Source organism: Polypterus senegalus, chromosome 4, assembly GCF_016835505.1.
Source record: "Polypterus senegalus isolate Bchr_013 chromosome 4, ASM1683550v1, whole genome shotgun sequence".
Lineage (NCBI taxonomy): Eukaryota > Metazoa > Chordata > Cladistia > Polypteriformes > Polypteridae > Polypterus > Polypterus senegalus.
Window position 1 is genome coordinate 109838742 of NC_053157.1, and position 72089 is coordinate 109910830.

The 72089-nt window shown below is 35.9% G+C and overlaps 1 protein-coding gene and 1 long non-coding RNA gene across 5 annotated transcripts; one reads left to right on the forward strand and one right to left on the reverse strand.

The window, feature by feature from the left end:
- Positions 1-11667: 11667 nt before the first annotated feature.
- On the reverse strand, positions 11668-51214 carry LOC120527571 (TNFAIP3-interacting protein 3-like). 3 transcript variants are annotated; one of them, XM_039751140.1, is made up of 13 exons: positions 51102-51214; positions 50928-51022; positions 45675-45791; positions 41395-41475; positions 41091-41156; positions 40652-40783; positions 33548-33676; positions 26878-26949; positions 22126-22230; positions 21688-21738; positions 20439-20609; positions 13262-13343; positions 11668-11834 (listed from the first exon to the last, which is right to left on the reverse strand). In XM_039751140.1, exons 2-13 carry the CDS (start codon positions 50970-50972, stop codon positions 11809-11811), a joined length of 1077 nt encoding a protein of 358 aa, XP_039607074.1. In that variant the 5' UTR covers positions 50973-51022; positions 51102-51214; the 3' UTR covers positions 11668-11808. The 3 variants fall into 3 exon arrangements, with proteins under 3 accessions (XP_039607074.1, XP_039607073.1, XP_039607075.1); XM_039751139.1 differs by having other exon boundaries at positions 50928-51214; XM_039751141.1 differs by lacking the exon at positions 45675-45791 and having other exon boundaries at positions 50928-51214.
- LOC120527572 lies at positions 29692-52852 on the forward strand. 2 transcript variants are annotated; one of them, XR_005633370.1, is made up of 4 exons: positions 29692-29878; positions 32708-33832; positions 41417-41542; positions 52011-52852. It is a non-coding gene; the product is annotated as an uncharacterized LOC120527572 (long non-coding RNA). The 2 variants fall into 2 exon arrangements; XR_005633371.1 differs by having other exon boundaries at positions 29693-29878; positions 32708-32870.
- Positions 52853-72089: the final 19237 nt, after the last annotated feature.

Consider the following 72089-nt stretch of genomic DNA (forward strand, 5'->3'; position numbering starts at 1 on the left):
TAGAAAAGCGTTCGGGATTGTTCTTCCATCCCGTGAGTGCAAAGCGTAGCGGTATTCCGCTTATTACAGACTTACTACTTGCGGCTTGAGGTACGAAGCGATGCGATGTGAGCAGAGTTCTGGTGCTCTCATCGTTCCCTTGCTTTTGTGCGCGATGCGCTGGAAAAATAGACAAAATTATGTCTCTGGAAATAATTAATGTTGATGGAGTACAAATGCCTCACCGCATACTAATATCAGGGGAGATGGTGCTTGCTTATTCTCATCTATAGCTTATTTAGTGCATGAATCTCCGTCTTTAGCGGTACAGATTCGGGCTGACATTGTACGACTTTGGACAGGCACTTGAGGGGATAAAAAAAAAACTTTCGGGAGATGTTATGAATGGACACTTTGATGTTCTCATTTCCTACACTTACATGCCTGATGTACACATGGAGCGCACAAAAATTGAGGATAAAAGTTGGTCGTCTTAAAAGGCGAGTGCGCCTAGTAATATGATATTTGTAACGTCTAATATGTCTTATTTTCTCTTATTTTGTCTAATATATTGGGTAATACGAGTGTAATGGTGACTAAAGGGTGTTATTTCATGTCTAGAGGGCTCTAATGATGTTAAAAAACGTATTTAGAAGGTTGTAAACAGGTTTTCTATACTCTAACTGCGAAAATATTCAATTTATAAATAAAGAATCCTACTTCGCGAAAATTCATTTATCACGGTAGAGTCTGGAACGGATTAACCGTGATAAACAAGGGTTCACTGTAATAACCCAAAACAGACAGACCAAAAAAGCTAAATATGCACCAACACTACAGTAGTGCAGTATGCTATTTCATACAGTTCAGATGTGATCCGATAATGACTGTTTATAATGATTGCTTGCATTTACTCTGGCAAAACAGGTTCGTCAAGAAGAAGTAACAGTTTGTTGTACTGGCAGATTCTGAAGTTTGGGTATAGTTCAATGGTGTACGTCTTCAGAAGAGCTATGACAAAATGTAAGCTAACAGAGTTTTTTTCTCCACAATTTTGTGTTTTCCCATTTGGGAAGTATTCTTTTCTATTTTTGGCTAATAAAAACTGGAAGTAAAAAATAAAAATGAGCCCCAGTAGCCATCCGTATCAATTTATAAAATATAACAAATAACAAAGGACATATATTACCCAGAAATCCCCCTCTGCATCCCACTATGACCTGCTTAAACTAAAAAAAAACAAACAGATTTTTTAAAGCAATTAACTGTCTTTAACAGTCTAATACAAACCTCAAGAGAGGACCCACTGAACATGAAATAAACTTTACATGTGAAATCCCTACAGACTGCCTAAATTTTTTTCACTTGCTAAAATTTGACTACAAATCCAAAAATGTCACTATAAGTATTGGTTTACGTGACCATTTCTGATATTCTTTAAGGGTGATCATGATGGCTAAATGGTAGAGGCATTGCCAGACACTGAATGGAGATGACCCATATCCTCTTAATTCAAATACTAATCTACAGTGTCTAACTCCACCCACTGGGTGGCACTGTGCAATCAGCAACTGCAATGAAATACATCAATAATTAATTTTTTTCCTGGATTTGCTTATCACTTATAAATATATAGATTTCTTACCAGTATTTACTTTCTTCCTAAGCCCACTTATTTCAGAACTACAGGGTGATAGAAAACAAAAAACAACATCTAAAGTAGCACAAATGTACACATGATCATCACTTCCCAAAAGATTTATGTTAGCCAGGAAGATGTAAATAAAAAACCTGAATATGAAGAAAATCTACCTATCAAATAGATTAACTCATTTAATCCAATCTTAGGGCCACAGTGGTACAGAGTCTATGATTGCAGGACACGGATAGACTGCTAGTTCAATGCTGGACACAATCCGTCTTGCACCTACTGTTATTTATACTGGATGAATTTCAATTTGCTATATGGTCTCTGTAAAATGTCTTGGAAGAAATATCTGGAATTATCAGTCAATAGGCCTGATAGCCATTACTGTAATAATAATTTCATTACTTATAAATGGTATGGTGTTGTACGGGACAAATAAGAAAAAAAAAGTTTTTCCATGTCAGCCCCTATTCTCTAAAAAGGTTTATCAAGATGAGAATAACTGGGGTAGATCTGTAATGCCAGTTTTTATGATTTTTTAATTTTATCACACTCTTAAGGAGTGGCTATATGAATGGAGTGCGCTCTGGAGTAGTTATATGATTACAGTTACTGTGCAATTAAGCCGTGGCTGGTGCATAAAGGAAAAGAAGCTCCATTACAGAAATGTCAGAGGAGAAATAAGTTGCATACGTTATACTATTGTGATTCTATTTAATTTTGTGTCTGTTTTATTTTATTTTTTATAAGCATATACCATTACTTTGCTTTTCTGTTTTAATTTTTTATGATTTTCGCAATTTAGCTCTAGTCTTTTTGTTATAGTTATAGCCAGTGTTTTCTTCCTGTCTTGTATTAATTTGTTGTTTCATTGTTATTTTGATTATTATTTTTATATTTTTATGTATTTTCTGTAATGTTTGTATTTCTGTACTATCTCTTTTAGTGTGCCTCTATATTCCTTGTTCTTTAAGGGTGGAGCCCTAGGAGGCAGGGCCACCTTGACATCACTGCTGTTTAGTCATCCTGATGGCTTCATGAGTAGCCCACAGGAGAAGAGTCAGTAGTGCATTCTAATGTGAAGAAATATTCCAAGATATTTCTTAGACGTAGGTTTTTCTTCTAGATGAACTTTTGGTATTGTTTTTGACATTGAATAGTAATTTTCGATTGGTTACTCTGACTTCTGACATATGCCCTGAAAACATCTCCTCTTTTCCAAATGAAGTTCTTTCATATCCTGGGGCCTCATGCATAACGCCGTGCGTAGAATTCACACTAAAACATGGCATACGGACAAAAGCGGAAATGCTCATACACTCAAAAAAATCCAGATGTATAAAACTGTGCATTCGCCAACTTCCATGTTCTGCTCCATAAATCCCAGTCAACGTGAAAAGTAACGCATGTGCATGAGCCTGCTGCCACTCCCAAAACTCTTCCGAGAATTACACCTCTTTGAATATGCAAATCAATATGAATAACCCTTAAGCTCAGCATTCTGTGAAAAGGCAATGGCAAAAGCACGGGGGAAATAGAAGAATTTAAGCAAATACCAAGTGGAAGCAAGGAAAAACTTACTATTTGTTGTTTTAAACAGTGGTATAAACAACAAAAGGCAGTTGATCGAGTGACATAGAGTGTCGGAGAAACTCAAAAGCTCAAGTTCACCAAGTCACAAGTTGTCAGATATCAAAGTCGCCGTGAAAAGGCAAGTTGTAGCCCACCACCTGAGTGTCATATGAAAGCTTATTAGGGTACAGAGAAAAGAAAAAAAATAGGCACACAGTGGGGAAAAAAGATCAAAATGTCAACTTTAATCTCGAAATTTCCACTTTAATCACATACTTTATTTTGTCATTAAAATAGAACATCATAAACTTCATTAAATCGTTTAATTTACTAATTTCTCAAATCCCATCGTAACTAAAGTAGCACGTTAAATGCTTTGTTTTGTATGTGTTCTTCTATGTACTCTTTGTGTATGAATCACTTCGTGCTTCTTAAACGAACTTTCTCTTCCTCCGACAGGACACAGAATCCATTACATTCATGATATTACAACTCTCTGAATAATGTAATTACTGAGATGTATACTTGATATAATTTTCATGATGATAGGAATTAAAGCATTTATTAAACATGGGAACACAGTGGCGCAGTGATAGTGACAAGCTGGCGCACGATCCAGAGATTGTTCATGCCTCACGTAGGATGCTTGCTGTGCCGTGCGCGGCCTTCGATGAAATAATTTATTGCAGCAGTACTGTCTCTTTCAAACGTATTAACCCCCAATTCCTGTCCTTCCTTTTTTTTCTCCAAATATCCAATCGCCACAAAATCAGCTCTGTAATAGATGTTAAGCCATCTGTAAGCTGAGAACGCCGATTCTTCAAAACTTTTAAGGAACATTGAAATATCTTTGCAGTACATGTTTAATTATTCTATCCATCTATCCTTCCAGTGTCATGCCAGTCCCAGCAAGAATACATGTACTTAGAAGATATTTCAATGATCCTTAAAAGTTTTGAAGTTTCAAAGTTTTGCTAGCACTGTGACACCGTGTCCTCACATGTTTAATTATTAAAATATAGATTATTTAAATGAAGTTAGAGTTTTATCTGTATAATACAGTATAATAAACATATTTTGCTGCATTTCATCTTAAAAATGATATTGTCATCATATGTAAATACGCAATTTATAAAGTGGCTCAGGTTGTGCAATATTATAACTGTATCACAAGCTTACAGTGAGGTAATTGTACTTATAAGTACAAACAGTTCTACAAGGAGCATTTGATGGACTGATTGAGTGCATTTATAGTTTTTGGGATGAAACTGTTTCTGAACAGTACAGGAAAGTCTCTGAAGCGTTTGTCGCAAGAGAGCAGTTCAAATAGGCAGCATGGCTGAGGCAGTGTGTGCTAGATGCTGTATACCAATAATTCTCTTTCCGATCAGCTGCTGTAGCACTGTGATTCCACACTTAGATACAGTGATATAAATGCTCTTGAGTGGTGCAGTGAGAGTAGGACCATTAGAACCCTTGTTAAAAGGCTTTAAATACAGTACATTTTAGTTCTAGTATCAAGTATGCTACTTGATTTCCTGAAGCTCAGCTAATGCAAAAAACATTGCACTGGAACTAGTAGGGATATTTGCACGTGTTGGGATGCCCAAAGAGGTTCTAATGGACCAAGGGACTCCTTTCACTTTGGAGATGTTCAGGGAGGTGGCTAAATTACTCAGAATAAAACATCTGAAAACATCGGTCTATCATCCCCAAATGGACGGATTGGTAGAACAATTCAACCAAACCTTAAAACAGACGTTATATAAGGTAGTTACTGCAGATGGAAGAAACTGGGATCAGTTACTTCCTCTCGTGTTGTTTGCCTATCGGGAAGTCCCTCAGGCCTCTACCGGGTTTTCTCCATTTGAATTATTATATTGAAGACAACCCCGTGGGCTTTTGGATATGTTCAAAAGAATTTAGGGAAGAAGAGGTCCCTCCTACCTCAAATATGCTTGAATATATCGTACAATTACGTGATGAATTGGAAAAAATTAGACCTATACTAAAAGAAAATTTGGAAAAAGCTCAAGCAGCGCAGTCATGTTATTATCATAGAAACACCACCTTTTGGGAATTTGTCCCGGGTGATCGTGTAATGGTGCTCATTCCAACCTTACATTCTAAATTATTGACCCATTGGCAAGGCCCTTATGAAATTAAGGAACGAAAAGGACTCATTGATTTTTTGGTTAAACAACCAAAACCGTCGACTGAGTGAACGAGTTTATGACATAAATTTGCTGAAGCCGTGGAAGGACAGGGAAATTGATCCCACCTCCGGCCAGCCTCATTCCCTTTTCATATTACACTCTGACCTTAATTTCGGACCTGATTTGACCCCAAAACAAAAACAGGGCCTAGAAATGTCTATACTGTAAGTACCAGAGGTTGTGAATGAACTACCGGGACATACTACTCTGATGGAGCATGACATTATTACGGACCCAGGGGTGATTGTCAGAGAAAGACCCTATAGGCTCCCGGAGGCAAAGAAAGTGGAAGGAGAATTGGAAATAAGAGGAATGCTAGATTTAGGAGTTATTGAAGAAAGTTATAGCCCCTGGTCTAGTCCAATTGTCTTAGTACCTAAACCAGATGGGTCATGGATTTTTTTGTAATGATTTTTGACGACTTAATCAGGTTTCAAAGTTTGACACGTATCCAATGTCGCGAGTAGACGATTTGCTTGATCGGCTTGGGAATGCATAATTGAAGGAAACCAAATATTTGGGCTACCTGATGGGCGGGAGTACTGTTAAACCACAATGTTCCAAAATTGATGCCATCACTAATTGGCCCCGTCCAATGACTAAGAGGCAGGTTCAAGCATTTCTAGGCTTAGCAGGATACTATTGCTGCTTTGTACCTCGTTTCTTGGAAATTGCTACACCTTTATCTGATTTAACAAAGAAAAGAGCTCCCTTAAAAGTGGTATGGGATGACAAGGTGGATAAGGCATTCTGTGACTTGATATCGGCCTTTACATCAGCACCTGTTTTGAAATCTCCTGACTTTTCTCTCCCTTTTATTCTCAAGACCGACACATCGGACACAGGACTGGGTGCCGTGTTGAGCCAATGTATCGATGGTGCTGAACATCCCATTATGTACCTCAGCCAGGAACTGCTGGACAGGGAGACCAAGTATGCCGTGGTGGAGCAAGAAACCTTGGCGATTAAATGAGCTATCACACAGTTACGGTACTACCTATTGGGATGGGAATTTACCCTGGTGACGGATCATTCTGCCCTTCAGTGGATGTCCCTTCACCGGGAGTCTAATCCCCGCGTCACGAGCTGGTTTTTGGACCTTTTGCTGCCATCATAACCCTCAGGCTCATACTGGGCAAGTGCCTAACGTGTGTCGTTGGGGATGTGGGAGGAAACTCACACATACCTGGGGCCTCATGTATAAATGGTGCGTACGCACAGAAATGTTGTGTAGGAACGTTTCCACGTTCAAATCGCGATGTATAAAACCTACACTTGGCGTAAAGCAACGCACTCTTCCACGGTACCTCATACCCTGTCTTACGCAAGTTCTCCGCTCGGTTTTCCAGACAGGCGGCACCCAGCGTCAAAGCAGTGCTACTGTTCCTGCGTGGTTACCCTTTATTTCTTAGAACCACATTCCTGACGTGGTTTTATAAGTACACTGAAACTAACCGCATATTGTTTATTAGTGTAACGCATCTGATTGTAATTAACTTGTAACAATATTATGGCCCAGGGAATGGCCATAGTATTCTAAATACCAAAACTGCTTTAGCGTTGTTACTCTCACTGCACTTTCTTCTTTTTCTTCTTTCAGCTGCTCCCTTTAAGGGTTGCCACAGCGGATCATCTTTTTCCATATTACTCTCACTGCACCACTCGGAGTATTTATATCACTGTATCTGAGTGGGGAATCACAGCAGCAGCTGATCGGAAAGAGAATTATCGGTATACAGCATCAAGCACACGCTGCCTCAGCCACAGCAAAATATTTCAAAGCCTTTCCTGTGCGGACCTCGCTGTTCAGAAACAGTTTCATCCTAAGAACTATAAACGCACTCAATCAATTGCTCCTTGTAGAACGGTTTGTACTTATAAGTACAATTAACCCACTGTAAACTTGCACTACAGTTATAATATTGCACAACCTGCGCCACTTTATAAAGCACGTATTTACATATGATGATGATATCATTTTTAAGATGAAATGCAGCAAAATATGTTGATTATATTATACAGATAAAATTTTAACTTCATTTAAATAATTTGTATTGTTAATAATTAAACTTGTGAGGACATGGTGCCCCAGCGCTAGCAAGTTCACGTATTGTCCCTGCCTTGCACTGTATATTTACTGAGGCTGGCGTGACACCAGAAGGATTGATAGATAGATTAATTAAACACGTACTATGAAAATATTTCAATGTTCCTTAAAAGTTTTGAAGAATCGTTGTTGTAAGCTTACAGATGACTTAATGTCTATTACAGAGCTGATTGCATGGTGATTGGGTATTTGGGGAAAAAAAAGTAAGGACAGGAATTGGAGGTTAGTATGTTTGAAAAAGACAATACCACTACAATAAATTATTTCATCAAAGGTCGCGCATGGCCCAGCAGCATCTTGTGTGAGACATGAACAATCACTGCGCCATCATGTTCTCATGTTTAATAACATGCTTTCATTCCAATCATCATGAAAATAATACCACGTATACATCTCAGTATTTTAATTATTAAGAGAGCTGTAATATCACGAATGTAATGGATTCTGTGTCCTGTCGGAGAAAGAGAAAGAACGGAAGCACGTAGTGATTCACACACATAGAGCACATTGAAGATCAAATACAAAACAAAGCATTTAACTTGCTACTTTAGTTATGATGAGATTTGAGAAACTAGTAAATTAAATGATTTTAAGATAAAGTTTATGATGTTCTACTTTAATAACAAAATAAACTACGTTATTAAAGTGGAAATTTCAAGATTAAAGTTGTCATTTCGTGCTTTTTTCCTACTGTGTGCCTATTTTTTTTTTGTCTGTATCCTAATAAGCTCAGATGGTGGGCTACGACTCCCTTTTCATGGCTACTTTGATATTTGACAAGTTCTTTTTTATTTTGGCACTGTGCGACTTTGTGAACTTGAGCTTTGCTATGTCACTCAATCAATTTCCTTTTGTTGATTATACCACGGTTTAAATCAACAAATAGTATGTTTTTCCTTTGTCTCCACTTCGTATTCGCTGAAATTCTTATTTTTTCCCCCGTGCTTTGACCATTGTCTTTTCATAGAAGGCTGAGCTTAAGGGCTATTTATATTGATTTGCATATTCAGAGAGGCGTAATTCTGGGAGGAGTTGGGAAGGGACAGCACGCGCATTCACGCACGTTACTTTTCACGCTGACTGGGATTTATGTAGTGGATGAACGTGGAAGTTGGCGAACGCACAGATTCCTGCATCTGGATTTTTCTGTGCGTAAGCACATTTCGGCTTTTGTGCTTACGTCATGTTATAGTGCGAATTTTATGCACGGTGTTATGCATGAGGCCCCTGGAGCAGAATGTTAGAACTCTACAGTATATAGTCAACAACCAGGCCTGGTATTTAAACCTAGAATGTTGGATTCCTGCAGCATTAGCACTAATTGCTGTGATTCCACACAGCTAATTTAAGTTCCAAACGTTTTATACCTCCATGGATTAATGTATATCAATAAAAAAAAAGAAAAAAAACTATACTCTGCAGAACAGAAGCCTGTTTCGCTGAGAACAAAACAACCAAACATCACAGGGTTTTCACACGCATGCTTAGACTTACACTCACTTATACTTAAAATCATTATGAATCCCTTGCACCCCGGTTATCATCTCTTCCAAGGCCTTCCTGTAATTAAATGCTTTCAAGTAATAAAAACCAGGGCATCAAAGCACAAATACGTTTTTTTTTTTTTTTGCTGAGTTTTGCATTGTACTGTTTTTGTACAATTTTATATTTATTGTTTTTTATTGTCTTATGTTTTGTTCTGTTTATGTCTGTGCATTACAGTGACCAATATATTTTTATTTAGCCATATGTAGGATTGGTCTGACATAGCCGTGTTTGCTGTGTTTATGCTGAACCTTACAATATATACTGTGTAAAACTCCTTTTACATGATTGTGCTTGCCAAATAAATTTGATTATGTTTCTGACTTTTTCTAAAATATCTATATAAGGAAGATACATTATTTCAAATTTTTGTTTGAGTTTCACAAGAAGCCTGACATTTTTTGGCAGGCCAAAGCAGTGACAAATGGTGGATGAGATATCAGTATAGTCTATTGCATTGCAAACTCCCACTCATGCTGAGATATCCATCTATCTATACACACAATTTAGAAGAAGTCTTTCACAGCAGAGTGGACACAACCCTGATAGACCACCAGTTTACCTAAGGTCACTTAATACACATACTAACACTTACACTGGTCCCATTTAGAGTCTTCCATTAAGAACCATATACATTCTTGGCCTGCTTTTTGCATTAAGATATGATAGGGTGTATGAGTCCTTACCAGCAGTTTTAAATCAAAGCCAGAATTAATCCTAGATGAGATATCAGATCGTGTCTTAGCCTACTCATACATACACACTGTTACAGTAACTCATAATGGGTTAGTTTAGTTGTTTTTTTTAACTACCCAAACATCACAAATATTTAATTCAAAAACTTGTGTCTTTAGGCTTTGTACACTGTAAAATATAAATTAAATTACGATTAAATCAACAACACTCCCAGACATATGGTATAAAACTGGACAGTTGAGAAACCATCTCAACAGACATACTGCTCACTGTATTGCTTGCTGCTATGAACAGTGACTAAATGTTATGGTACTTGTCTATGATGGACTGCCCTGTATTGTAGATTATCAAATCTATCACTATAAAATATCTTCTTTTTCATAAAAGGATCATTCTTTTTTTGAGATATCCCATTCTTGCATCTATTCTTCCATTTTCTATACCAGCTTTTCCTATTCAGAGTCAAGGAAATCTGGAACCAATGTTAACAGTAACCAACCAACTTGAAAAGAATCCTGATGGCATTCTTGATGTTGATCTTCACATTGAAAGACTGTACTGTCTAATTTGGTGACTAAGATAGCAGTTTAGAGAGCAGGGTGCTGTTGCTTGGACAAATGATCAGTGCTGTGTTTCAAGAGTACAAGCTGTGTATGCTTATCAGTTAAAGTGCATCTCCTTATCAGTTTGTGGCTCATAATGCCTTCCTTAAGTCAACAGGCACTTAAGTTATCTAATTGAACGGAAACAAACAGGAGTGCTGAATGGTCTATCTAGAAAAGTGAAAGGGTTTCAAAGTCAAAGCCAGTGGCCATTTACTGATAATGCCAAGGTACACACTGCACCTTTGTGTGCCTGTGTGATGCAGCTTTACTGACAAACTCCACAAACAGCTAAATGTGTACTTGTTTTTCTGTATAAGCTCTTTATATGGTAAGCATGGTAAAGAAATAGGAGGCATTTTGGTTTACCTTTCCTGTATAATTGGAATTTGCACAATTTTGGTGAACATAACAATGAGAACATTTAAATCTTAGTCTTTAAAACACAAATTAATAAATACTTAAATTAATAGAAAAGTGCTAAGAAGAATAAATATAATCATTAAGAAGAAACCTTATTTAACAAGCTTAGAAATTACTGAACTTTTTTTGTGAGAAGATGGGCCTACTTTATCAATGGGACAGATCAGCGGAAAGTGAGTGTTGGCAAGATAAACCAGATGAAAAATGTGGACCATTTGTAAATCAAAGGGGGCTGCTGACTATCTCTGGAAGGATTTCTGTAAGAAAGATTGCCCAAGGGTCAGAGGGCAATTTCAAGAATAGACCCATATGAAACTTCAAAGCCACTCACTTTAATGCCACCTAAACATCTTTTCTTTAATGGCAGCCAAAAGTGCAATGAGAGCATTTATTTGTGTTATTTGGGCTTTTGTCACATTGTGTACTAAGCACTGAGGAATAAAAGAATAATAAGATGGCATGGCCATTTGTGTGAAGGTATGAATAGTGTGAGAGTGTATGTCTTATGCTGCATAGCCACACTGAAAATGTTTAAATTCTAAAAATAATTTCAGCATATTAATAAAGTGTAATATGACAACTGCATTACATACAAGTACCAATAGAAAGTCTCACAGAATGATATTTTAATAAGATACAAGCAGTTAAGTACAATATTCTCTCTTATGTTGTCAAATTTTACACCTGGTCTACATAGTGATCTATCTATCTATCTATCTATCTATCTATCTATCTATCTATCTATCTATCTATCTATCTATCCTTATTTGTCTTTCTTTGGGGACTTTTTGAAATTTTATTATTGTGAATGAACAATCTGATTTTTCAAAATAAGAAATGATTTTCTTACACAAACAATGAAAATCAGATCACTCAAAACATTTTTTAATACTTTAATTAAAAAAAATACAATGTATTTAGATCCATACACTCTTTGAAATCGCCAAAGCATTGCCAAAGGTTTACTCTTCAGTTAGTTCATATTTATTATATGACAGGCAGACTCCATTTTTCCTTTGCCTATTGAGTATCATTTTCAAAAGTGCCTAGAAGATAGAAAAAGAATCTGTGAATTTGCATAGAACAATTGTAATGTGACATTTTCAACCTCGCTTATCCCAATTAAAAGTCACAGTGAGTTTTTGCCTTTCCTAGAAACATTGGGCAAAAGTTGGGAACCACTTTATTGCCAGGGCTGCTCACCCACACAACTACACACTGGACCAACTTCAGTTACTAGTTAACCAAATACACACACCTTATGTGAGCAAAACCCAGGAAGACATGAGGAGAATGCTCCACACATTCATGGAAAAAGCTAATTTTGTAGAATAGGATATAGTCATGTACTTGTTAACAATATAACAAATTCTACAAAAACAACTTCTTCTTATTATTATTATTATTAATATTGCAACACTTTAGGTATTACAAAATGCATCTGTTTCTAATTTACTATTATGTATGAAGACCTTAACATACACTTCTTTGGGTCTTCATAACACTTACAAAGCATCGGTAATGTGTTTATTCATCTCTGCAATGTGACCTGCTAACAAAACTTAACTTTGGAGTGCTCTGAGGTGGCTTAACTGAGACACATTTTTTTGATGTTACATATTTAGTTTAAGATTTGTGGATCCTTCATATTAATAAGTAATTTCACACTTCAGAAACCTGAAGAAACCTATCTACTGATGTTTTATAAGTGTTAATCAATAGTAATAGATGCATTTTTGCAATACCCAGCAACTGAAATATATTTCCATTATTATTATTATTATTATTATTATTACTATTATTATTATTATTATTATTATTATTATTATTATTATTATTATTATTAATAATAATAATAATAATAATTTTCAAACCCCATCCATCCATAGAATTAGTGAATTTGCTAAATCTAATGTTACGGTCATTGAGAGCTGGAGCCCATCTCAGCAGGACTGTGTGCCAGATAGTTTGCAGGACAGAATGCCAGTGTATTGCAGGGCATAGTCATTTGGTTGTTTTAGGGTCACTTAATATGCAAGAGGACAACAAGAGTATCTAGAGGACACCCACAATCCCTCACACTAAGCCAGTTTAAAGTTGCCAATCAACTTAACAAACACAAATTTGTGATGTGGGAGGAAACTGAAGTACTTGGTGAAACCCATAGAGGTTGACTCCACACAAATAACGAACAAGCTGGGATAGGAACCTACTGGAGCTGTGTGGCACAGGTACCAACCTTCATGCCACCATGTTTTTCTCATTCTATCAGTTCATTTTGTTTGGGATTGCTATAATTATTCCTAATGGTTTTGTTGTTGTTTCACATGAAAATCAATTATTGGTTTTTATATTCTTCTGCATGGCAAATCATTTTGTTTTGTTTGCATGCATGTTTATTTGTTTCCCCACAATCTAGTGGTGCCTGTATGGAAAAAATACAGTTGAAACAGTTAATAAACTGCTGTCTTACCGCCAGTTTTGTGCTTAGACAGGATATGTCGGACATCTGGAGGAAGTTGGTTAGAGGATGAAGTTGGCCACTGATAATTTGGCTGCATAAGAGAAGATAGTTCAGATATTTTAACAATCTTACTGTACTTTGTTATGTTAAAGTCAGAATATCCCAAACCACAAAAACAACTTTCACTTTTTTATAATATCTGTAATTTTCATAAAATTGTGGTATTTCAAGCAGATTGATTTATTGATGTCATGAATTGAGACAAGAAAACATTCACTATACATTTGCCATTAAAGAAGACAATAAACATGTGGATATGCATGATTAAATATATAAATATTTTTAAGAACAAGAAGAATAAGAGTTTATTTGAAGAAGGGAAATGCCTTTACAAGTCTTTCAAACAAGGAATGACAGCTGCTCTGCAGGTTGGAAAATCTGCAGAAGTGGGCATCTGATTTGCATTAAAATGAACATCTGAGCACTGGTGGAAGTGTGTGACTTTTTCTTCTGTTCTGGTATAATTATCAAATATACGGCAAATTGTATCCAAAAAAGCAGGTGAAAAGAGAGAAGACAATAAACAAACTTGTCAAAATGAAAGATGAAAACAGAACTGTTGAAAAGGACTTGTTTCACATAAGCACTTGTTTAAATCACATTCCTATGACTACAACAGGTTCTTTGTCCATGTGTTTGGTAAAAGAGATTCAGAGGCATGCTGGGACATTTTCAAACCTCAGTTATTGGCCATTGTTAAAAAAAGTAGTTCAGTTATGTGAAAGAGATTATAGAACACACAGTTTCTGTCAGTCTTTGTTTCATATAGCACCTTCTAAATCCATACAAAGTACTTTGCAAAATATATCATTTTCAACTGTAAGAACAAGCTAATTCACTAAAAATCCACATATGTAAATATAGTAAAAATATGTAAAAAAGTGACATTTTTTTTCTTTTTAGTTTATTGTGGACATGTTATATTTATTTAAACAGTATCAATAAATAATGATATACTGTAACAAACTTCATGCCACATTTATATTTTGTAGTCCACTCATGTGATTTAAAAAAAAAAAAAAATACATTTTTTATGAGAAAAAAGTAAGTACATTTATTGTTTTGTTTTGTTTTTTATATATTCTTTATTAATCCACAAAGGGAAATTTTCTTTTGCATGACCTTTTTTTTTGGAGGTCAGTACACAGGGCCAGCCATTGTATAGCATCCCAGAGGAATTTTCAGGTTAAAAGCCTTGCTCAAGGGCCATTGCAGAATCCCTTTTGGAAATAACAGGATTTGAACCAGCAACCTTCCAGTTGCCAGCGCAGATCTTTAACCTCAGTGTCACCATCCCACTGTATTACTACCTTAAATACCTTAAATTAGAATTAGGTACACCAGGTCAGGTGAAGATTAGAACAGCATTAGAGGGGTTCTTGGAGGAAACTGACTTATTTAAACATTACACATTTAGTTTGTGTTGCTCTTTGCTGATGTGTATTATCACCATGTCTCTCTGAGGTCCTCAAAAATAAGGAAAGGGATTTTAAAAGATCTCCAAGCAATTGGAAATCAAAACTTCCACTGGCTGGTAGATCATCTACAAGTGGAGTCAAACCACTTACAATGTGTCCAGGCCTGGTCACTCAAGCAAGTTTAGTCCTAGAGCAGAATATGTGAAAAGATGTTTCTATGAATCCCAGAATGTCATCACAGGACCTACAGGTTGCTCTTGCCACTGTTGATGTCAAAGTGCATGAGTTTACCATTATGAAAGAGGCTATAAAAATTAGATCTAAATGGGAGAGGTGCTATGAAGAAACCATTGCTGTCCAGAAAGAACATAAGGGCTAGACTAAAATTTGCCCTTGACCACTTATGCAAAGACCCGGACTTCTTGAAAAAAGTGCTCTAGACAGACAAGATAAAGGTAGAGTTATTTGGCCATAATACCAGAAGATATGTTTGGAGAAATCCAAAGACAGGATTTAACCAACAGAACTTGATACCACCTGTAAAGCATGGTGATGGAAATGCTTTGCTGCATGAGGTCCAGGGTAGCTCACCATAATAGAATCCACTGTGCATTCTTCATTGTACCAGAGAGTACTTGAGGATAATGTGAGACCATCTGTCAGAAGTTTGAAGCTCAACCTGAAAGTTAGCCTTAAGACATTGCAATGACCCCTAACATAACAGTAAATCCACCAAGGAAATGCTGAAAAGAAATGGAGGGTTCTGGAATGGTCAAGTCAAAGAGCAAATCTGAATCCCCTGAAGATGTGGTGTTGGGAAGGTTTTCAAACAAGCTGTTCAAGTAAGAAACTCCTGAAATATCACACAGAGGATAGAATTCTGCATGGAGGAGTAGTATAAACTTTCTTCCAGTTGATGTCAGGTACTAGTAGACAATTACATGAAACACCTGGTTGAGGTTGTTTCTACCAAAGGGAGCAATACCATCTATTAGAACCAAGGGTGTACTTAACTTTTTCCACACGAGAAAATGGCATAATTGTTCATTTTTCTTAGTCAAATTTTCATTTTTTTTAAATTACATTCCCTTTGTCTAAAAAAAACTCTTTAAATGATGATAAAATCTCGATGTGTCCATATATGTACTGTAGGTAGTACCATGGTCATATCTGATGAAGTAAAACATATAAATATAACATAGAAAGGGGTCTTTGTTTTTCTTTAAAGATTCAGATTTCTGACCACCATCTATAGACACACTGTTAGGTTATTTCGGGATGATAAATTAGCCTGACATGACTAAGTAAATTTATTAAAATCTGAGTACTAGGGTGTTGTACCGTGTTAGCCATTATGATTGTAGAGAAAAGTCAAGCAAAATGACACCTTTTATTGGATAACTAAAAAGATTACAATATACATCTTCAGAATATACGGTATCACTCAGTTGATAGTTGTATTGAATATCAGTTTGCCTTTGTAGTAAGGTCTCTTCCCTATTAATATGACTTCTAGACATTGCATCATTCTACTGTATGGTATGGAACTGGCAGGTGAAGTTCAATAGATTTTACTTAATCAATGTTGAATAGCTGGAAATCACTTTTGAGATCTGGTCGTTGAGGAAATCATGTATGTATTGCTTTTGGGTTGGCACAGTAAATCCTGTCCTGAGAAACTTCTTCAAACACCTTATGGGGAATTCCCAGATCTTCCCAGGCAAGGTGAAACATGCGATCTCATCAATTTGTCCTGGGTCTTTTACCTGTGTGCAATGCCTTGTAAACCTCCCTTGGGAGACACCAAGACAGCATTAACATGTCGAAACCATCTCAGTTAGTTCCTTATGATCCAGAGGAGCACCGTTCTCCCATGTTGCTAAACTCTTCTATCTAAAATCTACAGTAGACCCAGCAAAATCATGCAATAGCCTCAGTTTAGCCTCTTCCACTCACAATCTCATTCTTTTAGTCACTGCCAAGAGTTTGTGAGACAAGAATTGCCTCATCCATCAATTATGAACAAGACCTCAAGGTTCTTGAACTCTTCGACTTCTCTCAGTTGCTTGCCCAAATAGCACAAGTCACCTTTTTCTTGTAGAGGGCCATGACAGCAGATTTATTGTAACTCATTTTATTATCAGCCAAATCACAGTCAACTGCAAACTACTCCAGTGTGTGCCACAATTCATAATCTGATGAATTCAAGAGTCTGTCTGCAAACAGCAGCGATTCAGTGTTTAGGTTCCAAACTAGATACTCTCCAAACCTTGGTGTCACCCTTGATATCCTGTCCATGAAAATCACAAACAGTAAAGAAAACAAGATGAACCCTTAGCTGATTCCACTGTCCACAATGAATAAATTGGAACTTAACACAAACTGTGCAAGCACATCTCTTGCCCCACAGATACAGAAGCCAAATTGCACAATGTAATAGGTTCAGAAACCTATACTACTGAAGCATCTTCAGCAAGATACTATTGGGTACACAGTCATAAACCACATCGACCATATCGACAGAAATGGCAAATTCCCATGATCCTTCAAATACCTGTGCAAGAGTAAAGAGTTGCTGTACCATACCACGGTCAGTATGAAATCCAAATTGTTTTTCATAGATCTGAGGTAAGCCTATTCAACAGAGTTTATGTTCAAGTTGCCAGGCACAAGCATTCTCAGGAAGACTAAGAGAGTGTGATCCTTCAGTAAGTGGAGCAAACCTTTTTTCCACCTTTTCAAAAATGAAGACTACCACGCTTGTTTGCCACTTTCCCTACTATCCGTAAAAAACTGTATTCTTCCATTCCCAAAATGCATTTCAGCTTTTCTGTTTGCATCTCATCCACCGCTTATTTTAATAATAGCAGCAACCTCAGACATGAATTTGGCCTCAACCCATGCATCTGGCCTTCTGTAAACTATTTTCAATCTATGGCTTTTATTTTTTTCAGTCTGGAGTTATATAGCAATAAACATTTACAATAAAGTCTTAGCAGTTTCTATTACAGTGAAATTGTTAAGCAGCTCACAGCCAGCTGCCGTTTATATACAGGTATTATCATAAAAACTTTTTTTCTTAATCTGCCAAAGGAAGAGATGTGCCAATTAACATTTTTAAGTCGGAGAACAGGAAATTAAAGACATTCTTTTTGTTACATAAAGTTTCACATTATACCTATTTAATATGAGGGGTGGCATCACTGTAATGTTTATATTTCATGCCGAGATGATATGAAAAACAATAGTGTGATTTGACAGCTCCTTTGTCTCTCCCAAAACACCTTCAGGAAGTAGTGACACTTATTAAGCTTATCTCTTATCATCTGATTGGAAACAAGGGGAAAGCAATAGAGGCATGATGGACAAAAGAAGGGAAATTTCATAATCCAGCTGGGTGAACAAAGGAAAAGTAATTTTTTTTTAAAATTAGTTTTTTTGTGGTGCTGATTATTGTTGTAGGACTAAAAAAAATAAAATAACTAGTAGCCTATGCGAAACATAACTGGTTTATATACATACTGTATATGACTTAATTTTAGCAGTATAAAATAAAAAGTAACTGCTTGAGAATTGAAAATAAAGGAGCTTAAGCAAACTAATGACAGGTTTATTAACAGTACAAGGAAGGTCTTTTTAAAACCTTCTCCAGTTTTTACCCTCTTAACAACCTCATGTTGAAGTTCTATGGGCAGCTCCTTGGTCTTCATGAAAGCAGAACTATTCTAATCTCTATTATTTGTGATATCTGTTGTGCACACTATTTTACGTCTAATTAATACAGATTCTTGTTTACTATGGTATGGAGAGTGGCAACATGTTTGTCAGACATGCAATTAAAAGTATCACTGTACTCTTTATATGTCACTATACTGATACTACTGTTACTACTATTACTGCTGCTGCTACTGCCATTAAGCAAAATATAAGGGTAAATCAAAAAGTAAAGGCAAACTGAAAATTAAGTGTTAACCACAATAAATAGAAGATGACTAGACATTCACGGGTTAAGGCCAGGTCGAACACGCACAGTGCAGCTCTCCGCTGTTATTCTAATTGAAGCCAAGGTCAAATGAACATGTGCCATAATGAGATTTCTTTGGAAAGAGGGAATGAAACCTGACGTAATTCACAGAAGGATGCTGGCTCAGTAAAGAAGTGAAAACAGCATGACTCAACAAAAAGTTTATGAATGGGTACAAAGGTTTAGAGCAGGCGGAACAAGTGTAACCTACGAAGTTTGATCTGGTCGACTATCAATATCGTGCACCCAAGCCCACATCAACAAGGCAAAGGCCTTTGTCAGAGAAGACCGACGGATTACGTTGTCTGCTGTTGCTCCACATTTGGATCTGGACATGCCAAGGTGCATGATAACATGGGATACCATAAACTTTGCCCAAGATGGGTACCTAAACAGCTCACTGATTGGCACAAGCCAACATCCTTGGGAGAATTTCAGCAGATTTCACTCGCCCTGCCCAAAGAAATCTCACAGTAATGTGTTGTTCAACAATGGTGCAATGCTGCAGCCAAGTGTTCATGTTCATTTGACCTTGGCTTCAATTAGACCAACAGCAGAGCACTGTGCTGTGCACCTCTGAGTTACCCCAAAGCCCCCATGAACGTGTTGTATTGTATCAGCTTCTCATTCTTTGTAGTTACCAGGTAATATTCAAATTGCCTTTACTTTGTAAATTGCTTTCATGTTTAATAAACAGGTTTAAAGCAGGAAAATCAAGTGTAACCAACAAAGTTTGATCTGGTCATCAAACCCCTCATCAATATGGCGAATGCCTTCATCAGCGAAGACCATGATTGTAAATAAATGTAACGTAGTCAAGAAAAGAGTAGAATTAACAAGTGAAAGGAAGCACAATACAAAAACAAATAACTTTAGTCAGATACCCACTTTTTATTTCCCTTGCTCTTTTATGTTTACTGACCAAGTAGCAGTATTGTCCAAAATAAAAAAGGGAGAGGCCTGAAGACAAACTGAGCACAAATGGTAGAGGATTTTTTCAAGTAAAAGAAGAAATATACAATTTCTTTTAGAATACATTTAGCAGTCTCTGTTATCCTCTCCTGTAGCTAATGTGGGATGTTTGACAATGGGTAGAAAATATATTTTAAGAGATTTTAAAAGATTTTTTATAAAATCTGTCATCCTAATTTCTATTTTTGTGGGAGGACATAGTAACTCGAGTAATATATTTCAAGGAATCAAAAAATTAATTATTATTTTTTGTTATCTTGAAAAACATAAAGATGTATATACAGCATACCCTTTAACTAATGACAGTGCAAGGTTATTTTGCTCCCTAGGCCAAACTTCTTAGTGCACCAACTGACTGTTCAGTAGCTAGCCCGTGCGGCTGGGTTTTCCCCAACTATGATCTGCGCCCTAGGCGAATGCCCAGTTTGCCTTAATGGTGGCGCCAGCACTGCCTTTAACAAACTAATAATAGGCAACAGGGATGTGACATGCATGAAGAAAGAAAATGAAATTTCAAGTCTAATTGTAGTTTATCATCATGTGTAGAATATACAAAGAAATTCTTACTTCCACATCTCAATAAAACAGTGACAATAATATAATAGCAACACAATATGTGAAAAAAATAAAATAAATGTTCAGGCAAATTAGTATTTGCTGCTCTCATTATGTTCAAGCCAAGATGGAAACATAAGATCATTGTAGCACTCACCAAGTGTTTATTTACTTGGTGACAGCCTTGATGTTTGTTTGAACTTCTAAAATCTGTGAGGTTAGATGACACTGTGCATGTTTTAGTGCTGCTTACAAATGTTGGACGATGGCAGCAGCAATGCTGGGGAGGTGAAGATGCATTGACCTCTGTAAAATGAAAGCCATTATCCTGTGTGAATAAACAAATGAAACAGTAAAAATCTGATAAAATAAATAAATAAGGAAATTAATCAATTAAATAAATAATAAACGTTTGTTCATCCCTAGCATATTTTTGAAACACAGTTAAGTATTCATTTGTCCATTTTCTAATACAGTTATCCAGTTCAAGGTGAAGGTATCACAGGCAAAAAGCAGGGATCAGTCCCAGACTGGGCACTAGTGCATCACAAGCCACGCTTACACTCAGACCCACACTCCCTGAAATGTTGCAGATTTTGAGCCACTAACTAACCTAAGAAGCACATCTTTGGAATCCTTGGAGAAAACAAAATGACTTTGAATAAACTCACCCAGATAATGACTGGGCCCAGAATTCAAAGCCAGGACTCTAATCGCTACATCACTGTATGCTTTACCTTGCATATCCATGTTTTTAAATAGCATAACCCTTTTACAGGACAATATTGCTTTTTATTAAGTTCAATGGCTGGCACAGGCACGTGTACCCTGTGTATCATACTGTTAATCCTCTACATTTTATCACAAATTAATATAAATTCTCTCTTATGTGGTTTGGTGTCTCATATTTTAGTATATTTAATTTTGTTACAATATATGCATAAAATTAAGTTAAATGAGAAATTAAAAGTGTGCATAGGTTTTCTAATCTAGTATTCAAGAGCTTTTATGCCTCTTCATTTTAAATATGCATTTCATTCATTATCTTCTCTTCAGGTAGCAGCTTTTGCAGCAAATACATTTGTATATATATATATATATATATATATATATATATATATATATATATATAGTATATATACAGTATATAATCTTAATTTTGTTTTTAAATGCTGAAAATTCTGCCTATTATATACAATAATGTGTTTCTTATCTTGAAGTTAACTAAATTAACTACATATAGGCTCATTAAGAAATATTAGCTAATCTAAAGTTGATTCTTCTTAAGCACCCAAAGCTACCAGGTTAGACTTCTACTCCTATCATCTTATATTGGAAAAGACAGGATCAGAAAATGGATTGATAATATTTCCTAAGACTAAAATAAGTATAGATGTTTTCATTACCTCACAGTTTTTTAGTTCCTTGTGTCTGTTGGTTTTATTAAACATTTTTAACTGCAAAGAGAAAATGTAACATTTGATTACAAAAAAAAAAATTGATCTTGCATTTATATAAGACGTGTATTTTTATTTCCCCTAGAAAAGTGTGATTATTTATTTATTTATATCTATCTATCTATCTACCATAAATTTGATTACATGCATGCCAATGGTCCAATGACTTAATGATGTCAAGAGTTCAAATTATTTATAGTATTGTTCTAGAATGATTTCATTCCAGGTGTTGACCCCTTACTTAAAGTTCAAGATTGCTTAAAAAAATCATAGACTCGATCCAGTTCTAATCGTAATGTGGTCTTAATATCAGTCCCCAAAATGCTAAAAAAACATCTTTAACATATGAATCTGGACATTTAAAAATACTGTAACTTGTTTGCATACCTGAGATTTTAACATATGAATCTCTGACTCAAGTTGTTCCTTTTTATCATTCAGGGTTTCTCTGTCGTTTCTTTCCTTCTTGAAATCTTCTTCATAAATCTGAACCTTTGGATTAAGCACATTGAAAAGACTTATTTTGATGCAGGTTAAGATTTTAATGATATATGATGTCTGTTCAGAAAAAGTCCAGCCACTGTTAATATAATGAGAACAGTTTGTGGCATTGATGTAACCTGGCAGCCAAGGTGAGTGGACTAGAATGCTCATGCATGAACAATGACGACATCACAGGACTAATCAGGGAGACGTTAGAGCAACAGTTCTGCATCAAATTTTGCATTAATCAGAAAGCTTTTGGGGAAGATACAATGAGTGGTTAAGCATCAAATCACCAAGGTGACTCAGCCACCCTACAGCCCAAATTTGGCGTCCTGTGACTTCTGGCTTTTTTGAAAACTAAAATCACATTTTAAGGGGTTGAAATTCCAGACTGTCAATGAGATTTTGGTGATTCCAAAAAAAGATTTTGCAGAGTGTTTTGAACAGATGAAGAGGTACTTGGAGAACTTTGTGAGGTCCCAATGTGCCTATTTTGAAAAGGACTGAGGCGTCATTGTCCTGTGTACAATGTTTCTTGTATCTTCTTCAATAATTGTATCTATTTTTCATATTACATGGCTGGATACTTACCGGACAGACCTCGTATTGGGTGTACTGCAGTAAGGGCCATAGATGCAATACAATTTTTGCTTTGCACAAACCAGAATGTAAACACTGAATGAAGCTTCTCACTGGTATCGTAATAGTAAATATTAATCACAGCAAAAGAAGTACATTTAAATTACTGCCATAGGCCAGTAGTTCTAGAATCAATATACAGCAGTAGAATGGCAGTGTATATAACAAAGATCCAGGTTCAGTCCCCCAGCTCACCGGGAGACAATGAACAAATCACCATGATCCCTGAAAAGCACTCACATGCTATTCCGGATGACAGTTAGAAATTTATCTAATCTTGTTGGGAGAGGTTGTATCTTCCCTGTGACCTCCAAAAGGTTAAACAGCTTTGAAATTGGAAAGCAAAATGAATTGAATTTGTGACTTGTAGGATCACAAATTATACCTCAGAGCTTTTATTTTTGACATTATATTCAGAGCAAAATCACCAGTGCTAAATTGACCTGTGTATATATGGAAATATTATTTCATATACTGTATTCATTTTCAAGAGTTAATTTAACATTGGGAATTTTTTTGTGATTTTATGGACACGTTTTTGCAAAAGAATAGGTACAGACTAAACATGCACCTAGGATCTGAAAAACACAACTAATTTTTCTCACACTGCTAAGGCACTAGAACCAGAGTGTCACACAACAAGAGTCTAATAAAGTAAGGATTTTAATTAAAAAGGGAATTTGGTTGAAACTGGTTGAATAATGCATGGATTTATCCTCTAATTAAAAGCTTGTCTGAAACAAAAATCAGCATCCCTAAGGTTGGTGAGTTTAATGCATGTTTCTTAAAGTGAGCATTTACACTCTGTAGACTTGGATTTTTAATTTCTCTGATCTGCATATATTATATTATATTATATTATATTATATTATATTATATTATATTATATTATATTATATTATATTATATTATACCAGTAACGGCGGACTGCAAGATAACGTGCAGTGAATACACGTGACTTGAGCATTCCTAGTATTCATCCTCTTTCTCTTTAAGTTTATCATTCATCTGCTCAGAGGTTGATGTGCTTGGTGCTTGCTGCTTCCTGAGCAGCTCGTTTCCTCCACCCTAGCGGTCCACTTCTTTGCTTCTTCTGTCAGCATCTTTTTGCGTTAAAACTGATTAAGTCAGTGTTTGTGTTGCAATTACTTAGTACGTTTTTTTCTTAATTTTCCACTTAAGCTGGCACTTAAGTCTTCAATCTGCATCAAGAATGATTTAGCCATATGCATGTGCCACACGGCAGCCCTGCTGCCAAGAGTTGATAGTAAAATAAAATTAAAAAAACATTAAATGAGTAATAAAAATCATTACCCCCAAAGCTGATAGTAGATGTCATGTAGTATATATGTTCCAAATGTCAGGCCAATATCTCAAACGGTTTGCGAGCTACAGGTGATTTAAATTCCTGGACAGACAAACGGACAGCCACGGTAGCGTATTATATAAGAAGATTACAAGTGGTGAAGTAACTAGTGATGCTGACTAACAATTGCAAGGCTTCCTACCCAGAAGAACAGTCACATTTTATGCAGAATTTCAGTGTTCTTCATGTGTTCTTGCAGGTCTTTACTCCAGCCTCTTCAGACATCTCACAGACATACATTAAAGATCAAATGGTGACTTCAGATTTGCCCAGGTGTTTGGAGGTGTATGTGTATGGCCTGGCTTGGATTAGTGTGCTATCCATAGCTGGTTTGTATAAAGTTCCAGGATAAATTTGCAAACATGGAATAAGTAGGTTAAACATTGATGAATTGCTAAATGTGTAAGGAGAGTGAAGAACAACAAGAAGTTAGAGAATTACATTCAGGCATGACTTGTGTCAGTAATTTAGAAATATGGAGTAATACAAAGAACAAAATGTATGAAATGTACTTTATTCAAACATAATTGTTTCAGTATCCATCCATCCTTTTCTAGAATTTGTTCAGTCCCATTAAGAATTCTCGAGAGACAGAGCCTGTTGGATTACAGGTAAGATCTAAGCTTTGATTGGATACCACTTAATGATAGGACTCACTTATAGTAGCCCTAAGACCAGGCCAATTTAGAGTTGCTAATCAGCCTAACATGTACACCTTTGGGATGTGGGAGAAAACTGGATTAGTACCCCATATTCTAGTTTGGTTAAAATAATTTTTAAAATTTGTCCTGAATGGTTTTGAGCTAATACACAAATTTATTACCATAGTTGATAGACTTCAGTCCCATGCACATATGTAAGTCTATTTTGCTCAGTGAATTAAACTTCTCGTTGTAATAGTTTGAGAGGGCTTATTATTAATTATTTTATTAGCCTTGACTTGTGAATTTACTTCAAAGATGTTGCTCAGTACTATAGACAACAGAACCCTTGCCATTTGGGAGTAGAGTGCAAATAAGGCATACTAGGTAGTAAGAGAATGCAGCAGATCCAGTGATAATAGTTTAGAATGTTTCTAAAGTTGCCTATGTGAGATATCATTTCAAGACTTCATGTACAGTACTTGTCAGAGTATTTTTCAGCTTTCCCTTATTATACTTGTTACCTATCAATTACTGATATTCAGGCTAGGCTGGGGTTTGCCATTTACTTTAAGTTTATACTCTTGCAACCTGACTGTGAAGACCAACAGCAGAGCCTCAATCAAAAGGCCTGAACTCTGTCTTCACAATTCTCCTCAGGTTTCCCATATTGTACTTAAGGAAAACAGTTCTCTTGCTGGTATTTAGTTTTAGATGGAGTTTGACACTCACTTTGGTTAATGATGGTATGATCCCTCTGTGACAAGGGTCCCCACCAGCTTCAAACTGATGATGGAAACAAAGTTCTTTCTTAATTTCCCTTATGGTATTTGTTGGATGTCATTCATGTACCAGTATAACTGGATTTTACCAAATACTTCAAGTTTCATTTGTTAAGCAAACTACCTGACAAGACTTGATGCCATTAAAAAAACAGCTTCACATCCCCATATGAAGCCTTGATCAGAAGGCTTTGACTGTTAATTCAAAATTTTCTTCAGATTTCTGTCACAGTACCCACTGGATGCCAGTCTCGTGCCAGTATTTAAGACATATTTGGTGTAAGAAAACTGTGTCCCAGTAAATTGAGTGCCACTACCAGTCACTAAAACTGTCTGTAGGTTTAGCTTTGGACTGAGGACATGAAACCTTTCTACAAAGTTCTTTTCCATCTTCCCTTACAGTGCTTATTAGATATCAGTCCTGTGCCAGTGTTTAACTTTGGTCTTCATTTTCAAACAACCTATATGAAATTACTATCTCATCTTGTCATTTTAATAATTTAATCTGAACTTGCTTAGAAATTTTAGATATATACAGTATTTATGGTGAAGAAGCATAGCATATAAGCTTATGGCTCATGTAAAATATTCTCATGCACTGCAAATTACTTGGTGATGTGCTTTGTGGGAGCTATGGTTATCTTCAGAGGAGGTTGAAAGACTGTGTTTTAACATAACCAGCATTGCAACATTTTGAAAAGACTGATTAGAAAAAATGCAAGACATGAACACTTTATAAATGTTTCATAAATTGAAAAGAAGTAGTAGCAATAGTAATAGTGGTAGTAGAATCGCTACATTTACAGAATACAAAACAATTTGACTTGCTTATCAGATTAGCATACAACACATTACCACTCTTATCTGATGTTCTCCTTAGTTCTTTTGCCACATCATTTTTTCAGTTGATAGAATTGGTAATGTATTCATTCAAATCAACCAAACAGATGATTTAGAGTTGACAATTAATCTAACACGTTTTTGGATTATAACTGGAAAACCATTAAAACCCACACAAATCTCCACACAGACAGTTTTCAGGTCTAAATTTTAATTCAGAACCTTAGAGTTCTGATGCAGCAGTGCTGACCGCAGTTCTTCTACCCCACCCTTTGAACAAAAATGTCATTGTGGAGGAACTCATCTTCAGTTGCCATGAACTGAAAGGAGATACTGTTAATGCTGAAGATTACTTTGTTTTTTCCATATTTTATTATCACTTTACCTGGTGTCTGAGAACTTCAATTTTTGTCCTCATCTCCTCATTATCTGAAGTTTGCATTGCTCCTTCCAGAACCTGAAGAATAGATAGATAGATAGATAGATAGATAGATAGATAGATAGATAGATAGATAGATAGATAGATAGATAGATAGATAGATAGATAGATATTTTTAATTTTAAAGCTTTATATGTTATATGACAGATTAGCTGCATTATCTAACCTGGAAAGAATTAGTTTTTTTTCCACAAAGGTTTTTACCATTTGAAATATAATTGTTCATCTTCATATGAACATAAAATAGCAATATTTTCCCATATTTTTTTCAATTCTTTAATTATAAATAATTTTTTCAATCTACTATGAGTAAGAGCTTTAAACATTAACATTTTTCAAAATTACCTGATAGCCAGATATATATCTAGACAGATACCCAAACCCATATTACAACTACTCCAATCACAAGTCTCTAATCCAAAAGAAACTTTTATTTTCATACAATGTATTAAACAGACTCCTTCACTTCTCTCCAGTTGAGCTTTGTTCAGCTACACTCCTGACTCCAACTCAACTGCACATTCATGTTTAACAAATAAGGACATGGAAGCTTCACACCAAGAGATCACTCCAATGGCTCCAGAGGTCCCTAACAGGGCTGTCCAATTGAACAACATTTCACGTTCAGCCCTGCAGGGATCCAGCAATTCTGGAGGAATTCTACCACCCACCATGTTGTAAGAACATATTGCCCTGGACAGCAGTCCTTCATCACCTTCCCATCTAAAGATGGTACTAGCAACCATTCAGGCTGGAATGCCAGTCCATCCATGCACTCTATTGAAATGAATAGATATGGAATGACTAAATACATACATACGGATGGACGGATGGACAGACAGACAGACAGACAGACAGGCAGGCAGACAGACAGACAGACAGACAGACAGACAGATAGATAGATAGATAGATAGATAGATAGATAGATAGATAGATAGATAGATAGATAGATAGATAGATAGATAGATTTTGTCTATATGGAATGAACACACATTTAAATGTTTTAAATTATGCCATGTGTGTGTTACAGAAAACAATCTAATAGCTCTTACTTCCTGACCCTATATCATTGTCTCTCCTCGGCATAAACTTCACAAAGAAATGCCACAGCAGGTTTAGATTTAACATTTAACTAGTGTCAAATAAATCAGTTTGTCATCGCAGTTTCTCTGACCTTGGATTACATTTTTATAATTCTCATGTATCACTTTGATGACATGCTTGTACTGTAGAGAGGCAGTGAATCTTATTTCAAAACATATTTACTGTATTTTATAGGCCCTCATGTAAATTTTCCTTTCTCACTATCTGTGGGGATAGCAGTATAATAGATTGCACTTTTAACATAAATCATCATGTGTCTGAAGTAAAGAAACAATGCTGTTTTTATTCTGTAGGGAGTCATATATTTATTTTTCCTGAAAACATCCATATAGCTAAATCGCATATTCAGGCTGACAGTTTTTGGATGGTGAGCACACTGTATAACAGTGGATGGAAGTCAATGACAATTATATGTTGGAAGCTACAGCTCTTAAAAGGGCCTGCACAAATTATTCACTATTAACTTGGAATGATCTGGTTACAGTGCAGCTGTTCAAAGCCATATTGATGTTGTGACTGGGATGTTCCCCCCATATAAACCACACAACAACAAAGAACAAAACTAAGAAAACACACTGCAGGAGCTCTCAACCCTAGGAGAAACCCATGCCTTTTCTCAGTGTGTTATTTCATTTCCCAGTGTTTTTCTAGGTGTCCTCATCAGCTCTCACAACAGGATTTATAGTCCAGCCCATCCCCCCCGAGAAGCCCCTGTCCTCTCTGTCACCCAGTGGAGTTGTTCTTCATCACTATGAGCGTTCTCTCTTGTTTTCTGTCTTCTGTTACCTCTTCATAGTTCTCTCTTTATAGTGCCGCACACACACTGAGAGAGCTAATTAGACTAAACTGCTTTTAGTTCCTGGCAATTTACACCTCTATTTAAAGCATGATTACTAGAAGAGAGATAGAGTCGTTCTACCCCCAAAACTGTGCTTACGACAGCTTTGTGTAATCTCATATAAGGCCATCATTTGAATTTTAATGCACTTGCTGATCGCATTGGCCCAGTTTTGTAGACATTTAAAAAAACGTTTAGAATCATGTTGTTTTCACATAAAGAACACAAGCCTTTACCACTTCCCCTTTAGCTCAGCTGCCCTTTTCTTCACACCAAGTTTTGCTTCATTTTTTTTAATTATGTCTTTTTAAAGATAAAAGCAAAATCCTCAATTTAGATTTTTATTAGACAATGAAAGGCAAACAGCAACACTGCCTGCTTTTTATTCCTTTTAAACATCTGTCATTTTACCCAAGCAAAGTATTTCTGAAGCTTTAAAAATCTGTTTCAACAGCAGAGTACTTCCGCAGGAAACATTAGTGGTTTACCAAATTCTGTACCCTGGTGCAGGAGAAAACAAGTGTTTGTAAAAATATATGTTGGGTATATATTGAAGTTTATGCCTTTGAAAAAAGCAAGACTGTGATATGTCACTTATGTTTCCTCTTTACTAAATATGAAATACCCCAAAATTGTACAGAGTACAGTAGTTGGCTGTGTGATACAGTATATTAAATATTTATTGAACAAGTAGTTCACAAAGACTAACAGAAACTCATTAAAGCAGGCGGTGGGTCCTTTTTGGCTAAGGTACTTACTTAGCTTAAAACCACAAGGTCACAGGATCAGTCACCACCTCTGACTCACTGTGTGACACTGTGTGAGTCACTTAGCCTGCAAGGGCTGACACTGTAAAGGACACAACTGTATTACAGCTGTGTACTTCTAAAACGCCTTTGGATGGCATTCACTAGAGCAGTGCTTCTTCATCTTTTTGAAACTGTGAAGCCTTATACGAAACAAATCTGACCTGTGAAATCTCTATGACAATGCTGGAAAAAAAAGGTAAATACAGTAATATTTTATATGCATATTTATGCAATAAGATTAATAATAAAATCTGCTTCATGATTTAAGCATAATAGATGTAAACATGCTGCCATTAAATGACATAAATCATCAATACTTGGTGTAAAGTTTGTTAATGGCAGCCTTAATGTAGGTGTCCTATTTTGCCTAATTTGACATTTTGTTTTCTTTGCAGTAACAGTCGAAAATGTGCTTTTACATAAGCATGTAGAAGCAAAATAGAGTAGGAACCCGAAGTCCACATTCACTTTAGGTTTTTGTGTAAAATTTATCAAGAACTAAACTAATCTTACATTTTTTTTACTATAACGTATAAAGAAGATAAGTCAACATATCTTAACAAAAGTAGTGTGAGTTACTTAGAAATAATGACAATATTGAGTTTTTAACCTCAGTGTAAACAAAAAAATAGGCTGATGCAAGGCCAATAACCCCAAGCTGCCAGGTGGAGCCCTCCCTGCATTATGGAGGTCCCCCGAAGACCATCAGGGCATCAAGGACATTAGAGTTTTTATACACAGCCCTGCTGGATATCATGGGGGCCACTAGGAGGGAGGAACAATATTTATTTGCCTTATGCCCTGGAAGTATGTCCGAGTCACATGGACAAGGGGAATGACATGCTTCTGGGGTGAAGAAAAGGACTTTGTATCTGACCCGGAGGTGATAAAGAATCACATGGACTGGGGATTGGAACACTTCCGGGTCAGGGAATATAGAAGGATTGTGGGAGCTCCCAGATGGCGAGCTGAGCTTTGTGGAAGGAGGGCAACGCGTCTGGGAGTGGTGGAGAGTTTATTGTATTGGATTATTGTGTATTGAATGAGTATTGTAGAGGAGAGGGTGCTTTGTGCACTGTGCTGTGACACTCCAGGTGTCTGGAGTCTTGGACAGGGGTTCAACGGAGCAATAGCACCCCCTATCTGTCACAGCTTATTTTCTTTTCTTTCTTTTCTTATTTTTCTTTAACTGAGGGCAATTTGAGAGAGTAAAGGTTGTTACTGTACCACCACAAAAACAGCTTTGTCTATTGTGGTCAATGAGATGAACATTGCTTTGGTAATAATATGCAGTATAGAATGCTCATTTAAGATTTAAAATGCTAATGCCCAGCTGTCAGATTATGGTTAGTGAACTTGAGCACATTGTTGATTCTGAATAAATTAAATGAAATTACTGCTTTTTAATGAAGCAAAGTGTTTTAACTACTGCAAGAGAAGTGAAATGAAATATTCACTTGGATGTCCTTCACTTTAAATGAACTCAAACATCACATGGACTCTGTAGTAATGTAAAAAATATTGTACTGCACTGTGAGTGCATGCATTGGTCTTATGTTAATGTACTTGACTTAATGTAATAATACACACATTTTATTTCTATTAGAGGTGAAAGAGTAGCTAGTACTGTTGTCTCACAGCATCCTATGAACAAACAACATCCTATGTTTAAATCCTATGCGTTCTCATTGTCTGTGTAGAGTTTACACATTTTCCCTGTTTTTGTGTAGGATTTTCCCCAGGTACTCTAATTTTCTATTCCTCCGCATGTTAGATGAAATAGTGATTCTAAACTGGGTGTGTGTTTCCATGAAAGTCCTGGGTCTAGCAGATCTAATATAATACCATATCAAAGAGGTCAAAAATATTTTTTTTTATTAAATAATAAGCCACTCACACAAACTGAGTGATTTGAAAGAGTGAAGAACTGCAATTGAAACAGAAAAGAACAAACCTAATGTCCCTCTGGATCTTCCTATATAGTTATTTGACCTGTTTAACCAGTAGTCAGTCCCTTTTCTTCTGCAAATCAAACCACATGACCTCTCACACTTTTTCCACCTGCCACTTGCTCTTACTATCACCAGTCTTTCTGTCTCTAAACTCAACTGGCTATTAGCCAAGATATGGTTTTAAACCTCACTCCAGGATATGGACAATCAGTAAAGGGCAGTTACGTCCTCCAAAATTCCTGGGACCTTCATGTCAGGGCTCCATCTAGTGGCTCTAGGTATTTTCACAATCTGCCTTTCGGCTGTCATTTAAATGGCTAAGCCATACCCAACTCATCCTACATACTGTAAAATTCAGTAAAAGACCAAATATATCTTGAATAGTCAGTCTTCCCACTCCTAATGACCAGGAGCTTTTTTTTACCTTTTCCTATTCCCTGCTGCAATCCTTTCACATGTTTCCTCTTTTTCTGGGGCACACTTATTTCCGACACTGAGACAAAGTGTTATATTACTGCCAGCATGGGTCCCTTTGTTTTCAGGATTCTGTCAATTTATTTCTATACCGTATATACTGTATAATGAAAATGTGCAAACTTACATGTACTGAAAAATGAATTTCATTTTTATTTTGCATTTTACCAATATTATAAATGTGTTGTCATGCATGTATCACCTTATCAGCTCAGATCAGGTATGTCAAAGTCAAAGCGAACAAGACAAGACATTGTGCAAATACAAGACAAAGAAGTAGCAGCAATATTGACGTGTAGTAAGCAATATGAACACTGATGCAATGTATGCTATTTGGAGTCTAGATACATAAATATAGTCAATAGATATGCAATAAAATAAATAAAGAAAAGATATAGATACTACAGAAATTATCAGTGTATGATAATAGTTGTTTAAGGCATGTGTAAACAATGACAGGTCAGAATGTTTCACAGCAGAAGGATATCAAGAATGTCAAAATGCTTAAAGGTCAGTATGATATTTTCAGTTCTTTTCTACATGTGATACTGTTATTAACAGTCTTGCCTCTTGCCTCTTCCCTCCACAACTCTGAGAAGATGCCACTTGAGGGCAGATGACCCCACCCTCATCACGCTGAAATGTCCCATCACTTTCTGTCTGAACTATATACAGGCAACAATTCCTGGAAGGAAGCATCTCAGTCTTGACCTGAGTCTACTGCAGGACGGAGCTCACCAACACAGCAGATAGCCATCAGAGGTTATGTTTACTTTACTTGTTTACATTATTTTCTGTGCTGGACCATTTATTTCACTGCCAAGAGCCATTTTTTCTTGTTTTGTTATTAAATGGGGTGTCCGTGTTAGCACCCCAACTTTTCTTTGGACTTTGTTTTTTCGCTCATATCTGACAGGGCATATGTGTTAGTGAATTAAATGTACATAATTTTGGTATGGGATAATGAAATCAAGAAGGTTCACAACAACATGGTCAGACTGATGTCGTAAATTCTGAAGTTATGCCACTTAATTCTGCATATGTCATCTGTTTTAAGTTTGCATTTTTATTATTTTTTGTCACTGCTATTACCAAAATAAGATGTGATGTTAAACAAAGACAAAAACAACAGATTGACTTGATGGATGCATAGGAATATCTGCTTAGAATGCATCATCCCAAGTGAAAGCACATTTCTGTAAAAGCAATCGACTTTAAAGACTCATAAACTATTTTTCTTAATTTCGATTTGCAAATGCTATATTAATTTGAAAAAATGGCAAAGCATATACACTTGAATCCTTTTATAAGTAGAACTCTGATCAAAAGCTTAATAAAGAAGGAAAATGAGAACTGTGTACAGTAAAAGCATTATATTGGTGGCACAATTACCTGTGCAATTCAAAGGATAATCACAAGTGGTAAGCACATTTACCTACATTATTAAGTCGTCTTATTTCACATTCTTGCTGTTCCTTCTTCCTTCTTAAGTGTGCATTTTGTTCATGTAGGCACTGATTCTGTCTTGTAACTTCTTTTAATGCTGCACACATATTTTCATTTTCTTCCTAGAAAGAAAACAGCAACCAACATCATGCAACATCTGCCCATTTTGAGCATTAAAAATATCATAGGCCTTAATCCTCACCCAAGTGTGATCTTTTATTGGTACTTGTGTTTTCCTTCAGGGTAGTTCCTCTACAACTCTTCTACACCAACATGCAGTAAGTGCTTCTTATAGTTAATTAGTTGTCCATTTTCATACAATTTCAAAAGTAATTGGACAATTGACACAAAGGCTATTTCATGGGCAAGTGTGGGCAAATCCGTCGTTATGTCATTATCAATTAAGCAGATAAAAGGCCTGGAGTTGATTTGAGGTGTGGTGCTTGCATGTGGAAGATTTGGCTGTGAACAGACAACATGCGGTCAAAGGAGCTCTCCATGCAGGTGAAAGAAGCTATCCTTAAGCTGCGAAAACAGAAAAAACTCATCCGAGAAATTGCTACAATATTACAAGTGGCAAAATCTACAGTTTGGTACATCCTGAGAAAGAAAGCAAGCACTGGTGAACTCAGCAACGCAAAAAGACCTTGACGTCCATGGAAGACAACAGTGGTGGATGATCGCAGAAACATTTCCATGGTGAAGAGAAACCCCTTCACAACAGCCAACCAAGTGAACAACACTCTCCATGGGGTAGGCATATCGATATCCAAGTCTACCATAAAGAGAAGACTGCATGAAAGTAAATACAGAGGGTGCACTGCAAGGTGCAAGCCACTCATAAGCCTCAAGAATAGAAAGGCTAGATTGGACTTTGCTAAAGAACGTCTAAAAAAGCCAGCACAGTTCTGGAAAAACATTCTTTGGACAGATGAAACCAAGATCAAGCTCTACCAGAATGATGGCAAGAAAAAAGTATGGAGAAGGCGTGGAACAGCTCATTATCCAAAGCATACCACATCATCTGTAAAACACAGTGGAGGCAGTGTGGTGGCTTGGGCGTGCATGGCTGCCAGTGGCACTGGGACACTAGTGTTTATTGATGATGTGACACAGGACAGAAGCAGCCAAATGAATTCTGAGGTGTTCAGAGACATACTGTCTGCTCAAATCCAGCTAAATGCAGTCAAATTGATTGGGTGGCGTTTAATGATACAGATGGACAATGACCAAAAACATACAGCCTAAGCAACCCAGGAGTTTATTAAAGCAAAGAAGTGGAAAATTGAATGGCCAAGTCTGATCTTAACCCAGTTGAGCATGCATTTCACTTGTTGAAGACTAAACTTCGGACAGAAAGGCCTACAAACAAACAGCAACTGAAAGCCACTGCAGTAAAGGCCTGGCAGAGCATTAAAAAGGAGGAAACCCAGCATCTGGTGATGTCCACGAGTTCAAGACTTCAGGCTGTCATTGCCAGCAAAGGGTTTTCAACCAAGTATTAGAAATGAACATTTTATTTCCAGTTATTTAATTTGTCCAATTAGTTTTGAGCCCCTGAAATAAAGGGATTGTGTTAAAAAATGCTTTAGTTGGCTCACATTTTTATGCAATCTTTTTGTTCAACCCACTGAATTAAAGCTGAAAGTCTGCACTTCAACTGCATGTGAGTTGTTTCATTTAAAATTCATTATGGTAATGTACAGAACCAAAATTAGAAAAAAGTTGTCTCTGTCCAAATATTTATGGACCTAACTCTGTTTCACTGTACAGTATATGTGCCTCTTAGTGTACTATTCAATATTAGGCCTGTTTGAATCGAATAGCCTCCCCTCTCTTATATATGCCTCTTTTCTGTTGTTCATCAACATCATATTGTGGAATGACAGGTCATTTAACACACATCAAGTTTAAACTTAAGTGTTTTTACTATTTATGCTATTATTACTATTACTATTATACTATTTATTTAAAATTAAGTTTGTTTGATTGCATTACGTGGAATTTTACTTGATTAAGTATCATTTAAAACAGTGGCAGAGTGGATAGTGCTGCACTAGCCTATTGCTGGGAAAATATTTGCATTAATTATATAACAACAACTTTCTAACAGACTGGATTATACAATTGCCCAGTGTAAAAATGAAAAACCTTCACCAAAATAAAATTAAATCAAATGTAAAATTAGCAAATAAGAAATACATGGCATCTTCCAAAAATGAATGGTCAGTGGCCACAGAGAAGAAAACAAACTGTTATAATGTGAAGGTCTGCAGAGATGTAACCCCCCTAGAGAGCAATGGTTCTTTCTTATCAAGACTTAACAGTCATATTTTCAAATATGTTTCTTTCATATTGTCATGTACACATAGAGTAAGTATTTCTTGCAGTTTATTAAGTGTATATTGTAACACTTAACATAGTATTGACTGTGAGGTTGTTTTATTGCCACCTGGTTAAGGACTTGGACTTCTGACTAAATTTGACTAAATCACATAACCTGCTTGCCTCCACTTCAAAAAATAAATGTAAATAATTCTACTTAGTACCTGTAAAGCTCCAGAAGAGAATGCTCACTATACAAACCTCAATCCATCCAACTGTTTTCTAACTGACTTACCCAGTTTAAGGTCACAAGGGGGCTAGTGTCTATCACAGCAGCATCAATTGTAAGGCAGCAACAAACCCTGGTTAGGACACCAGACCACCAAAGATTATACTCACTCACCTTGGGCCAAATCAGAGTGTCCAATTAACCTAACACACAGGTCTTTGAAAGCAAAACTGGACTACCCAGAGATAAACTCACACAAACCCAGGGAGAATATGAACAAGCTGTGTCTGCACCAGTAATCACATCTAGGAGGCAATAACATTGACCATTGTGCCACTAGTACACAGAGGTGCTGTATAAAATTAAGTTTGTTTGACTGCATTATGTGGACGTTTACTTATTTAAGGGACATGATGTATTTGTAAGGTAGGGCCAATTTAGAGCAGTTTCTTCTTATATATTCACGAGGGCTTCTTCTAAAAGCTAAAAGCTTTCTTCAATACCCTAAGGCTGTTCTGCGTCTTATCTGGGGTCATCTAATAATAATGAAACTGACACAATATGGAGGGGAAAATAACAAGAAAAAGGGGTTTGTTGCTAAACCTTTTACTGCACTTTATAAACGCAGCAGCTTGTGTGCCTTCATGAGAATTAATCTACAGATATTACTATTTTTATCCAGATATACATGAACAATGGCATGAGATCATTAACTATGAATTTTAATAATGTTCAAAGACAATTAGGCTCATCCAAATGAGGAGTGTAATTAAAGAGAGTGACAAATGAATTTTGTGGAATACAGATGGTATGTTACTAATTAACTTTGGAAGCAATTTGCCATTTTTGGTTAGTCCTCTGGTTGTCTTTCACTCTTCTGAGTGCCTTTTAAATGCCTTTGTTGAACATGATTTGCAGACGATTTAGAGGCCAGAACTGTCATTGTTACTTAATAAATAACGGGGGTGTTTGGGGGTGTGCAGCTATTTTTCACTTCTCCAAATTGTATGGTTGGTCTTGACATCAGCGACTCCCTCAGAAGAAGCCAAATGCAGTAACAGGGCCTGTGGGGGATGGTCAGCTATAAGGTTCTGAAAAGCAAAAGTTGGCTCTACTTTTGTTTTTTTCAGTGTTCTAATAGTCTTTGCAAATTTTAAAAGGATGAATTCTCATGGAGACTGGATGTCTTTTGAGTTGATCCTGCTGGATTATGCTCTGTTCACTGAGTGTTTACATTAATGTGACCTCACTGCCAGAGTAATTTTCAAATATGTGGCACATGGGGAAAGGCCTGGGGGAGACTTTCAATATTAAGGATTTGTTTTAGCCACACAGAGAGAATCAGTCAACACAACTTTGAATTTTCCATTTTCCTCCTTATATTATTTATATAACTCAAGTAAAAGTGAACGAAGAGAGTCGTGCAGGGAAGAATCAAGTAATCTGATAACCAGGAAAGCATGAGATGAGTTAAGAGTAACATACTCCTGCACCTGCAAGTAGAATCTGGTACAAGAAAAAGCTCCAGTGGTATCAGAATGAAAGTAGAATAATAAGATTTAGTTAAATATAATCTTCATTTACATAAAATGTATCTCTGTGTGGTATCTGTAGTGCTGCTATCATGTATCTTTTGCGTATTTGTCTATGACAGAAATGCACTGTGGGAAATGTTTTTGGGGAGCACTTGTGATGAGTGAAACTGCCAAATTTTGTTTTGTATTCAATTTCATGTGGTTAATGCTAAAAATATTTTCATATATGATTTTGCAATCATGAAATTCAAAAGCCACTAAAATAGTTTTATTTGATATCGTTTAAGTTTTTTGGGATGGAAAGTCAGGAATATTTCTCCTTTAGGGTTAGGCAACAGCATACACCCTTTTCGTACCTATACATTTATCAGAAAAATGAACATCACAGGAGAAAAAGTGCTCTTTTCTGTTTAATACAACATACAGTTTGGTGTCCCTGTTAACTGATTTCTGTTTTGGGGGAGTGTTAAATGGGCATCAGTCATGCACAGAAAATAGCATGTGGTGTCCCTGTGCATACACAAATGATTGGTCATCAATAAAATAAAAATACTGGGGGGGCAAAGATGTGGTTTTCTAGTGAGGCTTTTACAAAATAAAATCCCCATGCTTTTGCGAATGGATGAGATGAAAATGGTGGTGATCAAGTAATATATAAAACTAAACACACTTCTTCCTGTGTCAATGATGTGAATTTCACAAAGCATAACTTTTTCAGTTTCACACAGATCATTTGGCAGGACAAAGGCACAGTGTTTTATGCTGATCTAGGTCTATCCTGTAAGGCATTTTCATCTTCTCGTTGTTCACATGGGGTTTCTAAAGATACTCAACATTCCATCCACACTCGAGGTGGATCGACATCTCTAAACTGTGAGCGTACCCTGCAGTGTGCTTTGCTAGAAAGCTGTAGGCATCAGAGGTAGAATACAAAACTGGTTGCTTAACTGGCAGATACAAAGGGTAGAGATAACAGGAGAATGCTCCATGTTGAGCAATGTAATCACTGGAGCCCCTCAGGAGTCTGTGCTTGGACCTTTACTTTTCTGATTTATATTAATGACATTGATTTTATTATAATTAATAAATCTGTGAAATTCACAAGTGACACTAAAATTGGAGAGATGGCAGACCCTGAGGAGGCAACAAATAGAATAAAAAAAAACCTGGACAACCTTCAGAACTGGGTGAACACTTGGAAAATGCAGTTTAAGGTAGAAAAGTGCAAAGTGCTACACACGGGCAAAAGGAACATCAATTTTAAATATAAGGTGGGAGACATTATCATGCAGGAAACATCCTCTGAAAGGGATTTTGTAGTTTATGTTTATGTAACATTGTCATTGACTAAGCAATACACAGAAGCAATTAAAAAGGCATCCAAAATGTTAGGTTATATCATAAAACCTGTTGAATTTAAGTCAGGGGATGTTATGCTTAAACTATATAATGCGTTTGTAAGACGGCATTTGGAATATTGTGTGCAATTCTGGTCACCACGGTATAAGAAAGACATAGCAGCACTTGAAGCTGTGCTGAGGAGAGCAAACAGGTGCATCCCAGGGCATGTCCCACTGTGACAAATTCACAGAATTAAACATGTTAATCTCAAGTAGAAGAGACTACGTGGGGACCTAATTCAGGTGTGTAATACTCAGAAGCATTACATTCTTTTGTATTAAGGCTCAATCATGTTCTCAAGAACATCAGTGGAAATTAAGGGTAAGTGCATTTAAAACCGAAACCAAGAAGAACTTCTTTACACAAAGACATGTGGGACTCTGGAACAAACTACCAAGACATGTAGTTGAAGCAGAAACCTTGACAAACTTTAAGTAGCGTTTGGATGAAATATTGGGACAACTTAGCTATTAGTTAAACAAATGCACTTGATGGACGGAATGGTCTCCTCTCGTCTGTCAAATTTCTTATTTTCTTATGTGACCCAGCCAGGGATAGACTTTGTAAAGTGAAAACTGAGTTTAAAATATTGATGCAATGATGTTGATATTTTCCTAGAGAAAAGGTACAGGAGGCTCCATCTCCACATCATATAATTGTTTGTCAGTGAAAATTACTTGATATTTCTCTTCCAGAATGAACAGCTAACTTTTTCATGTTGCTTTCAAGAACAACATTCTATAAATGTTAAAATTATTATTTTCCTAATCTGTGCATCTGGACTTCCTCAATGTTATATCCTTTTGGCTTTCCTGTTGTGTTCCCATATTTTTAAAACATTTAATTTATGCACAGTATACTAATTACTTATAAACTGTAATATGGTAAGGCCGGAAGAACAGTGAATAATGCAACTCAGGGGTAATGCTAGAATTTTTTTTGATAGACTAAGGTTGTAGATCTATGAAGCTCAACATGGCTAACTGCTTTCACATTCTCATTTTTTTTTAAATTTACACTAACATGAAGTTCATCATTATTATCACCATCTGCAATCATAAGTAACATTAATGACAACATAAATTCAGAGGAATACCTTCAAGTTTTGTTTTTGTTAATTTAACAGCTTTTACTAAAACTTTTAAATCAATTATTTTTAAAGGTTTTATGTATGTGATCCAGGCAGGCTTCCACAGCACAGACAGACGTGAAAGTGTGCCATTTAAAAAAAAATAAAAAAGGCTTATCTTAAATAGATAGAACTTTATTTGTCCCCAGGATGAAATTTGTCTCTTTATGGAAGCTCAATAAATAAATAAATATTATTATACATATTATATTATTATAACGTATTATACCAAACAACAAATCACTCTCAGGTATACACCAGAATAACTAAAAAGAAAGAAAACTTCTGACTGGCAATTACAGTCACAGTTAGGCATTATACAGACATTATACCTTAGACATTGGTATAGGATGGGACTACAGTTCTGAATATTTATTATAGCACTAAATGTCTCTCTATTGTTAGATTACATTGAACCTAAAGTGGAGTTTAAATTTTGTTCCCATTAGCTAGATATAAAATACTATTAGATAAATACCATTTGTTTTTCAATCCTTTGCTTTGCCAGTATGAGTTTCTTGTCAAACTCCCGCTGCTTCTGCTCCATTCCTTCCTTTAGGTGGCTGTTATCCTTCTGCAAAGTTGTTAAACTCTTCTGCATTTCCATAACCTGGAAGGTAAAAGAGTATCCAAAATTATTTCATTTGTGCCTCCTACATTTTGTCATTAGGCAAAATGGACAAGTTTCCAACAAGCGTTTCAGGCTGATTTGAGGTGATGCTTGATTTGAGAATCTTACTCAAAAACAACAAACACCCAACCAAACAGGCTTACTGATAAGTGAAGATTCCAGAGTTCAAGTCTTACACATCCAAACAGATCAGTACAGCTCTGAAGTCAGAAATGACTTCATTTACTATTTTTTTTTGAGCAATTCTATTATTAATTGAAAATTTGAGCTCTAGTACTTGTCTTACCTTTTGTTCAAAAATTTGCTTCATCATTTTGACATGTTCATCCCACTGTTTATTCACTCCAAGTACCTAATTAAACACAAAGCAAACAGAATTGAAAAAGACACATTAAGCTTCCACAGAGAACAGTGATGGCCAATGGTGCCTTATTTCCTCTTAGAATGAAATGCTTCCTATTGTTTTCCTGGTTGTCAAGTTCAAAGCTCTCATATGTAATTTAGCACTTAAAAAATAAATAGTCTTCTTCCGATTTTAAGGCCCACAACCTTAACTTCCCACAAATATCAGTGAATATTTCTTAATTAACCTCTTCTCTTTGGGTTTCCAAGGTCTTGATCTGCTGTTTCAGAGCCTCCAGAGAAGACACTGTTACATCGCTCTTCAAGCCCTGCAGAAGAAAACATGGAGTCACAGAAAAGAAATGAACTGATTGTCAGTCAGGCTTCTAGGAAAAGGTTGCTTTTATTTTTTTAAGTTGGCTGTTTTAGACAGAAAGACCACATAAAGCAGAAATTTTGAGCAATATTCTATGCACAGTATCAGAAATTAAATTTAAATTTAAATGTTGGTAAAGCAGATAGCATTGCTCTCATTTAGGTGCTGTGATTGTTCAAAATATGCCTCCCTGGAAACTTGTAGATTAGAATAATTGGTGAATCCAAATTGGCTCAGTGTGAGTGTGTGTGTGTGTGAGGGTGTAGTGTGACTAGGTCTGCACATCAGTAGGCAATTTGTAGGACAGGTTCCCTGCAATCCTGAAATCATCAAAGCTTGTCTGATAATGTTTATTTTACTGTTTGTTATTAAGTTATGTAAATATCCTTATTTCCGAAATTAACTAATTACTTAGATAATTAAAAATTGAGTATTATTTAATAATGTTAATAAATGACCCAGCCTGTGATATACTCATAAAATAATGTAATATTCTTTATACCCATTAATCCAATAACGCAGTTACTAAAGGTCTAAATAATTTTGTGCATTTGCATAAACAAGTAAAGTTTTTTTTTTCTTGGTGAAAAATAACAAGGCTAGAGACAGAAATGTTCAGATATGTCACAAAACCTTGTCTTTCCTTCTTTTCCTCTTAATAAATGCCTATTTTTAGCAATTTCTTCCCTTTATATAATGTGTGTTTTTTACTCTGAGTTAATTCTGAGATACATTGAGAATATTGTATACATTGTAATACATTTTACCAACTTCTTAGTGAATATCAATATAAAATATTTTATGAATATTTAATATTTACAGATTTAATCAATCAATCAATTAATTTATTAATAATATATACAAATTGATACAGTAATGACAATAATATATTTCCCATTTTAGTTATAATTGTTCAAATTAAGTATCCTCTTCTTCAGGAAAAAAAAAAAAAATAATCCAGTCATCCACTTTCTGAATTCACTTAATGCAATCTCACGGTTATGCAATGCCTTCTGCCCAAAGGAGCCATCAGCTTCTGGACAATAGTAGACACAAGTCCAGCACAGCGCACAGGCACTCACACATACACACTGACTCATTTTAGTGGCACCCATTAGCCTACATTAATCTTCATGGTTTTTTGTTTTTTTTATATGGGAGTGAAATTAGAGAACCTGAATTAAAGAAAATGCATACTTACTGTAAAGATAACTTGTGAACTGTACATCGAACAAGCTCAGATTTTAACCCAGGATCCTATTTTTCTGAGGTTTGGTTTATTATTAATTAACATTTAAAAAATAATATTTTACAAGTCCCAAGACTGGCACGCAGTGACAGGCATCCCTATTGGATTTGACTCCCTTCCCATGCCTGGCCAGCAGGCACTGGAAGAAAACGGTCCTGAAAAGAGGCAGGAGGTCCCCTGCCTACACAGAGATTGGGGCATAAGATGCCCTATAAGGAATGAATATGCTGGCATCTCAGAAGGAATCAACAGAGGAACATTACCCGGCTGGGTGGCCAGCTTTGAGGAAGGAAGGGGAGTGGAATTACTACATACTCCCCTGAACAGCTAGAGGGCAGCATCCCTGGTGGAAGATACACCAATAGACAAGCACAGGGTATGCTCGAGATTGTAATGCTGTAGAGCAGCCCTGTGGGGGTCCTTGGGTGCCACTAGAGGGTGCTATCTCAGGTTATCCTCCATGGTTTTTGGGATTCCAACCAAGATAAAAGGAACCACCCTGCCACATCCAGGCAAGTTTGAGTTGGAGAATAATGCCCGCCTGAAGGTGTGGAGGAAAAGAAAAGAAGAGTTAAATAGCTTTTGTGAAGATCATAGTACAGTATTAAATAAATCACTTATTTAACCCTAGGACTTGTGCTCGTGTAGTGGTGTCTAAGGTTTGGGATGCTGCAACACCTTTACTGTCTACACAGGAAGCATTATGAGTCAGTTCTGAACTCATCACGTCTGAGAGTTGGTATACTGAAATCACAATTATTAAAATATATTTAGAAAGCATTCATTGCCATCGTGACATTATTTTGCACAGTAATATGTATCTCAGCACAACCCACAGCATGAGAAACAGACAGACGGATTATCAATGTAGGTGTAACTTGAAGAGGGGAAAACCCATGCATACATGGGAAAAACATGCAAACGCCACACAGAAAGCAGCTGGGCTAGAGACTTGAATTAGCAGCATATGATGGCACTACTACTACTACTAGCAATAATAACAATAACAACAGAAACAACAACCACAAAATAATAATAATAGTCATTTTCATAATCACAAATTGAATAAAAAGAAAAATCATTGTTTGATTTTTACTTACACATTACAAAGATTAATTACATAAATTCTATATAATCTTTTACGTGGTTTTTATACATCCTCTAAAAGAATAGAACTGTTATATATTTAAAGACATCTATGTTGTAAACATTTTAGTGTTCCTTTTTTCTTTATTAATCAATTTGGAAAAGGCAGTCTGCTTCCATAAAGTACTTCACAGCTAAATCAAACAATATTTAAAGAAGCCAGCAGATGGTGCCATGTGCACACTTTTTAGTCACCGGTGGTTTCCATTAAGTTTTCAGAGAGGTTGCAGTAAGTTTCCATTTCTGTTGCTGCAAAGCTTTTTGTTTTTGGCCTATGAAGCATATTGTAGCATTCTACTTTTGTGCTTGTTTGACTTTATGCCCTGATTAATGGCTTTGACCTGCTGGTCTTTTCTGTGCACTGAGCTATGTAATCATATGACAACTGCAGTATGAGGAAATAGTTGAAACCAGTTTTCAAAGACATCAAGTTAAACCTTCTTGAGGACTAAGTTTTAAAGGGCTAGTGTAGTTAATTCTTTAGTAGTGAAGTCACAAATCCCAATTCTCCTCTAGGTGTGACTTCTTAGCAAATGAGTTTCACCTCAGACAAAGTTCAGGAGGGTGTTGCATCTGGATTTTACTAAAGTGTTCGGTGTGTTTGCCAAGGATTGCACAACAGCATGTGAAGAAGTGGAAGCTCATGTATTTTTGAGTAATAAAATATGGATCCTGCTCCCCAGCTAAATTTTTGCTTTATCCTGTGAGTTATGGCTTGAAACTCTGAGTCATATTCAAATTGTAAATATTATATTACATATATTTTAAGTATATACTTGAACAGCGTTTTCAGTGTTACTGCATGGATTTTTAGAAATGCTACAATACATTAAGAATTCTGTTAAATTGTATGTTATAAAATATATAATTTTATAATATAATATATATTCTTTTTTTATTCCCCTTATACAGTTCAGGGTCATTTCCAGTCAAAGCTATTCCAAACAACACAGGATGCGAGGCAGAAGTCAACCAGTTCAATATGTGCACAAACCTGGGCTCACTCACATGGGGCCAAATATGAGTCATCATTTTGAAAATATAAGTACCTGAGGATAAACTCATGCTGACATGGGGAGAACATGCAAACTCCACGCAGGCAGAACTTAGACCAGAATTCAAACCCATGACTCTGGAGATGTGAGACGACTCGGCTAACCACAGTGCCACCATGGTTGCCAATTAAATATCTTTTCTAGCGGTTACATTTTATTAATCAGGTGCCTTAAACATAATTACATACAATATAAAAATATAATATTTTTATAAATGAAGCCACTATTCAAATAGACTTTCAAATTACAGTTAAAATGGTTCCCTTTTTCTACAACTCGGTGTGTGAATTTATAATCTACTTCTTCTGCCACCAAGCCTTACTGTCAGCCCACAATCCTCCATGCTCTGAATATGGCTAGCCTAGTATAGATAGATAGATAGATAGATAGATAGATAGATAGATAGATAGATAGATAGATAGATAGATAGATAGATAGATAGAACCTTATTGTCTCAAGGAGAAATTCATTCATTTCATTCTGCTTGTCCATCATCTTCTAAGCCCAACATTAATTGCACGTGCACTATATTGTAGCTCTATCACCATGACAGGTTTAAAAAGAAAGAAATACAGCAGGACAGAGAAGGGATTACAGAACTGTTTACTTGGCAGTCAAAAAAAGGACACAAATGTAAAAGCAAAATGAAAGGCTTTGAACTTGAGCTATTTAACAATTATCTATGAGTCTCTCGTTGCTGACCTTTTTCTTCCCTTTACTGGCAATCACATCCCCGACATCAGTCCTCCCTGCTGTTCTCCACCCTCCTCGCTCGATCCAACAGTCACTTTCCCTCCGGACTTTACTCTGGCCGGGATTCTACAATATTTTAAAGTAAGATATACATATATTAAGCTAGTAAATAACTTACAGAAAATTTCCCACATAATGTACTTACTAATCCTATATACTATCTAAGTGCAAGCTCATTAATTGGTTCTGTAAAAAAGTGGAAATTGTTTCAGCAATCCCAGCCATTCATTTTTTTAACTTGCTTTATCCATTACATGGGCAGAAGCTCGTTCCTTTGCACACCCAGTTATGTTGTGCCTGTTAATGTACTGTACATACCTAATGGAGGTACAGTATATGGCCAAACGTATATGGGCACTCCTCCAAATTATTGAGTTCAAGTGTTTCAGCTGCACCCATTGTTAATAATAAAGTTTAGAAAAATAAATAAATAAATAAGTGTGTAAAATGAAAGCATAGCTTTCCACTGCCAATAAGTGAATCTTACATCTGCCATGGTCAACTTTAAATGCTATTATTATGATTTAGAAAAATCTAGAAACAACAACACCTCAGCCATGAAATGGCTTGCCTAGACGCACTGACTGATATAGAGCACAAAAATTGTCTATCCCCTACCAGATCACTCACAACACAACAGTTCCAAGCTACCTCTGGAAGCAACATCAGCACTAGAACTGTGTATTGGAATCTTCATGAAATGGGTTTCCAAGGCCAAGCACATGCACACAAACTTAAGATTACTGTAGACAATGTAAACTTTTGGCTGGAGTGGTGTAAAGCATACCAACACTGGACTATAGAACAGTGGCAATGTATTCTCTGGAGTGATGAATCACACTTCACTATCAGGCAGTCTGATGAGCAAATCTGAGTTTGGTAGATGAAAGAAGAACTCAACCTTCTGGACTGCTTAGTGCTTAATATAAAGATTGGTGGAGGAGGGATAATGGTCTGGGGCTGTTTATCAGGGATTGCACTAGGCCCCGTGGTCCCAGTAAAGGGTACTATTAATGGTACAGCATACAAAGACATTTTAAGCAACTGTGCTCTTCCTCTTTTGTGGCAACAGTTTGTGAAAGGCCCTTTTCTGTTCTACCAAGACCGTTACTCTATGCACAAAGCCAGATACTTAAAGACATGGTATAACAAGTTTGTTTTGGAGGAACTTGATTAGTCTGCACAGGACCCTGACCTAAACCCTATTGAACACCATTAGGATGAACAGGAACACTGAATATGCGGCAAGTCTTCTTGTTCAACATCAGTACCTGATTTCCACAAATGCTCTTTTAGCTGAATGAGCACATTCCTTAAGCCTTACTAGAAGAGTGCAGGCATTAACACCTGTAGTTTTGGATGTCCAACAGCCCATATAGATGTGATGGTCAGGTGTCCACAAACTCTAGCTCCTATAGTGTATATTTAAATTGTATCGAAACTCATATGAACAATAGGAGAATATAAGCTCCGTCTAGACAGAGGTAGGGTAATTATTTGAATCGCTGTTCCTAAAATGATGAGGTCATAATGTTAATTGTGCCACTATTCTGTCCAAACTATTGAGGTTATTGTATAAAATTATGATGCAGTATGTGAAGCATATGAGGCAGATGAAAGGAAATAGCTACACTGCAGTATGTAGGTAGACACAAAAACATAATTGTTATCTGAGTGATACAATTCATACAATGTAATAGCATGGTGGCATGACTATTCTAAATTCATATCCCAGACAGGTACTTATCTTTCTTGAATCTGCATATTCTTCTTGTGTCTTTGTCAAGTTCATTGGCAGGTACATCAGTTTCTTTCCACATCCTGTAGGTGAGCATGTTAGGTTAATTAGCACTCCTAACATTTCTTGGTGTGGATGTGCAACTGTGTCAGTGGGCCCTGTGAGGACTGACACGCTGTGCAAAGATGGCTCCTGCCTTGTGCTTGATAATGCTAAGATAGACCCCTGTTTCCATGACTTTGTATTAGAATAAATGTATTCAATAAATGAATGCATGGATTTTAGGGTCTGATAATAAGTTTTAAAGATAACTGTTGGCAAGTTTATTGTTATCTAAACAATGTGTGATAGGTGGATGTAAAATTATTATAAGTTTTGCATGTTAAAAGATGTATTAAGATTAATTAGCCCACTTTTTTCATTTTGCATTAGACTGGATCTGGAAAAACCCCTGAAACTTCTGTTATGCTTATGGCAAACAACATATGCATATACTGTACGTTGAAGATTATGTTTATCATGCCAATGAGAACAAATATGATATATATAGTATTGATTTTACTACACAGATACAAATCCTAACACAGAAGGTTAAATAATGCAATTCAATAACACTTGTGTGTTGTGCTTGACTTTTTAGAGATAAAATTTGTATCTGCTTTCTCATCTGCTTTCAAACACCATCCACAGCTCCTTTTCCTTCTTCCCCATTGGCTCTCTTTCATATTTTGGACATTCTAAGTTTAAATTTATGCAACAGGAATCCAGTCATGTAATTTAAAGATAAATATGCCTGGTCTTGCTACTCTTTTTATCTTATTCCCTGTTGTGTATGTATACTGTATATATAATAAAAGGGTCATTTTGGGGCTCTGTAGTCATATAGCTCTCAACACTGGGTAAGGTTAAATGTTTAATGAACTTGCAATTGTACTTTGTATGTTATTTTTCATTTCATTGGGTTGTGTCTTGTTATTATATTATGTTAGTATTGTTATATTATGTAGTTATTATGCTTTGTTTCTAAAAAACAGTTTCTGAACAAGTAAAAAGCATTTGTGTATTTTGGGGCCACTTTAAATTGCTCTGATCCTCTGCAGTTTGTATCTTTTTAATGCAGCTAAGATTCAGTTTTGCTGCCTTCTACCATTGGAGATGACCTTAATATGAATTATATAACCAGGCTAAGGGTCCAATCCACGTATTAGACCTACATCCCCGACTTAAGCAGATACTTAACAATATTAGAATATTAGGAACCATGATGTGCTGCCTTACCCAATCATTGTCTCCTTACAAAGTATTGTCTGGACTGCTGCCCTCTGCACTGAAGAGACACTGTGAATGGTCTATCTGGCCCATCTTGTTAGGCAGGAGAAAAATTCACAAAATCCCCAAAGGATTTCTTCACTAACATTTGAAAGGTTTTACGAGGATAATACTGCACAATACTTAAAGAGGTGGGAGTGCATCTTAAATGCAAACTATACACAATAACTTCAGAACAGTATGCAGTTTTTACTATTCTAGCTTGACTTTGGAAAACTACAAATAAAAGGATTAATTTCACTTTTACAGGAAGTTTAATGAATGTAGTATTCTAAAGCAGCAAGAAGTTGCTGCCCAACTATAAAGGAATTGCCAAGAAGTAAGGACCAGAGAGGGACCAGTGAGGGAGACGCAAAAAAAAAAAATCCTAAAGAAAGGCCCTGCTGAGCTGACATGAAGCCGCTGTAGCTCCTCTTGGCCAGTAGGTAGCAGCATTCCACTAATATTAGGCCAGACCCAGCCGTCCTAAAGGGAAAGAAGGTAGACTGAAAAATGTCCGGCCCTTTTAATGACCTCACAGGTCTCAGGGTATTAGTTCAACCAAGAAGAGATACTGGATATGGTAGGAAGATACACAAAAAGATGTCATGTAAGTGGTTTATAAAGTTTTTGGTGGTAAGCAATGAAGGTGGCAACCATGTTCAACAGTGATTTGGCTTGTTTTGCTTTCTTTTTTCCTTTGCTTCTGTGAGTCCATTATATTTGATCTTTTCTTTCATTTTGCCTTTGCATTAAAATGCATTATTTCAATATTCTGCACTACAATGGCATTCTATTCTGATTTGAAGTTACCTTTACTGGCACAACACTTCCTTGAATGGTGATAATCAGCATATCATTCACTCAATCAGTTTTCACTCCTGCATACTTTCAGTTCATGATCATGCAGACTCAGAGATGGTAACAGCAGCATCACACACAGGATAAAAATCAGTTCTGGATGAGGGTGTTTAGCTCATCATACTGTTGGCCACACTCCTAAACAAACACTCATATTATATTTTTACACTGCCATTTTACAATCATAAGATGTTTAGTAGTATAAATAATTATCTGTACACAAACAGTACAATCTATCATTTGCCTTTCCATGACATGGTATGTAAGCCCCAGGAAGCAATGCAAAATTAAATGTAAACATATTTCCATTCATAATTTAGACTTCTAAAATGTGGTAACAGCACCTAAGTTTAATGGGATTTTACCACATTGTTAAATCTACTTCAGTACTGTGCTCACCACGCGAGATGTTTAGTGGCACTTGGTCATTCACACTTATCAGGATGACCTGTCATTTACTGAGTCAACAGTGTTCATACATCATAGTGCCAGATATGAGGAACTGATCCTGGAAGTTGTGGGGAAGCTCCATGACAACCAGCATTATAGTCATTTGTTTTTTCTGCTTTAATGAAAATTGGATGATGGAAAGCAGTAGTCAAATCCTGAATTTATTATACTGTATTACAATTGTTTTTGAGCAAATCGAATTGTTTATACAATGTGTCAAGTTGATGAGACCAGTATGTCTGGAATTGATATGTGAGAAGGACCAACTTTTATTTAAAAGACTAACAGACAAACTGTACGTGTATTCATATTTCATTTTCATTGTTAGTAGTGCTTAGCTTGGGGACAGCCAAGGGAAACTGAACACATATCACTGCTGTAAATCAGGCCACTTCACTGTTTCACTTCTGCATAGATTATTATTAAAAAACAGCAAAAAGCCTTATAGGTTAAACGTCATGACATGCATAGAAGATATTTAACTTTAGATTAAACTTTATTTCTTTTAATGCTGCATTAGGTATGAAAGTTAATAAGCATGGAAAGAACAAGTTAAAGAGAGTTATTTTTAACTTGTGTTATTCTAGAAATGCTGCCAAGAGTGGTATGAAGTGCTTCATATTCTCAATAGTTTGTGTATTGGTAATTAAAACTATAAGAAAGAAGAAAATAATTCATGGGTTTGCCAATTCATGTAAAAACATATAAAATGCCAGTTGTCAAAAAATTGAAAAATTATAATTTAGCTTATTATTAGGAACTAAATAAAAAATATTGTTGTATTATTCAAAATGTATATTTTTTTTGAATTCACGATCAATAAATGAAACTTAAAATACTCTTACCTCTCTGGCTTCGGAAGGGAAAACCACCGGCTGATTTTCAGTCATTCTGTTTAGCTGAATGCAAACTGCTTTGAGTCCTTTGCTGTTAGGAGATCCTTCAGAAACACAAAAAGATATTATTGTACTTTACTATTCCACAACCCGTCTGACTGACTCTTCATTTAGCCAACATACATTTTCATATGCTTCACATCTTTATATGATTGCTTCACAGCATTGGGGCAGCCCAAAATGTCATAACAAGCTCCACTTCCATTATCATGACTAACTACTGTATTTCAACAATGTGAAACAACCTGGAAATTGTAAATGAATTTTATTACTGGAAGAAGCAGACAACAAGGAAGTTTGTTAAAGAAAAAGAGAAAAATCTGAATGGCAAGACAGATAATGAATATACAGTATAATAAGTATCTACTTAACTAAAGAATCCCCAGGGGGTAAAGGAAATGTTATTTTTGGCATGGTGTTACAGTCAAAGACAATTATTTATAAAACGAGGGTACAGAGTTTAATCAGGGTTGTGACTGAAACAAAAGAAAAGGAAAGAAAACCTTTAAACTGTCACACACACACAAAACCAAATTCTTCACCTCTTATAAAAAGGGAAAAAATCGTTACTTGTTTGAAAAATAACAGCATCACTACATAGATAGGTAAAATAAATATTTCCCCTTCTGTCTATTATATCCTTCTTATGTGAACTTACTGTATAATTCTGGCTATCTAGTGGAGTGCCTCTCCCACTTCCCTGCCTCTGATACAGGGCAGACGTTCACCTAGATATTTCAATGTTTATATTAGTAATGTCCTGCATTTACATTAGTAATACCAGGCTATATCTATCTTGTGCAGCTCATGATGTCTCTGTATTACTGAAACTTTAGCTGTCCTTAAAGGAGATAATTTCAGGACTTAGGTCTGTTAGGACAGGTATTGTGTGCCCATCACTCTAAACTGGATGATGTGGACTTTGAAAATGTATAGGTGTTTATTTGAAGCAGTATTATTTATTTGGCAAACAGATTTACCAAAATGACCTACATATGGTTAAGGTGCCTAACATTTGTTTATATATTTCAGATCACAACTCTCACAATGGCATCACACTGTTATTCCTCTTCTGTGATCACGTGCTTCCTTCTATAATGGCTGAAATCAAATAATCTGTTAATTATAAGTTTTAAACAATGTCACAATTTGCTGTTTTCCCGGGATGTCCTATCTAAGAGGCCAGAGAAAATCAAGATGAAAAGAACTCCAGATGTTCAAAGTGGGTTGTTTCCATATGTTGGACCAGGAAAATTGCTGATGAGAATGGGCATGGCCATGCAGCGAACAGGAAGACAGCAGGAAATAACACCATTCCATTAGATCAGAAACAAAAGGTAACACATATCTTTTGGTCATGAGACCTGGAACAAGTACAAAAGAAGAATATCCAGAAGAGCAGGTCAGTTTACTTCTGGATGTTAAGGGAGAAAGAACTCAATTGAAGACTGGCCAAAGGTATATTACAAAGGTAACTGGGAGACCATACCCTACAAACCAAAGGATAATCTCCAAGTGGGCCTGGCAGAATTACAAGAAAAGGCTGTAATTTATTAGTTTAATATAGCTGACATTTTTCAATGTAGTCTTCAACTAAATCAGTATTCTGAAGCATTGCTGGCCTTTTGGATATTTCAGTGCCATTGAATGATTACTTCATATTTAATCTATCTCTGTTTTCTAGAAAGAAGGGGGATGAGGTATCTGATTTGAATAAGACACAACAATATAAGGTTTACTACTCTGTAATATATGTGTTGAAATGAAACCATGAGGTCAACAAAATTATTGAAAAATTCTCTGTATTGCATGTGTGAGCATGTATAGTGATTAAAATAAAGTTTCAGTGTTACTGTGTTTATAAATGTGTCAAATGAAGAAGCAGCTATGGTTTCTTTAATTACATACAGTATTTTATTAGGAAATAGCTGTATATACAAAAAAGAATTAGTAGTAAATTAAAAAATGCATATTACATAGCATGCATCTTTATATCTTCATTCAGGCCTATCACCCTGGACAAGGGTCAAGCACTAAGTCATTGGCTCAAAATTAAAGCAGCTAAAAAGAAACCTTCAGTGGGAGACAACACACACCATAATAACCTACCAAAACGGAGACCTTCTAGTTACATTCAAAGGAAGTCTGAACAAGTAAGATTGTGAAACTGGCACAAAGGCTTTTGTAGATATTATATAACCATGGTCACACATATGTCCCAATAATGATGCAGCTACTTCTAAAGGATAGTTTTGGAGTTTAGAGTTAGATGAGAGCCAACTAATTCTTTATTATTAGAGAAAAAAAAAAGTAATGGACATACAGCAGGTATTTAAGTTTACAGAAACACTTCTGCTTGCTAAGTGTAACGAATCATTGAGGTAGTTATTCTAAGAGCAGTTTTTCCAGTTCCTAAATATTATCATGAGGTATTCCACATAAAGCATGGGGTTTAATAAAAAAGGTATTTCTGACTCTGAAACCATTTAAATCTCTTTTAGCAACATCTGTCAAGTTACCACAGTTTTAGATATCAAAAAAACATCCAGACAGATTAAAACCCACGCTAGCGGTTGTGTGTCAAGCACTTTCATTTACAATGGCATAGGAATTCCCGCTCAATGCTTGCCATTCATTTCTACTCAATAGATTCATTTGCATGGAGAGGGGTTGGAATCATGTGCTAAAAAGAGAGTGAAAATACTATACTATTTTGAGAAAAAAATGCTAAAAGTATATCACACTGTCTCGGTTTCTTTATTTACTCAAAAAACAGATCAAATCCAACTCAGACTAGGCATGAAATGATGGCAGTCTAGAAAGAATGAGTGCTGCTCTGCCCATCTGGAGAAGTGCCTCTTTCACTACATGGGCTTACATGTTAGACATTATTAAAGTGTGAAATTGGATTCTGTTCTTTCTATGTAATGCAATTATGATAAACTAATAACACTATTTTGTTGCATGCTGAAGTTTCATAATCTATTTCAATTTATTTTACAACAAGAAAAAACATTTTGCATTGCTCCCTTAATGGGTAGAAATTAGCAAAAAAATATGAATTACTTTCAACAGATACCTTTTTCACATCATGGATGCCAATACAACTTTGACTGTTTAAGTTATATTACAATTCCTTAGTTTTAAAGCAAAACTAATTAAAAATAATCTGCCCAGTAATATGAGAAAAACATTGCTTTATTCTAGCATCCCTGCAAAGACTACACAAGCCTGCATTGCTGTGTTTTATGGTCAAAAAGTACTACCGATCCCATTTCCCCATAAATTATACACTCAGCCCCACAAACAACACAAATAGGTTTATGGAAACATCTGAAAGAAAAACGACCTGGCATTTGCAACCTAAAAAAAACAAAATAACCAATATGATCTGAAATAGAATGAGAACAAGACAAATTGGCGTTTTTATTCTTATGCCACAAATCACTTTAATTAAATGGAGAATTAGAAAGAAGTTCTTTTACAGATTTAACGTAAAATAAAGTAAAAATAAAAGGTAGAAGAAGAAAAAAAACACTAACCCTATTATTTAAGAAATAAGGTGCCTTTAAATGGCTTATAAAATGTATTATTTATAACATTTATTTTCAGAAATTTTCTTAAGGTTAAGGGCCTTAAAAGGCAAATGAAGCCTGGCCTTCTCACTATTATTGGAATGGCTTGGTGATATAATAGGCTTTTAATAAATATGATTTTTGCCTTCTTCAAAAAGATCTTTGAATGCATTTCTGTATAAATTTCTGTGTCTACAGTACTGGATATGCTACTCACCAGGAGTGGACACATCTTTGCTAATTATGCTCTGCATGCTGCACAGTATTTACAACCTGCAGTATGTACTGGATGTAGCTTTGGACTAGGCACACTCACTACATCAAGGACGTTACATAAAAGGACTAGTTATGTAACAGATTTGTTTAAATTACTATATTTACTTCCTAACGTTTTCTGGGTCCTTTGTCACAATTTCAAAGCCAATAAAGTGTATATGTACCCATAGGCAATAGCTCATTTGTGTTGCCTTAAAAAAGACTGAGTCACAGTACTTAACAGTACCTTTCAACATGTATTGAATATTCTTTCTATAAAATTCAAAACCTTTAAAGTCGATTCTGCTTCCTCTTGGCAGCCACTCTTATTTTTAACAAAGTGCTGAATATCAGTGTTATGCTACATGCTGTTATATCTACACTAAAAAGAAAGCAAACTCATTTAAAACTACTGATAAAAAATAGATTCCTGAAAGTGTATTGTAACACTCATCATTATTATAAAAAAGTAATGACTTGTTTTAAAGTTGTGGTGCTTTATAGTTTATGTAGGATTGGTAAAACCTAAACTGACATATAGGAATAGAATGCAAATGAACTTATGTCCATCCATCTGTGAATCCATTCATTTATTACCTTATTTCTTTGGTTCAGTTTAGGGTCACAGATGCTGATGCCTGTCCTGGTTGCATGTGCTGCAAAGCAGAAACCAAATATAAGCTGCGACACTAAGCTACCATGATCTTTCTTTCTTTCTTTCTTTCTTTCTTTCTTTCTTTCTTTCTTTCTTTCTTTCTTTCTTTCTTTCTTTCTTTCAGTTCTATTGCCTAATAATAGTGGCAACTTTATATAGCCCAGTTAAATGAACATCGGTATGTGCATGAGTTTAATTGACTGGAATTTTGTTCATGGTTCAGATCTGCCTGGATAGGCATAGCCTTCCCACCTTTCTAAACTGGATGATGTGGACATCAAAAATGGAAGAATGTTTATCTAAAGCAGTATTATTTATTTGGCAAACACCTTTACCAAAATGGCCTACGGTTAAGGTACACTACATTTGTTTATATATTTTGGATCAGAAGGAAGTTAGATGACTTGCATTACATCCCATTGGCAACTGTAAGTTAAAACTGAACTGGCAACATATGCATTGTACCTACATTTTGTGTATAAATAATCACTTCTCATTTACTCTGAGCTTCATTAATAACATGTTAAAATTTGCAACACAATGGATAACACCTCACAAATCCTGCATCCTATGTTGAAATCCTATGCCCAGAAGATGCCAGAACTAAAATACGCACCTCCCTTATCTTTAGTAAAAAAATATATATATATATATTATATTAAGAAAAGTCTATTCCAAATACTGGATTTTCCCTGTATTTTACTATTTTTCTTTTGTACTTTGTTGTAGTGGAGCACAAATTTAATTTCAATTAAGTAAGTTTCTACAAATAGCGTCTCATAGATAGAAGCTAGATCCCTGCACACATATTTCAGTTTATATTTGATGGCACAAGAATGACAGACAAATCAGAACAAAGTATTGTTTACTCCATTAGAAGTTTTACCCTTTTTCTAACATGTTTACCTTATTTATCTAGCAACTAAAAATGAACTTGATATTTCAAGTTAGGCAAATCCATTATCATTCTGAAACATCTTCAGTTCTAAACAGTTATGCACAATGCTGTTATCAGACCTCAACTGACTCCTAAATGTCAGCTTTATAATGAAAAAATAATTCTTTGAAGATTCTGACTTGATTTTATTTAAATGAAAATGGTGTTTGGACTGCGGTGGGCTGGCGCTCTGCCTGGGGTTTGTTTCCTGCCTTGTGCCCTGTGTTGGCTGTGATTGGCTCCAGCAGACCCCCATGACCCTGTAGTTAGGATATAGCAGGTTGGATAATGGATGGATGGACATTGGTGTTTGAAACTGCAATACAATCTAATGAGTGATTTTCTTACTCGGGTTCTGAAGAAGCCTAAGATGTAGAAAGAAGTCCAGACATCATCTTAAGACAAGATAAGGAATTTAATTTCCTTGGGTACAGAGCTGTAGCTTTGGTTTACTTCCAAGACAATCATGGGACAAATTATACTTGCTTCAGGTAATCTTGTTTTTTTTTGTTCTTCTTCTCAAAGGTGAGTAAAAACAAATGTTACTGTTTTGATCTGCATTAAAAAGTTGCAAATGATATTTAGAGAATAGCAACTGAAGCCTCTGTCACACTATCTAACTAATCCAGTGAATTTCAGTAATCGCCTTCATTTACTCAGTCTTTATGGTGAGCCACATCATGAGATATGACAGTCCCAATGACAAAACATGGTCAATTTTGTCTAAAGTTGTAAGGGTGGACTCCTGAGTGCATGAGAGTCAACAACAAATGAGCATGCAGCTGGAAGTACAATGCTTACAATACAACTGCAAGACTACACAAATGGAATATCTTCAGAAGAGATTGGAAATGTACCAGCTTTTGATCATCTTAATATTTTAATAAGATGACCAAAGTTACACATCAAAAATATGCCTGTTCAACCTGCACACAGTTTTTTTTTTTCACAAAGAAAATGGATATATAACCTGGGCAGTATTAAAGGCAGCCTTCCCTGATATTTGGTTCTCTAACCCTTGGTAATGATAACAGCATCAATGTATCTTGTAGCCAACTGTTTCTGTTAGTTTTTCCAATTCTCCTCTGAAATTGACTCTAGCTCTGGGACATATCCAGGATTCATTTTACTAATTGCAGATTTTAGCTCTTTCCAAGGGTTTTCAATAGGACTGAGATTAACACTGATTAATAACCATCTTAGCACAATCAATTTGTTCCATTCTTTTGTACTTTTGGATGTGTGTTTTGGGTCTCTGTCATTCGTGGAGGGCCATAATCATCAACCCATTCCTAGTTTCTTATGAAAACTTTTTCATTGATCAATTTCTCTGTTCTCACCACACCCAGGGATGTTTCTTTATGTTCAGTGAGCAGCAAATCTCTTAATAACATGGTGAGTTGTGGAAACAGGAACCCTAAAGTCTCTGGTGATGATATTGTATCCTTTTGCATTTTTGTGGTTGATGATAGAGCTAGGTCAGTGGTTCTCAACCTGTGGGGTGGAAGCGGCCCCCCCTAGAGGGGCACGAACTAACAAAAAGGGGGACGCGAAGATGTAAAAAAAAAAAAACAAGAATCAATAATATGAAAAATACATCTATTGAAACATAAACAAATTAACTTAAACTACATTGATACTAGAAAAATAAATATAGTGTTAGATAAATGTTGATAAAAGATAAGTAGGTATAATAAAATATGCATCTATGATATATCATTAATTTAAAAAGAAGAAATTTGTATTAGTGGGCTCCTTTCAAAAAAACGTTAGGGGGGTGCGATTAAAACTGTTATGAAAACTCAGGTCGCAAATACTTAAAGGTTGAGAAACGCTGAGCTAGGTGTTTGTGTCCATAATGCTTACTGTGGGTGACTGCATGTTCTCCACAAATCCATGTGGGTTTCCTCGAGGGTTTTCAGATTCTTCCCAAAATCCAAAGACATGCTGGTAAGGTGAGTGGGTATTGTTAAAGTGACCTTAGTGTGTGTGTGTGTTCACCCTTCAATGGACTGGCATCCTGTCCAGGTGTTGTTCCTCACTCATACCCAATGACTGCTAGGAAAGGCTTCAACTGCCACATAATCCTGCACTAAATAAGTGGGTTGGGAAAATGGATAATAGTTTAAATGAAAGATTCATCAACAATGAACAGGAAATGAAAGTGACCTTCTTCAAGCAATAATACCATCATTTATTATTTAATCATTGCTTAATTCATGCATTGTGAGTGCTGGCAATTTATCGTCTGTGAGTATACAAGGCTAATTTCATTCAGCCATTTTAAAAGGTGCCAATAATTATGTCATGGCATCTTTTCAGTTTTTATACTATTTCCACACGTGTTATTGTTTGATTCTGTGCTGTCATACAAATGAGAGTATGTAGCGTATGTGTAACTACAAAAAAGACGCGTTGTGTTTTGCACACATTTTCTTTAAAATAATTTTTCAGTTAAATGGGGTTGGCCACAAGGTGCCCCAAAACACTTACATTGTCTGGCTTTCTCATTACAGTAGACAATAGGTATTTTCCTGTCCATGTTGGTTCAAGAGGTATTGTATATCATAAACCTAAAATCTATCTATCTGTAAATGTACATTTTTAAACAAGTTATGATTTTTACCCTTACTATAAGATGGTAAACCAATTTCTCTGTTACAATTCATTTACTGGACAAGGAAAAAAAAATCCATCTTCAGTGATAGGGTAAACACGTAATTTAAAGTATCTCAAAAAATTAGTACACACCTCACATTTTTGTAAATATGTTATTATATCTTTTCATGGGACAACACTGAAGATATGACACTTTGACACAATGTAAAGTAGTCAGTGTACAGCATGTATAACAGTGTCAATTTGCTGTCCCATCAAAATAACTCAACATACAGCCATTAATGTCTAAACCGCTGGCAAAAAAGTGAGTACACCCCTAAGTGAAAAATGTCCAAATTGTGTCCAATTAGCCATTTTCCCTCCCCAGTGTCATGTGACTTGTTAGTGTTACAAAAAAAGTGTTGAAAAACGCACTAAAAAATGAGAAATTTCAAAAGACAATGATCAAGCATTTACACCCATCATACTGGATCAATGAAGCTGAAGCACTCCATAAACAACAACAGACAGCCTAATTTATAGATATGCTCTACAAGCTCCACATCACACATTTAAATGTTTCATATTATAAGAGAAGAACAGGCACCCTGGCCAGGAAGAAGGATGAGAAAATAACTTTGTGTCTGACCTGTATCAAATAATGGATGGACCAGCAATAGCTGGGAATAGGAAGTAGTTCTATCCCCCATATGCCTGGTGGCAGTGGGTCCTCACATGAGAACCCAGTCAGGATGCCTGGGTGCTTTGGATATAGACCTTGGAAATAGCAGTCCTGTTGGGTCCCTATGTACCAACAGTAGGTGGTGTCAAGGGAGGACCTCGCTACTTTCTTTATGGTCTGGAAGTGGTTCCAAGAAGACATGGTGTGGCACCAGAAGCATTTACAAGCCAGTCATATAAGTGACCTCAATGCCTTACATTAACAAGTCAGAGTTGGGAGGCAACGAGCAACACCCAATTTTTAGGATGGTAGGAGGAAGATATATGCAATTTATTTTAGTGGCTTATGTTGGAGGGATGATTGAAAAATGCCTTGTTAAAGAATAAAATTCTTTATTTTATTACAACAATATGTTGGAGATTACTGTGTTTTGGGTTTGGGGAGCTGCAGTGCCCCCTGGTGACTGCAACATTTAATATCAGTGATTTACCATGGGGGCAGCACAGTGGCACAATGGTAAACCTACTCATAGCAAGGAGACAAGGGTTCATGGCCCAGGTCTTCCCTGTGTGGAGTTTGCAGGTTTTCCCTGAATCTGCATGGGTTTCCTTCTGGTGTTCTTGTTTCCTACATTCCCAAGACATTCAGGTTAGAAGGATTGATGACGCTAAATTGGTCAGTGTGTGTTAAGTGGGTGTGTTCACCCTGAGGTGGGCTGTTGCACCTTGCACCTTGTGCTTGCTAGGATTGGCAGCAGTTCCCCTACAACCCTCATCAAGGTTAAACAGATTATAAAATGGTTGTACAGATGATTTTCCATGTTGGTATTCTCTACAATGCTTTCTTCCAGTGTCTCCACTTCTTTCTGTGACTGAGAAAGGCAAATCTACCTCACCCCTTTCTCACCACATTGTACATGGGTACCAATGAGAATGTTCTGACCAGCTACATCACTATCTGGTTTTGGAACTGCAGTGTCTGACTGCGCAGAGTACATTGTTCAGCAATAATTTTCCCCCTCCCATGTTTTCTTTGTCTCACTCCCACCTAGCAGAAGATTCTGTAGCATCTGAATCAGTTCAACCATGTTCTGATACGGCTTCTATCCCTTGGCTGTCTGGATTATGAACTCTGTGTTGTTCTACCTCCTCAGATCAGCTCCTAGTAGAGAGTTTATGTTCAATACACTTGTTACGCTTGCTACAGTTTTTATATTATTTGTTTTTATTTACTTATTACTACCTATTTCAATTTATTACTGTCTATTAATTTATCTATTATTTAGTTAATTAATTAGTTATTTACTTATACTATAGTATAGTATAGCTTGTTGCTTGTCTTGCAGTTTTGTTGCACCAGGGTCCTGGTGAAACTTATTTTGGGCCACTGTATGCTGCAATATTTTGAATGATTGGTATAACAATAAAGCCATTTGATTCAACTTGACTTATACAATAACTAAAAACTTCTAACAATATTATTTTTTAATCTTGATAGATGTTGAGTGATTCTATAAAAGGTATAGGCAAGGCATAAAATTAAAAGCAAGCAAAGTGAATTTAAATAAGATCTATGGGATCTTTCAGAATGGAAAGAATAAAAGAATTAAATACAGCAATAACTGATGAAAAATGCCTGAAAGAAATAGTGAGTTTTCTGACATTATACAATTCATGCAAGAACCTGATGAGAAAGTTATGAGATAGGATGGGATAAAGAAAGACTGAAGGAAACTAAGCCTTTCAGTGTCCTATAACCTATCCCATACAACAATCAGCCACAAAAAAAGCCTACCAATAGTGTAGGGCCCCCTCTTGCCAGGAAAACGGCTCTGAGCCATCAAGGCATGGACTCCACAAGACCTCTGAAGCTGTCATGTGGTATCTTGCACCAAGATGCTAGCAGTAGATCCTTCAAGTTCTTTAAGTTGTAAGGTGAGGCCTTCACGGATTGGACTCGTTTTTCCAACTCATCCATTTCCACATGAATGCCAGGACCCAAAGTTTCCAAGCAAAACATCGCCCAGAGCATCACCCTGCCTCTCCCAGCTTGCCTACTTCCCATCTTTTCCCAAAGTAAACAATACATGTGGACCCAGTCATCCATTTCTCAACCTGCTGAATCCGAACACAGGGTCGCGGGGGTCACACACAAACACAGCCACACACCAAGCACACACTAGAGCCAATTTAGAATCGCCAATCCACCTAACCTGCCTGTCTTTGGACTGCGGGAGGAAACCGGAGTGCCTGGAGGAAACCCACACAGACACGGGGAGAACATGTAAACTCCAAGCAGGGAGGACCCAGGAAGTGAACCTGGGTCTCCTAACTGCAAGGCAGCAGTGCTACCACTGCACCATCGTGCCACCCCCTTAGCCGTCCAAATGGTCTAAATCAAAATGTGATTGATCAGACCAGGATACCTTTTTCATTGTTCTATGGTCCAGTTCTAACATTCACATTCCCATTGTAGGTATTTTCGGCAATGGACAGGGGTCAGCATGGGCACTCTGAACAGTCTGTGCCTACACAGCCCCATACACAGCAAGTTACAACGCACTGTGTGTTCTTACACCTTTGTGTCATGGGCAGCATTAGGTTTTCAACAATTTGTGCTACAGTAGCTCTTCTGTGATATTTGACTAGACAGGCTAGCTTTGATCCCTATGTGCATCAATGTGCCTTGGACACCCAAGGATCTCTTGCCGGTTCACCGGTTGTCCTTCCATGGAACAGTTTTGGTAAGTACTAACGTCTGCATACCAGGAACACCCTACAAGACCTGCTGTTTTGGGGATGCCCTTATCTGTTTTCTAGCCATCACAATCTGGACCTTATCAAAGTCGCTCAGATCCTTTACCCATTTTTCCTGTTTTCAACACATCACCTTCAGGAAATGACTGACCACTTGCTGCCAAATATATTCCACCCCTTCAAAGGTGCCATTGTAATGTGATAATCAATATTATTCATTTCACCTCTCAGTGGTTTTGAAGTTGTTGCTGATCAATGTATATCTATACCAATGGGTCTCAGACTTGAATCATGGAAGAGTACGATGGCTAAAGGTTTCATTTCCTGCTATTTTTCTACCTGGAAGTCAAGCTTCACATTTAATGAAACACACATTTCACATTTATATTATTCAACTCACCTTTTATTGTTGTTTTTTTAACCAACCACCAAATAGCAATGAAATAGAAAAGAAATCAATAACTACTTATTTATTTTGGTTCCATTTCCTCCAGTATATGTTGAATTTTTTATTTTTTTTTGGAAACAAAACATAATTAAAAACACAATTCAATCAAAAAATGAGACTAACACAGACAATGTAATACAATGCTTCAAAAGTAATTCCAAACGAAAACACGGCATCTAGCCTCCACCTAACATAATAATGTAAAAAAACGATGAATTGAGATAAATATTGATCTGCATTGATCCATTAAATATTGGCAAGGTTTTCTTAGAAGAAGAAAACAAACAATAGAAATGTTTGGTGTGGTAGAATGAGAGCACTAATAAGCCATAGAATTAAATAACAGGTTTTAATAACAGCAAAAAAATGACTCCTAATTAAGAAATTACTAGCTGTCCCCCGTATCTCTTCCCACATAATAGTGAAAAAGGACAAACTTTAAAAATCAATAAACAAACAGTTATTGCTAGCTAAGCATGAGTTAGGAGGGCTCTGCCCAGTTCCCTACTCCTGACGTTACGTTTCCCCCTCCCCTCTGCCTGCAGCCTCTGTCTCGGATGAATATATTGCTCCTGCATTCGAACTATGATTCTTAGCACAATGTTCATGCAAATTATATAAAAAAAACCTGATTTAAATCCATTAAGTAGTTCTCTCGATCGCTAGCTAAGCAGAGGTAAGGTACGTGCCCTGAGGCTGGCGTGTGATTGAGGAAGGAGACAGACAGATAGACGTTGGATTTTATATATATATATACAGGCTCATAGCAAGAAACTACAGCTAAAGCAGCCATCCAGGAAGTCAATCTGAGACTCCCATCCTAGTAGTAGTTGTTGTAGTAGTAGTAAAGACAGTGTCAGTAGTAGATAATTTTATAGGTACAAGTTCACTGGCCGATTCCCACTTGGGAAGCCATGCAGACATCATTGGCCTAAACCAATGTCATGTAGAGGACTGACACAACAATTAGAGAAATGTTATCCATCAGCAAACTGGAGAACACAATATTATTGTAAATTAAACTTGTCAGTTTGGGTTTCTCAGTAGCATATCCTGGTGACACTGGACTCAAGGTAAGAACCAACACATGATAGGTGAAAATGTAGGGATATTGTTTAAAAAGGTTAACAGTTCATTATGTAATCCAAATCAAATTTAGTCAGTTGACATGCCATTGAGTTGCCTTTGAGCAGACACTATAATTAATTACATACCCTTCATCCATCTATATGAATCCACAGAGTCTGAGTCAGTACTATGAAAGTTAAACTTTTCTCTGCAGAACTGAAGCATGAAGAAGCACTGGCCAGAATGCTAGTCTGTCATAAGACACGGACACCCACGCTCTCTCAAACCTCTTTGTGTCAAGCTACTTCTTATCAATTTTTTAAGGTTTGTAATACAAAACAAGATTTAACCAGTAATATTTGAATTTCAAAATGAAAAATATGATATTTGCTTCATGTTTTAATCGTATCTTAGCTCTTAAAAGATAAAAAGCTTCCATGTGACTTGGCCTACTTTTTTTAAACAATAAATGTCATCATTGAAATGTATATGACTCAGTGGACACCTTCTTAAGATAAAATGCTTTCACGTTTTTGAGAAATGTATCACACAGGTAGTGGAAACAGCTTCATTACTCAATCAAAATAAAACAAATGCAGCATTTTTTAGTATATAGGAACCTCACCTAAGAGCGCAAGATTCTTAAATGTCAGCTTTTAAATTTGCAGTACTTGTTTTATTAATCATGTATTGTCGAGTCAACTCTAAAGGCCCCATGTATTATGCATGCTTCCAAGAAACACCCACTTTTTAGTCAAAACAGACCTACACTCTTGTACATTGTTTGTAAGATATACTGTATATATACATATTTATATGATTGTATTTTCCCTGTTGAAATGATCTTTCCGACTGCTTTGTCTTTGATATATTTATAGTGAAAACCTCGCTTTTTTATATTTCCTAGCTCCTTGGAAGTGATCTAAATTGCGTGAACGATTCTCTCCTCACAATTTCACATAGTTAGCACAGGTGTGAACTTTTTGTTTCACTTTTGAATTTTGTAAATTTGTGTGGTATTTACCGTATCATCACATTTAACAAACTGCCAATGTGGAGGAAAGTTATATTCAAATGAGGCTGAGATCATTCTTTCATTCTTTATGGACAGTGACTGTGACAGTAGAGCTAGTTTTCAATTCTGCTTTCAGTTTTGTCTTATCTTTGCCAGGCATCACCAGATGATTTCATTCTCACTTCTCTAAACAAATCAAGCATTAACCCAGTCAAAAATTATTAACTTGTTAAATGCTGTGGATCTTAAAGTCAAGTGCTGACAGTGCTACATGGTGTACCTGGGGTCTCTCCCCACCTTTCATTTAGTACTGGCGTCAAGGAAACTCAGTAAGTGGTACAGCACTTTCACATCTTTGCTCTCATTTCTTCAGATGAAACACATTTTTACGTCACCGCAGTGGAATTTGATCTTGGCAATATGAATCATTGTTTAGGCTATTCAAAGGGACTTCCTAAAGAAGCAAATGGCAGCATGTAGAGTATGCTTAAAAAAGCTAGTAAAGTTAGCAGACAAATTAAGTAATTATTCTTAAAGTCTGTTTAGCAGTGCCTTACTTTTCTATTTCTCTTGGTAGCTGTGGTGCATTAAAGAAACTATAAAGCTGCTCTTTTGATTTGTGAGAAGTGCAAAAGGGAGAGTGAAGATATTCTTCCAGTCTTGTCCACAGTTAACAAAAACTTAGTCAACGGATTTCCTTAATTGAAGTAAAATGTATATTGATTGGATATTTAATGACAGATAACATATTATTTAATTTTTGCCGAGAGGGTTGTATTCAATACCACAGCACCACTGTCAGACTACTGATAATGGCTTCAATCCCAGTTCATTATCCACATTAATTAAATCCATGTTCCCACATTTTAAACTTCCAGTTCTAATATTTCCCTGTGAATTTGAATGTATATGATTTTCTACTCTCTAAACATTGTGTGGTGGGTGCAACAACACGCTGTATCAGTGCCTGCTTCCAACCTCAACTCTCTAAACTGCCACTCCTGCAATTGGACTTCATCGAGACAAGCTGAAGAGAAAAGACCAGGCTTGCTTTTTCCTGGCAACATATTTTAGTTTCACTAGGAGATTTTCTAACAATTTCAAGAGTACATGTTAGCTTAATCACCAAGATCTCTTCCCCGTGGGACATGTCCAATAAATGTCAAAGAAGAGATGACTGGGGGGTGTCTCCTCGATATGGGTGAGTACTGTAGCTATTTTACTTGAACTTCCTATTAGAGAGGCAGGCTACTTATCATGATATAGATATATTCATCAGTTCAGTGGAGAAACCTCATTTCTGCCTCTTGCAAATGAGGATATGAAAAGAAAATCAGTCAGTAAGCCTATATGTTTGTCCAAACCTTTGCTCTCAGTTTACTGCAGCTGTAAATTTGTAATACAGACTGTGGCTTAGTGAGCTGCTGCAAGACACTCTTATTGCCAGCTAAAAAGTCTCAGTTTATCTGACAAGACCCCTCACCTGAATGCAGCTTTGCACCTTAACTGATAAAATGAATGATACCAGACCTTGTAACATTAGGAGGGAAGTCTCCTGACGGCAGGAGCTGGAGACCCACATTCTGAACAAAGGACCACAACTCAAGGATGAGCAACATTGATGGACAGAACTTTGCACCAGTGATTAACCAAGATAATGGGCTTATTTACACTCAAGAAGTCAATGACAAGACCTTTAAAAACATCAACCACATCCTAACTAACTGCTCTTCTAATCAAGCTACTGCTCAGTTTGGCCAGCTTTGGCTGCCCATAGCCAGAACCCATAGCTGATAGAGTGCGGCCAAAACAGAGCTTGAAGCAATCCCTACGACCATGATTTCCTCTATTTAGAGAAGAATCTAGATACACAACAGAAGCAAACTGTGGTAGGCTAGTATTGTTAGCTGCCTTCAAGGCCTCCTGAGATACCTGTGTAATCTTCTCTTCCCATGACTCTGTCTCCAGGTAATGTGCCTAAAAATCCCTGAGCCCCATCCTTGAGAAAATCCTGTCAGAGTGTTTGAACCCAGATCAGATATGGGTAATTGGATTTAAATTGGAATTCAGTACCAAATATGAAAGCAGACGGTATCTGATCTCAAAAAATCAGATGCAATGTGGCTGTTGGGTGCTAACACCAGCTCTGTGTTCAAGTCAGAATCAGGTCATATCAGAGTGGTAATGTAAAGCTGGTATTATTTCCCAGGTTCCGTATTTTGGTGTCAATTTATAAATGATCAAACTGGGTTCACTAAATGTTTATTGGAATGTAGTAAACATTTATATATGTAACACGGAGATAATCCAGTATTTTCTTAATACTAATTTTAAAATTTTCATCATCATCATGATTTCTTAATTCTAATTTTCTAGGTGTTATTTAACATTCAGCATACTTTAGGCATGGTAGTGAAATAACAGCAGCCTTTTAACATTCAGTAGCACTTGCAATTGGTGTCTACGCCACTCATCATTAACAGTCATTATTATCGTATGATTAAGAGAACAAGCCTCATAGAAAAAAGAGAACGAAGAGAAAAGTGACATTAGAGACTAAGCATCTGAATCTATGTCAGAAATTCAAGTATTTCTACATGTTTTTAAACATGTCAGTTTCTCAGTACTGCTGCTAATTAAACAATAATTAATGTAAGTTACAGGTAAAATAGCTCAATGATTGGAAACTTGTTTAGACTAAAAACCTGCAACACAGGACCTACCTTGAGACCCACTGCTTTAGCCCATTGCATTTGCTACCATTAATTTATTGTGAAAATGTACAAATATGCAGACATTACATGTGGAAATTTGCAACGCTAAAATCAAAGTCAAGTAAAACACTTTTGGGATTATTAACATGATAATCAATTAATGTGTTGAAGAAACAACTCAGAAATGGAATCACTGTTAAGCCATAAAATGTTTATCATGCTCTACACTTAACAGAGAGACATGTTAAACAGAAAGCTCCTCCTTCAATGGTCAGTCCATCTATTTTCTTAAGACACTTAATCCAATAGTTGGCCTGTCCCAGTGGCATCAGGCACAGGGTGACAATTTACATGCATTTTTGCAGAAGAATGGAAATAAATGTAATATTAACATCTCTGTGATCTGAGAGGAAGTACCGGCAGAGAAAGAATAAAACTCCACAGAGACAGAAATCAAACCCGGACCTGTAAGTTGTGACAGTGTAGCACTAACCACTGTGCTACCATGCTGCTCTACTTCTTAAACTATTCAATTTTACTTTGAGAGGCTCCATACTATAAGTATAGAAGCCATGTTTACAACTTTATTTCCAAATTCTATGTGTTTTTGAGGCTATAATTTGTATACAAAGTAAGCATATCTAATTATTATATAATGGACAGATATTTTCATAATTATTATATCTTGATATGCCAATGTCTAATTGTTATCACTGAAGTGAATAACCTACATGCAAAATTAAAATGATTACAAACAAAAATCAACTTAACTAAATATACAAAAAGGAAAGCTATTTTTAGTTGCAAAATGAACATAAAAATCAGTAATCTTGAAAGCATTTTCAAAAGAGTATTTTAACTAGTTATAGTACAGGCACCTTTTTGGAATATGTATCAGTGTTGTATAATGCATATATATATATATATATATATATATATATATATATATATATATATATATATATATATATATATATATGGCATCTCCATTTTTGCCCAAACTAAGTGAACTAGTGGCAGAAGAAACACCTACCTTCTTGAAAGTCATATTATTACATCATGTTATTTTTTCATTACTGCACATTCTTTCACTGGTTAAAACACTGTAGCTCCTTTTTTTACCCATTATCACTGTGCACTGTAGGCTGTGTCAGCTAACACTGAGGGCAAGGAGGAAACACATTGAGAGTTGAAACAAGGTGCAGTAAGACTATTTGCATAAAAGAATAAATTATACTGGTGCAACATTTTTAAATTAACTACTCTAACAATAAACAGAGTTCTTATTTTTTAAATTTTTCTTGCTATTTTTAGGGGTATTTAATATTTCAGAAATTTGCTCAATGGAAGAAAAGTGAAAGCAAACCTCTTGGTGAAAAATGAAAGGAAAATGTTTAATCTTTTAAGCCTTCACTAAGTTATATGCAATACTTTCCTCATTGTGGAATTAACGTTCTCCAGTTTAATGCTGCACAATCACAGGCAAACACTGACTTTGGTTTGCTTGAACTCCCAATAATCTGAGATGGTCATCACTTCTAATCCACTTCTAAGATACCTTACCTTAAATGATAATTTAGAAGTATTCAAAATATCCTGGCTATAGGAATTAACCTTTTTTACAAACCCATAGTGTGTATAAAACCAATGTGTATAAAACAGTTTTAATTATAAATGAATGTGCTCATTAATTTGCTATTTTAAAAAAATATGTTTGTAAAAGTGGGCAACTGTGTTAAAACATTTCTCCTAAAGAGCTTTATAAAAAAACAAAAAAATCACACAATCATGTATTGCATTAAACTACAAAATAAATTTACAATTCTTTAACTAATACTGCAGTAATAGCTGATTAAAAAAGCTATAAAAAAGCTATGACATTCAACACATTTACAGTATCTTAAATACAAATGAATATCCATCCATTTTCCAACCCGCTGAATCCAAACACAGGGTCACGAGGGTCTGCTGGAGCCAATCCCAGCCAACACAGGGCACAAGGCAGAAACCAATCCCGGGCAGGGTGCCAACCCACGGCAGGCAAATGAATAATACTAAGTAAAAATTACTTTAAAGTGCATCAGTTTAATGATAAGCAATGTATTTGTTTGTGGGTGATCTCCACACAGACGTAGATATAGCAGATCACACACAGACATAAATAAGCTATAAAGTGTTAGCTTACTTTAAATTATATTAATAGAGGGCATTAACTATAAAGTAATTAATGTAATTTAAAATATTAAACTGTAAGAACCTAATAAAAAAATAAATGAAGCATACAAGTATATTGCATGGCATTATTCTATTATTTTAGTTAATTCAAAGTTAATGTTTGATTTACTTTTACTACGTTATTACACATTATTTGTAAGTAACTTTATTATAATAGGCTGCACAATGGTGCAGTGTTTAACACCGCTGGTAAACAGCCAATTGGGAAAGGAAGAATTAAGATATGACCAGGTAAGATCCAGCTCTTTGCAAGTACAAGCAGATTTATACAATTATTAGGCTTAAAAATGGACGGATGCATTACAGGATGTATTCACTTCCTTCATTCTAGTTTTAGAACTTCAGGCATAATAATGTGGTTAAACTAATGTTAGTTTTTTTTTTTGAAAATTCAGTATATCTTGATTAAACAGTTGTTGGAAAGGTTACTTTAACAGCCATTTCTATACGTTAAGCTATACAAATGTATACACTGCAAATATAACTTAAACTATTTCTGTCATTATGAGTGACTATGCAGCTATTTTATTGAATATAACTTACCACTTGATGATGTAAGGAAGCTACTGTTTCATTCTTCACAACTCAAACAAGTGTCTTGAATCATGTAAGTGGGTTACACAAAGTGTAAAAAGACAAATATACCTTTTATAAGACAGATTATACATTTAAGTAAAGTCTAGCCCACCCAAAGGGAAACCCCTAATTCAAAATATTTATTTCCTATTAAACAATTTCTTTCAATCTTATCAGTAAATATGCCCCCGTATTTCTCTGCAAGAATTAAAAAAAAAAAAGAAAAACAAATATCCTCCACGTGCTTCTTCGAGGATTCCTTTACTTGTCACGGAAACGTCATATCTACACCCACGCAAAGGAGGAAGCTTTTTAGCCACAACCTTCAAAACTGGAAAAGCAGCATCAAATCTTAATATATTATTACCAGTAAATTTGGAAATTTACTGTAAATGATTCATATAAATACGATATACTTTTAGAAAATGTTAAAGTGCCCAATGAAACTGTTAAACATTGAGGTATTCAGAGACATTTTATGCTTCTTGTGAAACTTACACATATACAGTGATAGACATGTAGCAGCTGAACAGTTCTACTTTATTTTAAAGACTTAAAGTCTTAAAAGTAAAGTTGCTGTAGGTAAAGAAAGAAGATTGATACATGATGTAGAATAAACTTTGTTTTTCTTTTACTTCAATTAAAATACTATTATAGTCAGTTAGGGATATTAATATTTCAGTATCACTTTAGAACAGAGGCCACCTACATGCCTTGATTACTCAGTTACAGATGTGTAACAAGATCCTGAAAAATGCTTTGCTTGGTGTTAATATGACTTATAAAGTAGCAGTATACTGTATATATATATATATACTATACAGTATATATATATATATATATATATATATATATATATATATATATATAATTTATAATTATGGCAAACACAGCTAGTGTACACATAGAAGTACAGCAAACACTTAAAACCACTCTTCTAAAGTACTACTAATGTTTAATAAAATATACATATTGGTTATTACAATATTAACTTCACTTTTTTACAATACCATTTAAAATTTTAATATTTACTTGTGAAATACAATTTTATGCATTGAAATTATATGTTAACTACTCAGCTTGTGTATTTCATACAGGATATACTGTAGCATAAGAATGACCATTAAGGGTGAAGTGGTTAGCTCTGCTGCTGCAAAGATCCAGGAACATGGTTTGATTAACAGCCCAGTACCCATGTGTAGTTTATAGGTTTTCTTCCCATTTCCATGGTTACTCTGGTTTCATCCCACAAACCAAAGATGTGCAAGCCAGGCTCATAAGAATTCAAGTCTGGCTAAATGAAGGCAAGCGAATGTCTAATGAGACATTTCATCCAAGATTTATTCTTTTCACTTTATATTTTTGGGATATACTTCAGTCTCTTGGCTCCACTTTGCCATGCCAATAGATAAATAGATGTTCAGCTAGAAACTATAAGCAAAAGAATATTTTGTTAGTTATTATGCTCCCCTTAGGCTTTACTTTTAGAAAGCATGACATTCAGTTCCAATGCTATGTCGATGATATACAGCTTTACTTAGCTTTGGATCACAAAAATTCAAGTAATTTTGACTTGCTTCATGATTGTATTGCCGAC

Excerpts from the sequence above, each read along its gene's own strand:
- LOC120527571 (XM_039751140.1), bottom strand. The coding sequence starts at position 50,972 with ATGACTGAAAATCAGCCGGTGGTTTTCCCTTCCGAAGCCAGAGAG. Across the intron at positions 22,231-26,877 it reads TTGAAGTTCTCAGACACCAG|GTTCAGATTTATGAAGAAGA; the intron begins GTAAAGTGATAA and ends CTTAATCCAAAG. Across the intron at positions 20,610-21,687 it reads AGGAACTAAAAAACTGTGAG|GATAATGGCTTTCATTTTAC; the intron begins GTAATGAAAACA and ends TTATTCACACAG.